Raw genomic sequence first — 61,340 nt, 5'->3', positions numbered from 1 at the left:
ACTGGGTTCTTAATTCTAACAACTAATCTATTTTCCAGGTTCTAGTGAGGAGGAACAACTCATGGTGTCTCGATAGTGGGTGTTCCAAGCACATGACAGGTGATAGATCGAAATTTCTCTCACTATAAACCTATGATGGAGGAACTGTGACTTTCGGTGACAACATGAAAGGCGAAATCATAGCCAAAGAAAAAGTAGGAAGTCAAGTTCCCATGCAATTGATAATGTATTTTTGGTTAAGAATTTAAAACATAATTTACTGAGTATTTTACAATTCTGTGATAGAGGTAACTCTGTAAACTTCACTTTTGAAAAGTGTAATATTTCTAGGAGTGACACAAGAAACACTATTCTGGAAGGAATTCGTAAGGGGAACACTTATGTTGTGGACATCAACACTGTTCCCAAATCTAATCTAACTTGTCTCAGTATCATAGAAGAAGACCTTCTTCTTTGGCACAACCGTCTATGTCATGCAAGCTTTTCTTTGATTAATACTTTAAGATCAAAAGACTTAGTAAGAGGTTTGCCGTCCCTTAAATATGAAAAGGATGAAATTTGTGATCCTTGTGCCAAAGGAAAACATGTGAGGTCGTCCTTTAAACCTAAGAATGTGGTGACCACCTCAAAACCACTTGAATTAATCCATATGTATCTTTATGGACATAAAAGAATCCAAAGCGGTAGAGTGGTAAACGATATGTATTTTTTATTGTTGATGATTACAGTAACTTTACTTAAAATATATTTTTAGTAAGCAAAGATGAGGCTTCCACTGAATTTGTTTTGTTTGCTAATAAAATACAAATATCTAGTAATAATCAACTTATTCACATTAGGTCAGATCATGGTAAAGAATTTAAAAATTCAAGCTTTATGGATTATTGCAATGAGCATGGCATAAGTCATAATTTTTCCGCACCTAGAACACCACAACAAAATGGTGTGGTAGAAAGAAAAAATAGAACAATAGAGGAAATGGCCGAGACTGTTAATATTGCGTGTTATATTTTAAATTGTGTATTAATTAGATCCATCACTTATAAGACACCCTATGAATTGTTTAAAGGTGTAAAACCAAATATTTCCTATTTTCGTATGTTTTAAGTCAGTGATCCAGTTTCCACAACTGTTCCTACAAGAGAATTTGTGCTCAAACCTTGGAAACATCAAAAATCACATCCACTTGACTTGATCATCAGTGATTTTAATAAAGGCATACATACTAGATCCCAAATGAGAAATTTCTGTGCACACTTCGCGTTTCTCTCAACATTGAAACCCAAAAATCATGAAGAAGCCTTAAAAGATTCTGAATGGATTGTTGCCATGCAAGATGAATTAAATTAATTTGAAAGGAATAAAGTATGGCATCTAGAATCGAAACAAAAACACAAAAAGTTGATTGAGCTAAAATGAGTATTTAGAAACAAATTGGATGAACATGAAATCATAGCAAAAAACAAAGTGAGGCTTATGGTTAAAGGGTACAATCAACAAAAAGAGATCAACTATATATAGACATTTTCTCCAGTGGCCAGGTTAGAGGCTATCAGAATTCTAATTTCTTTTGTTGCTTTTATGAATTTCAAGTGATATCAAATGGATGTTAAATGTGCTTTTTGAATGATTTTCTTGACGAAGAAGTCTTTGTGCAACAACCCCCTAGCTTTGAAAATCCTTCTCTTTTTGATCATGTCTATAAGCTTGATAAAGCTCTTTATGGGTTAAAGCAAGCTCCTAGGCAATGGTATGAAAGATTATCAAAGTTTTTGATTGAAAATGATTTTGTTAGAGGTAAAACTGATAAAACCTTAGTTTTCAAAAATAGAGGTTCTGATATTTCGGTTGTGCAAATTTATGTTGATGATATTATTTTTTGTGCCACTAATAAATTGCTATGTAAAGAATTTGCAAATCATTTGAGTGCTGAATTTGAAATGAGTATGATGGGAGAATTAAATTTATTCCTTGGTTTGCAAATTAAACAAATGGCTAATGGAATTTTTATTCATCAATAAAAATATATAAAATAACTTTTTAAGAAATATGGTTTAGATAATGCTAAAATAAATCACACTCCTATGGCTACAAATGTTAGATTAGATGAAAATATAAATGATATTAATGTTGATCAAACCAGAGGTATGATTGGATCTTTATTATATCTAACCGCAAGTAAACCCGATATTGCGTTGTTGGTTTTTGTGCTAGATTTCAATCAAATCCCAAACAATCACATCATACAACAGTAAAAGAATTCTGAGATATTTGAAAGAAACAAATGACTTGTCCCTATTTTATCCTAAATGTGATATTTATGATTTAAAAGGCTATAGTGATGCAGACTAAGCAGAAGATCTTGTAAACAGAAAAAACACCTTAGGTTTGGTACAATTCCTTGGCTCTTATTTAGTGTCTTGGTGTAACAACCCGACTTACCGTTGACTGAGTAAACAGGGTCATCACTGGGTTCATTTCCCAAGAAACTGAAATCACACTTTCAAAACTTGAGCAAAGGGGACACCAGCTTTTCAACGTAATTAACTCAGCTACATCTCTAAACTAACATCTAACTAAAACACAGGATGAACATACAATTCTCTACAAGTTTGATATAACCAACACAATCAAATCAAATTTACATTTATCCAAAATCCTAATGCAAAACTACAAATTCCTACGTGCTCAGCTCAATATACATCCTTGGAACCTCTAATCACCTCCGCTAATCCATTAATCTCGAATGGTTCCAATCTGTAGACATACTAAAAGTTGGAAACAACAGAAGGTCATATTAAACTGAATGAGAAGTAACAATCCAAAACAACAAAACACAGTAATTCAAATCATAGGTTTAAAAGCAACGTCAGTTTCCTAGATCTATGTGCGCACAGGGAGTCTAGTTTGAGAGGTGCCCCATAGCTCTAAGGCTATGTCGCTCTCGGGTGAAGCTAGTCAATATCTGAATCACAATTCGCTTCAAAAACAGGGAGTAGGGAACAATGTTCCTCAACTCCGTCAATGACTAGCTCGCAAGCTCGATCCATTGACATATCACAATATCAGCATAAGTATTCACAACAACATTTGTCTCAATAATTTCCAATTCAAAAGAGCTTTAGTAAAAAGTTTATTTTCAAGAATGTAGTCTGGCCAGACCCCTTTTAGGCACTGTTACTACTCACCAAAAAGAACGCTTCAAGAAGCTAAGTGTGGTACTCCGCGATCACTAGAAGGGCTTCTCGATAATGTCGCCTCCGGAAGCATAACAAATATAGAATCACAACAAAGCATACAATACTACAACTAGGTTCATATAATTCATTGCATCTCATCCTAAGAATGCATCTTAGTTCCATCTTTTATTCTATATTTCTCATTTCAGAGATTGTGCAAGTCCTAACTCCAACCCTCAATATCATCAAAATAAATAACCTTGCTTTAGTCTAGCTTATATTCTTGTAAAGATTATACATCTCCACAATTCCCTTCGTATTCCAATTAAACACAATATGTATATTTAAACCCAAAATCAAGAATATCCGAAAGAATCTACTGATCTCATCAAGAATATCAAACCATCTAATCAACAAATACAACAAGTATTGTATCCCACAATCAATGGTTTTCCAAGGTACCTCCTAATTCATACAAGACCTCTAAATCATCCATAATCCTAACAAATAATAACCACTTTTCACCAATTTCTTAATTTCTAAGTTCATACTTTTCATACTAATCATCAAGATCCACCAACTCAATTCAACATCCATTATTTCTCTATATAAGGTCATCAAACATTAAAGTAACCATTCAAACCACAAGCATCCAATATTCCAATAAAACTACTTGCTAAAAAAAAAAGAAAACTTAATTTGGCCAAAGATAACTAAAACCAGCATAATACAAATCTTGGCTTAATACTTGCCCTTTGATCGAAATTCTTGGAAGAATAAGCAAATGAATAACATACTAAAGAAAGTAAGGAATATATGTATAAAGAAATCTAGGTAATTATGTAGGGTTGACTAGCTAAGCTATTACCTCAATTAATCATCAAAGAAGTGTTGAGGCCGGGACTGTGTTGAGCTCTTACTTGACAGCAACACCCAAATTAGAGAAAGCGGGGAAAGAAGAATCACCACCAATTTGTTTCACGAGTTATCAGATCATTTAGACAGCCATCACTTGATTCTTGAAAAGAAGAAAAAGAAATCATAATGAATAGGAGGAGAACGAATCAAAAGAATAACTCATAAGAATTGAGAGGATTCAAACCTTGATTTTACGCCATCAATAGAAAGAGAATCCATTGATTCATTCTATGAAACGAAGGCAAGCGAGGAAGATTTTGTGGTGTCTCTTGCGAAAACCAAATGTAAAAGATGATTAAGGCTTGCTTTGCCCTAATGTGCGAAGAAGAAAGGGTTTATGCTCTAAATTTCGAAATTTCTGGAGGAAGAAGTGCGAGTTGTGTGTCGCAACCTATAGGAATCAAAGAGGGTGAAGAATGGTTAGATTACCTTTGAAAAATCAAGGGACAGAGAAGAGAATCAAGGAGGAATCAGAGAAGTGGTGCCATTGTTGAGGTTCGAAGGAGAGTTTCAAGAATGAGGGCTGTGATTAGATTGATGCTTGGGTTCAATGTCGTGAGAGAGAAGGAAATTTTAGGTATTTTAATCAAAATAAAAGAAAAGGAAAAAAGGGAAGAAATTAAATTGAGAATGTTTTATGTCATGTGTATTTAAGATCATTCTCCCACTAATAATTCTCTTAAACTTACTCGTCTTAAAATATTAATTTCCCAAATGTTACACTTGGTGTTCCAAGAAACAAAACACCGTTGCATTATCTACTACTGAAGCATAATATGTGGCAGCAGCAGCAGCTTGCTGTTCCCAAATGCTTTGGATCAAACAACAGCTAAGAAAATTTGGTATTAAGTTTGATTGTGTTCCTATTTATTGTGATAATACTAGTGCCATATGCATATTTACAGATCCCGTGCATTATTCTAGGGTTAAACATATTCATATAAGACATCATTTTCATAAGTATAATGTGAAAAATAAAAATATATCAGTTAAACATGTTAATACTAATGAGCAAATAGCTGATATCATGACTAAATTTCTTCCAAGGGAACAAAATGAAAAGATGAGTTTGGAACTTGGAATGATCAAGCTCCACTAAAGTTTATGACAACCATTCCCCTCAAAGCAAAATAAAAATTAGAAGGTTAACTCATCCGCAAAAATCCTGATTGAGAAATTAATCATTGAAAGGTTCAGGTATGCAGTTATTTAAGTATATGCTATGGATGCTTTCTTGGATGCATGTTTAAATTGATCAGACAAAAGCAGCATTTGTTTGTTTTTTTTGTGTTATAGTCTTCATATTAAAAATTAAAAATTATATAATAAATAATAAAAATAAAATTTTAAGAAAACGAGGACACTTATTATTCTTATTTTCATTTTTATTCTCAAAAATCCCAGCATCACTATATTTCGAAAAATGACTAGCACAAATATTCATGTGCTTAAGTTGATCAACGTAAAATATTTAATAGTGGCAGTCGAATTGTAACACCCCGATATTTTTTTTCCGATATATTAAATGATTTGCTAGTAATATTATTATTATTATTCTTTTTAGAAGAATATATTTCTTTTTATTATTTATTTTGTTAGTAGGTTAGATCATGAAACTTCAAATTTTAAGGCAATTAAAACCATTTTAAGTCCAAACCTTTTTCCTAACCTATCTTAAAAAAAAAAAAAGAATAAAAGTGGGAATTTGAATCATTTTGGCCGGCCATATGGAGTATCTTGGGGGGATTTGTAACTTCTTAGGATATTGAAAGATTAAGGAGTTATTGCCATCCATAAGTATTGCCTTAATTTTCCTTAATTTCTTTATTTCCTTAATCTCCTAATTTCCTTACATCTTTTCATTTCAAACCATTTGCAAGTAAGAAAACACTCCCTAAACCCTCTAATCCTCACGCCTAATCCTCCATTGGTTCATCAATTTTGGTGTTTTGTTCTTGAGTAATTGTGAGTAATTCTTAATCTAGTTTTTATTTTTAAGTTTTAATTTAAATTTCTATGATTTTTATGTGTGTTATTTTATGGTTTATGATTTGTTCATGATTTAAAATTCATGTGTGAAAGTATGATGTATTTTTCTATCTAAATTAATTTAAGGTTTTTTTAGGGTTTTAGATATGTTACATGTGTGTGAAGAATTTGTTTGATGGATGATTGAAATATATATATATATATATATATATATATATATATATATATATATATATATATATATATATATATATATATATATATATATATATATATATATATATATATATATATATATAGAAAAAAATGTATGTGGTGTTAGAAATTTATTTATTTTTGATTAATAGAAGGAATTTGTAATGTTGGTAAAAAAAAAAATATACATGTATATATGTGATGTGTATGTGTGAAAACATTTGTGTAAAAAGAATTATATTGAAAAAAAAAAAATATATATATATATATAATAATAATTCATTAAAATTTATTTTTATGTAAATTTTGTTGTTTAGATTTAATAGGACATAAAGAATTGATATTTATATTTTTGTGATAAAAAAATAATGGAATGACAAAATCCCGTAGGTTTTGAAAATGGTGAAAAATGTGTTTTTGGAACATTTTTGGCTTTGAAATTAAGTTAAAAATACTTATACTATGTTATAAATTATGAAAATTGGTACCCGGGGGTTTTGACGCCTTCCGGACGCAAGGGTGAAGTCGGATTTTCAATTTGACAGTTTTAAGTTGAGTTTCTGGACAGATTGTATAGGTTGTCCTGTTTTGTGTATTTACCATGTTATAGTATGTGATGGATGTTCATGTTGTGTGTAGAATTCTAGGTATGGATGTGATTGTATATGTGTGTTATGGATGATTCGAGGAAAATGTGTATGTGTGCTTATTTCCCGAATACGATTGAACCTTGTAGGAAGTCGATTCGTGACCAGGAATTGATTAAGACGCTTGTTAGTTGGTTATCTTGCTTAAGGTATGTACACACAGCGAAGTTCGCATTAGTCCGATGTATCATATAATAATGGTATACAAAAGTAAAGTATGGATATATAGTACGAATAATGTTATCTTTCGAATCAATAATTTTTATACATTGTTTTGATAAGCAGAGGTAGTATGACCTCACTAACTTTAAAGTGGACGTAGTATGACGTCAATTGGTGGAAATGAAGTACTCGCGGTTTATGAGAGCATTATGAGCCACCGCGGGGGTATGCATACTTAACCATAGGCACCGAAGTAAGGCGGGTGTCTATGGTAGAGACTTGCTTAGGGGTTAGCTCCCCCTAATGTATTGTCTCACTTATGGAGTTTGGAGTGTACCGGCAGTAGGATAGTACAGCAGTATGGCTGACTAACCTTTACATGAAAATAATTACTCTTAATAAGCATGATCGAAGCGTAAGGTTCTGTGAATTGTCAACTAATAAATTAAAACTTTCTCTTATGTTATTATTTATTTGGTATGCGACGTTTGCTGACGTGTACTTTTGGTCTTAACGACCCTGCGATGATGTTGTTTTCTATCTGGGCAATGACTAGCAGAAAGTTAAGTTGCAGGTCTGGGGAGTGAGGATTGACCCTCGGAGAAATAAATCTTTAGAATATAGATGTTTGATAAGAAATAAATCATTAGAATTTCTAGTTAAGTTTGAAGAACATTTGGTTTTTATGAGGCGATTTTTGTTCTCAAGTTGTAATAAGTAGATTTAACTTTTCGTTCTTATCCGCTGCTAAGAATTTCTTATTATCTAGTAGTTCTTAATAACGCTAATAGAACTCGATCCGCACGTTTTCCTTAACTTCAAAACCGTTTTAAAATGTTTCTAACATCCCGGTTTGACTCGGATTATAGTTGCCTCGTTTTTAAAAGGTCATCTTCTCTTTCCGTACGACCCGAGTTATTCTGAGATGTTACACGAATCATCACCAAGTGAACTGTTTCGAAAAACCGTTACTAATTCCTTATTCTATGAACCTACCCACTAACCTTTCAATATCCAATTTTGTTCAAACTTTTTAATTAAGTAAATAAAAAAATTAATCACATTTATTAACTACCCTCAAATACACCCTTATAAAATAACCTCTCACTTCCACTACCTCACGTCACCATCACTTAATCACACACTAAACCCTCACATTACTTTACTACTCCCCAAACTACTCATTAATTATACCCTCCAAACCGTCACTACCATTTACTCTCCATAAAACATACCTTCTTCTCCCTCTTTAACCCAACCATGAAAACCCCAAAAGCTTCAAACACATCAAAATCCACCAAAAAATCAACCAAAAAGAACCCTAAACCTAGTGAACCAAAACCTCTTAAAGTTATTCACCCATTTCCTTTAATCACTACACCACCATCATCTTCTTCTTCACTAAAATCGTCTGATCAATCAAGTTCCTCCACCAAGCAAGCCGGTTCTAAACGACCAAACACTACCCCTAAAGGACGAGGTTCATCATCTAGGTCTTCAAAGAAGAGCAAGAACGTTGATCTTAACAGTCCGGATGAAATTGCAAAAGAGATGTCTTTTAGTTTTGGGCTTGATAAATATTGGTATGACTCTAATCCTTTTCCACAACTTCACGCTTTTTGAAAAATCAAAATTGGGAAACACTCATGTTTGAATACTCTTGCAATCCAATTTACCCTAATTTCATGCGAGAATTTATCTCAAATTTTTCAATTGAAAATGGTGTGTGTTCAAGAGTGGTTAAGGATAGTAAGATTGAGTTCAACTGTTTGATGTTAAGAGAATGATTTGGGGTACCCATTGTTGGTTTCGACACTTATTATGTTGGTTCAAAAATTGTCTTTTCTGGGATAAATGAGAAGACCGTGTTGAAGTTTTTAGGGATCCATGAGAAAAAGGGTAGAATAAGTCATAACACATTGTCCCCTTTGCACAAATTTCTCTACAACATTGCCCGAAGATTCATTTTACCCCGCACGTCCAAGCGTAGTGAAGTGAATTTGAGGAATGCCACATTAATTTACTGTTTGGCTAATCACATTAAAATCAATTTTCCTTCACTTATGATTTGACATTTGTCTGATTGCATTGAAAAGCAGTACATGGTTGGATATGGTGGGTTGTTAACATGGATTTTTAAGAAGTTTGGAATCCCTTTGGAAGGGCTGCAATTCCCCATGAGCTCCAACAATAAGATAGGTGATAAGTGTCTCACTAACTTGCACCTTAAATTATTAGATAAGGGGATTTTGGCGGCATCTTCCACTGATGATGAGGAGGAAGAGGGGTCTGTAGGAGGAGACCAAGAAAAAGAAGAAGAAAAAGAAAAAGAGGATCAGAAAGAGGATGAGGAGGACCAGGAGTGTAACAGGCTCAAATTTCTTAATCTTAATCTTCCGATTAATTATTCCGAAATTTCTTTTCGAATTCCTAATCCTTTGGTTATCTAATTCAAATCACTTTTAATTCCTAAACCTTATTCCGATTTTTGTAATTTCTTCCAAATATTAAACTTAAAAATATATATATATATTCTTAAATTTCTTTATAAGCACTAAAATATTATTTTATTATTTTATACTACGAAAAGTAAAATTTTAATATTATATTTACGGTTTTATTAAAACGTTACGTTTCAATTTCGTTTCCTTAAACTAACTTTACTACTTATCATTTTAACTTTACAACTTTGATTTAATTATTTTATACCTAAAAATTAACTATATTTTTCTTATTAACTTTAAGTATAGTTTTAACTAAAATTTTCTGAGTAAACTATCATATTTTCATAATCAAACCTTAATCATACTTTCCCATTAATCTAAAACATTTCACTAGCATAAACTAGAACAAAAATTTGATGAATCAAAATCCTTTCTACATTAATCCATAATGTTCATCACTTACACAAGCTATCACCATTTCCTTACACAAGTTAACCTTCTTCTACACTCCAAACTCTTACACATCCACTTACACACTCCAACTCTTACACATTCACTTACACATTCTAAATCACTTACACAAGTTAACCTTCTTTTTCATACAATCTTATGAACTAAAAAGTTGCCCAAAACCCATTATAAATAACCCTCCTTAGCCATGAGATCACTTGCACCCCCAGCATCAAATCTTTCTACCATTCTTTCTTATATCTTCACTTCATTAACATCTTACTAACTTTATATCCTTTTTATTTGTTGAAGAATCAAATGAAGATGGAGCTTGATCTTGTCACTTCTTAAGCCAATAATCATCAACTTTTAAAAAGTCAAGTATTATCTTTTGGAGCTTGGATATCATTTTCTTTTGGGTAATTGAAGATCTACTTCTTTGAAGCTTGGAACCTTGAAGACTTTCTTTTGAAGCTTATTTCCTTAAGTTCTTATTTTCCTATTATTATTCTCTTACTTGGTTTAGCACCACCTTCGGAGGAAAATGGTACACATTTTCTTAACTCTCTCGTTATGTGATATTTATTTATGGTTACTCGATAATATAAAAGCATGATCAACATGATTTTATTTTAGTCATTTAAACTTTATATGGTAATATTAAAGTCATATCCAGTTTAGTGATATTTTCGTCAAAACAATAATACTTTTGGGACACTAGAAAAAAAAAGTCATATATATGGAAATTTTTGATTAATATGATAATATAAATATATATGAATTTTACTAGTTAAATAAACTTATGTGTTTAAAATGATTCCATATCATCTTGGTGTTTTGATAAATTTTTAATCGGTTTATTGGTAAAATAGTCAAACAAATTTGTTAAAATGCTTAGCATTATTTTTCTTGAAAACTCATTTCATATAGATTTTGGACCCTTAATAATTTGTCGGATTATGTTATTTTTATAGTGATGATAGATCCGTTTTACTATTTTACTGGTTATTTGATAAAATATGTTATTAAGTACTTAGAAATATTACCCTTGACTGTTATGATTATTTATGACACAATAATGACTTAGTTTAGCCTCAGGAATCTTAGTATAGCTACGAAAATTTGTTATTTAATTGATATTAATTTATTAGATACTAGTAATTTGTTTCTATTAAAAGGGTAGAATTGTCAAAAATTTGACTAGTGGAAGTTTGACTTATAAGAATGTAAACTATTTCGGTTTAGAGTCTTGTTTGATATTGCATGATATTGATTGTATGACTCTGATAGTAAGGTAACGTCGAACCATGGACCGGCATGTAAAATCCCGGCGTCCGTGTTAGCCGGCACGTAAAATGCGGTGTCAGACAGGGGGTCCGAGAAAAACCCATCCTGTGAAGTCTCGAGCATAACAGTATTGAGAGGAGTGACGACTCCCACCACAGTTAGGGTTTAGGACTACGGTCCTCACCTAACCAGACCCTTACATATATCAGTTGTCATTATTGTTGTGATCTTGTGATGTGCTATGATGGTAAAGCTATGAGGCTTAATTGAACTTGATTAAATAAGCATTAAGGTTACCAAGTATTTAGTAGCAGTAATGAACTTCTGCAAGTATTGAGAATGTAACTTAATGGCTTAGTAAAGGTCAATAATGAGTAATAACCTTCTATATTGTGCTTGATGATTATTCTGTAAGCATGATTTAACTATCGCATCATAAGCTTGTTGAGAAAATTGTACTCCGCTTTATCGCTGATCGATTTAATCGGCTGTCATCCATATCATGGATGACAGTATTTTGCAGGAAAATTTAGCTCAGGTTTCGATCCAGGCCGCAACTTTAATTATTCTATCGAGGACTTAGCTTCAATGATTTTACTTGATGACTATATTGTACTTATGTTTTTTTTTATCGTATTTAAGTAAACCTTATTTTATATTTTCTCAGTTGTAAGATATTTTTTTTACTTATGTTTTGAACAATTTTAATTTAAATGGTTTTTAGCAGTTCGGCGTTTTACACTTCCGCATTATTTATCTTAAGTATAATTATTAATGTTAATTATGTATCGAGAGTGCCGCTCCTGCTACAAGGAGACTGTTCTCACTGTCATTCATGAGGAGGTAGAAGATGGTTCAAAGAGGGAACAAGGGGAAGTTCAGGGACAGGGGGAACATGAGGAAGTTGTAACAGGCGTGGCTGTTTCGATATATAATTTACATTGATAATTATGTTTACAATAAATAATGCGAAAGTCTTAAATTTCAAACTGCTAAAATCCATTAAAATTTTAAATCATTTGAAAACATAAATTTAAAATATTACAATTGAGAGAATAACACATATTGTTTTCTCAAAACATAATAAAAGCATAAATACAAAGTCAACAATAAGTAAAATAAAGTGCAGCTAAATCCTTGATAAGAAAATAATATTTCGGCCTAGATCGATCTTCAAGCTAAATCCTCCTGCAAAATACTGCCATCCATAATACGGGTGACAACCGTTTGAATCGAAATCAGCGCCTAACGCCAAGTACAAACTCCTCAACAATGTAATACTATGACAATCATCATATATTCACAAGATATGTAAAGTACATTTCAAACCTTGATTTTAAGTTCCTCGGTTCTCGTTTCTCATTTTCGATCCTCGAATACTTTAAATAATTTTTCACATTCATCACCTGAATGTAAATAAATATCTTTGCTACAGTCACCTATACTTGGTAACTATAATGTCCATCCAATGGATCTACTTAGATCCAAAATCACATTTGCACAACACACATAATAATGACTTTCTGATATATGTAAGGGTCTGGCTAGAGGAGGAACATATTCCAAACTGTAATTGTGATGAGAGTCGTCGCTCTACCAATTTTTATGCTCGAGCTTCTACAGGATAGGACTCTCTCGGTCCCCCTGTTTAACCCCGCATCTCTACGTGCCGGGAAACACGGGCGCTGGATTACACGCCGTTCCGTGGTTCGGCATTTCCTTACTATCAGAGTCATTCATCCAAGTACACGTAAGTTCAAACAAGACTCCATGTTATCTGTTTCACATTGCTATAACTTGGCCCTAGTCTAGTCAAACTCCAGGTCAACATTCTCATAAGGAAAAGTCAATATATTTACTAATTTAATAATTAAGAGATTATCAATAAATAAAATTTCATAAATTATAACAAGGTTCTAGAGGATATGTAAGTTATCTGCAACACTATAAAAACTTATAAAACCAAAGGAAAATATTTCATAATATTTATTAAGGAATTTCCATCGATTATACATGTAAATTAATTAAAAATTTATAATAATTAATAAAATATTCTAATATATATTAGAGGTCCAGAAGCTATATGAAGTTAGTTTTAGACCATAAAGTTAAAGAAAAACAAGCCTATGGATTCTAACTAAATTGTTTGGTCAATTTACCGATAAACTGTCATAAAACTATTAATGTCTTCAAAGGTCCACACAAAATTTGTCCAAGGGTCCTCATATGATCCTACTGTGTATGGGAGTTTCTCATAAAAATTTCAAGTCCGAAATAGTCCATTTAGTATTTGTTTCATATTTTATCGTTTTTAGAATTATCGTTTTATTTAAAATTTATAATGGTCCATAGATGGTCATATAAACTTATTCAATATTCAAATTATAAACCTACTGCCCATATAAGAGTCTCATAAAAATTATAGCTCAAAATAACTTTATTTAGTTATTATTTTATATTTTAATATTTTACGTTTTATCTGTAAGTAGTAAAACACATAGGAAAATTAATAGAAAAATACCAAAAGTTTATATTCTGGTCCAAACTTGTAGGAAATATAATAAGATAATTTTATAAATTATTTTATCCATTAAAATTATATTTAACCCCCTATTATACAGTAGAACATATTTTATTACTTAAAATTCCATAAATAACCATTTTAATGAAATAACTTTAAGGAAATGAACCTAAATGATTTTCAAAATTTTATTTGTTGTGGAGTTCATATAAATTACATTCCTAAAGTTACTAAGCTGACACAAATTTATTCACAACAAGAACTTCACAAAAACATCACAAAACACCGTTTTTATGCATTTTTACATAATAGAAATTCAAAAAATTTACATGCATGAACATTAAAGTGAAAATACACATAATAAAACATATATCCCCCAATAATATCATTTAAATAAAAAAAATTTCAGATTTATATATTTTTGTTCTGTGACTTTAATTTAATACCGATTTTGGATAATAACCACAATACTTGAAAATATATAATATAAACATATAAATAACATTTCTAACATTAATATATATAAAAATATAATAAGTTTTCAATTTATAACATGCATATACTTAAACTTATAGTAAACACTTTATTTTTTTACTTTTTACACAAAAAAATGTGTTATTTTTACTTTAAGCGAACATGCAAGATAAAATTTAATCAATCTAACATATAGTCATATTTTTCACATAATAAAGTAAATATAATATAAATGTCACATAGTAAGAAGGTTAAGAAGTTTGTACCATGAGCCACCAAGGATGCAATAGAAATAATAAGAAATAAGAACTCCAAAATAAAAGAAAATAAGCTCCAAGAATAATCTTCAAGGTTTCAAGAATAATAATTCAAGCTCCCAAAATAATAATACTAGAACCTTACAAAAGTTGATGATTTTGGCTTAGGAAATGATAAAACTATTTTCTATCTTTATCTTTAACTCCAATTATAAATTCTACATTCAACTTAAAGTCCAAATCTCTCACCATCATAAGTCCACTTTCGGCATGTCTTACGAACATGCTAATAACTTCTAGCTTCGAACTCCAAATCCAATGATTCAAGTGTCTAATTACTCACAACTCCAAGACCTATATTTCTTAAGAACAAAATAAAGTTTTAAAATGAGTAGAAGATGGTCGAATATCCAAAAATCAGAAGGTGTTCGAAATTAGCTTACTCTTAGTTCTTCAAAATCTTTGAGGGAAAAACATAACATTTCGTACTCCAATTGATGCAATTTTTGGGTCTAAAATGTGTGGAATTTTGTGTATAAGATCACTATAAGGTTTATTTATACATGCATGAAGAGAAAGATGGGTAAACACTTCAAATTGTGTCCATGTATACAGTTGACCAAAAAAAAGACAACATATTGTGAATGTTTGCTTGAGGGTGAGGGACTTATAAAGCTTGTATATGTGCGTGTGAGGTATCAATGAAAATCTTAAGATGTCTAAAATATTATAGTATAAAAATATGAGGCACTTATTAAGAGAATTTGGGATAAAAAGGATAATTTGTTGAAAGTATATAAGCTGCCAGAAACTATTGAGATGAAGGGGTAGAAAGATGGGGATGAATCTCTCGTTTCTAGAGGGATATAATGGCGTATAAGGTACCTATAGAAACCTTAGAGTGTTAGGAGAAGTTTCCAAGTGGTAGCACTCAATTAAATAGGGTATAGCATAGGTAAATTAAGGTATCTTTCAGACCCTACAAAACTGCTATTTAGCCTGATCTTTGTACAAATCTACACTCTTTTTTTTCATTATACCTCAAGCTACCTCAATATAATGGTTTGGTATCTTCAATAACATGTATGGGGATAATGTGGTAAAAGAACAGATCAAAATATACTCATTTACTATTTTTAAATAATTTTAGAAGTAGGATAATAGTTTTGAGAAAAATTCTGAAATACTTGTTTTTAGGAAAAAGTATACTTTTGTTTGAAAACAATATAAAACCATAACTAGTGATGGCCACGGAGCGGGTTACACGAAATCGAACCGATCCCAAACCGCTTGAAACCGTCCCGGAACCGGAACCGAAACCGAAACCGTTCATGATAGGTTCCGTACCGGCCCGAACTACGGAACCGTGAAACCGCCGGAAAAAAGTTGCCGGAACCATGAAACCTCTTGAAAAAACTGCCTGAACCGGACCAAGAAACCGCCCCGGAACCGGGAACCAGATCGGACCGGTTCACCCGGCCCACCGGTTCCAAGGAACCGCCCCGAAACCAGGAACTGGATCGGACCGGTTCACCCAGCCCAACGGTTCCTTGGAACCGGGCGGTTCACTCGGCTCAACGGTTCTTTGGAATCTGTCAAAAACTAGCCGTTGGGGATTTTTTGTATAAATACTCCACACTTTCAATCATTTTCATTCACAATTCATCTCTTCTCCTACTCTCTCTACTTAATTACTTAATTACGCAAACGCAATTATTCTCTTAATTACATAATTAGTCTTTTAATTATTTTTTAATTACATAATTAGACTTTTAATTATTTATTTATTTTTTAATTCCATTATTATTTCAATATTATAATGTCTTCTTTTTTGAAAAAAGCCAAAAAAGTTACTAAAGTGGCAAAATCATTGGGAGGTTCTAGCTCCAAAAGAAAGGCCACTTCAGTTCCGTCGATATCAACAACAGCTTGGGTTAGTAATTATAATTTTGAACCAAATTATCCAGAAGGGTACGACCAAGAATTACACGATTATGCAGAAGAAGTGGAAAGAGAAATACAAATGGAAGAAGAAGAGGAACCAACGACCCCTATTGGGATAGATAGATCTCGACAGTCATCAACGAGATCACATGAAGAACAACTACAACAACAACAACAACAAAGATAAGCTCGTGGTAAACGAGTCAATTTCCAAAGTATCAATTAGTTTTATAATTTTATTCTTCAAATTCATTAAATTTAAATTATTATTTATTTATATATTGTGGTATTTGAGTATGTCTTTATATTTAAATTTAGATAAAGATGAACTAGTAGGACAACCTTTTCCGGCAATGCCACCTCCTAGTGATAGAGCTGTTTCACATGTGTGGTCGTATTTTACAAAAGAACCAACCGACAATCCGGATGTTTTCTTCTGCACTTGTCAAATTTGTGAAAGTCAAGGGGTAAAGCCCTTAGTTTCATATAGAGGTGATCAAACACCGGGCCGGGCCGGGCCGAAGTACGGGCCAAAAAGTTCATGCCCAAACCCGTACTATGCGGGCTTGCGGGCCTATGTTATATATTATTTATATATAATTAAAAACACAAATTACAAATAATTAAAATAAACAAATACAATTGTTGCATATTATACATAATTTAAAACACAAATTACAAATAATTGAAATAAACAAATACAATTATTACATATTATACATAATATAAAACAAATTTAAAATGCAAATCATGAACAAGTCATCAAAACAAAATTTTTATTTGACTTTCAAAACAACTTAATTAAAAATAAATACTAATCCTATAATGTTTCTATCTAGAGCAGGCTACATATAAGGCAATACTGCGAAAATATACAAGTCATCAAAGTAATAGTAAGTAGTATATGCTAAATCTTATCCAGCTATATTACTACAGGATACCATCTAATGCGTAGGAAGCACGTTTTCGGGCCGGGCCGGCCCGCGGGCAAAACACTAAATCCCAAACCCGTTTCGTAAAAAATCGAGCCACTTATTTTCTACCCAAACCCGCCCATCGGGCCATATTTTGGTACCCAAACCCTCACTTTTTCGAGCCGGGTCGGATCGGGCCGGCGGGCCGGGCCGCCCATGATCACCTCTAGTTTCATACAATTTCAGCAGAGGTAAATACTTTTAAAGTTTTTATACATACATGATATTTATATTTTGTAAATCAAGAATGTATTAAAAATTCGTTTATTGTGTTTTGTGAATGCGTGTTAGGTGGTGGTACGGGATCTTTTAACAAACATTTTTCATATGTTTACGAACCAAACGTCCACTTAGTAATAAGTGAATGTATTACTATTTTTTATCATCTTCTTAAACATTCGCATGATGATACTAATATATATTTTTAAAGCCGATTCTTGCAGAAATGATGGATAAGTGGAAGATGTATTTTACTGATTTTCCTTTTATTTATGAAATTGCGACAATTTTAGACTCATGTTTTAAGATGGAAATCCTTACTAAAGTAATTGGATTTTACTACCAATCATTAGATCGCCCGCCTAGTGATGTACATAATTATTTTAGAAATTGTAAAATACTTTTAGCAGAACTTTATGATTACTATTCTAGTGTATATAACCCAAGTCGCGATACGTAGGCAGCTTAGTATTCCTTCGGGTACTAGGTTCAAGTCCATTTTCTCCCCTCTTTTTTATTAATCATTTTTATCGTTTCTTATTAATTTATTTTTTTCCTTGTTTTTAGTAAATATTTTGATAATGATGACAAGCAATGAATTTCGCTAATAATCAAGTAATCATCAAAGGTACGTCCGCATTATTATAGTATTTTTATATTATATTTAAAGGAAAAATAAGAATGGAACCAGATGGTCCGACCCGCCCGACCCGAGAGTGGGAATCGCCGGAATCGCCTCATGAACCGCCAAGGAACCGTTTAGAACCGCCCGGAATCGAAACTGGAACTTGAACGTTCGAATCAGGTTCCACATGAAACCGGAACCGGCCCAACCTGGACCGTGGCCATCACTAACCATAACCAAAACTTGTTTTTGAATACCAAATAACTATAATATCATTATAAAAGCCTTTTTCATAATATATTCTAATTAGACAAATATTTTTTTTTAATTCATGTTCAAATATAATTACTTTTATTAAATCACATAGAACATAGTTTATGAAATTATTTGCAAATACTATAAAGTTTTATCATAAGAAACCAAATTTATATGTTTATCAAATCAACCAAGTTTAGAAGGAAATTAATATTATTTTAGTAAATCAAATAAACTTTAGTAAAACTAAGTACATTGGAAAACTTTCTTTAGTATGATAATAACATTAAACAAAACAAGGCTTGGTTTATTCAAACTTAAAAGTTTTTTTTACTAAAAAAAATTTTAACTCTCATTATATTTGGCACTTTTAGATAAATAACTAAATTGGTTACTAGCACTAATCCATACTCAAAACTGTTTAAGCTAAGATCAAAAGAGACCTAAAAATAAGGTTATTACAGAAGCTTTGAGTGAGGGGGAATCTTCTAAGGAAAAAGAGGGTGACGAGCTGGATGATGATGATGATTCTTCCAGTGATGAGGAGGTAAGGATGCCTATTAAGAAGAAGCCCGTAGTGACTCCTTCGAAAACTAGTAGGCTAGCTTCTAAGGGTAAACGTCCAGTGGTGGGTTTAGATGATGACTCTTCCTCTCACACAACCTTAGAGCCACAAATTAATGCACCTCTTTTTCCAAAACCGGCCACACCACCTATCCATCACATACCATCACCTGCACCTTCACCTATTCCTTCTACACCTCCACCTCCACCAACAACTGCTACATCTACTTCACCATACCCATACACTTCACCAGGTCTTGGTTTTGCAGCTTTCTCTAATCCTTCCTCAGTTCCTGCAGCTACTTTAGACCTTGTCCTCAACAAACTCCAAGATCTTTAGTCCCAGTTTTACTCCTTTCAATATGAAGTTCGTGTCACGTTGGCCTCTATTACTGACCAGATCACTCAAATGGAAGCACGTCTAGGTGCAAAGCCGGATACAATTGAGATCTAGACCGAATATGTGGACGAAGAAGACAATCCTGCTGCCTGATCCGCTTACTCATTATCTTTTTCTTGTGTTAATCTATCAAACAAACAATCATTTTTTGTTGGTTTTTATTGTACCATGCTGGGTACTGTACTGTATTTTGTTGGTTTTTGAACAATGCTGCTTCTATTGACATTTGGTCTGTAACGTTTAATCGTTGCATGATTATGACTGCATCTATTAGTATTGGCTTTTCTTAACTATTGTTCCTTGCTTACCTTCTTTTTCTGTATATATATTGATAGTGTTATGGTTTGAATGCTCCTTTCCTTTTCGAATGATGTTAGAAGGGGAAATAATTGCACAAATTTAAGAGGTAGGCTTGGTGTATGACTTTGTTCCTATTCTTCTTGATTGTTTTACCTAGGTAAAGTAGTGTCAGTTAATGCTTCCTATTGCGCTGATGATCTAGTTGTTGTTCTGATAAGATTATTGCTTTGGTTAAGTGTATGCTTTGGTTAAGTAAAGTAGTGTCAGTTATTGTTCCTGTTTTGTTTGCTCCTGTTTTGTTAGCACTTAGTAACTTAGTAACTTATGTTGTTTATTTATATTTATTTTTAGGTTTATTTAAAAATATTAAGTCTTATGTTTATTGCTTATGTTTTTATGATTATGACTATTTGAGTAATTTGTTTTATTATAAGGTGCTTAGTAAATTGTATTGTGATGATTTAATTTGCTAAAATTATATATAGAGTAGCTTACTCTAGCTTACTCCATGACATTAGATTTACTCTATTTTGTTTGAGTTTGTTGATAAGTTTGTCATCATCAAAAAGAGGGAATTTGTTGATCGTTGTAGGTTTCGATGATGACTTAACTTAATATAAACAACTGTATTTTAGAGATTGTGTGCAGGTTGATATCTGGTCTTGATAAAGATCGTTGATAGTACCTAAGACTTGGTCTGTCAAAATATCCAATGAAGTTAGATAAGGAAGATCACTGTAAAATGTCAAATATAGACAGGAGGTCTACTATTCTTAACTTGATAATCTGACGATACTTGTTGATGAATGGAGACAATGCCCTGTTCCCATGACTAAAGTCTGGAAGAATCAATGCCAGTGAAAAAATTCTGTAGAAAATATTTTATGGTTTTTCTTAGTTGATGTATAGGTGAGATTAATTTGTTGCATAGTCAAATTAATGAGTTAGTTGGCAAAGGAATTTTATAACTACTTTTAATAATTGCCAGATTTTCGAAAGAGGTGGAGAAAACTTCTCCTAATTTTTCTCCACATTAGTAGGTTTGAACTATTGGTCCTTTTAACTAAGAAAAACTAACTTGCTTTATTTAGAAAATAAAATCGTAGCTTTATTTCTTGTAAAACAAGTTCCACTTACTCTTCCTTAATTTTAGGATTAAAGATGAAGTGAGTAGTTATTTTCTTTACTAAACTACGTGACCTTCCTATATAAAAGGAAGTAATTTTTTAACCGTTTATGTGTGCGTGTAGAAAAAAAATACAACTCTTAATTTTATCCTTAGGTTTTTGGCTTTTGTAAAACGGTTTTTGAGAGAATTGTTGTAATTAGACTCAGGGAAGTCTAGGGGACAAGAGAGCTTCGTGTGAAGCAAGAGAAAGAGAAAGAGAAGTATAGGCCTAGTTTTGGGTGTTTGTTTTATATAATTGTAACGAATTGCCTAAAACATAGTAGAGAATTTCAAATAACCGGAGGTCGTGGTTTTTCCTTCTATTTAGGCCTAGAAGGTTTCCGCATAAAAAATGTGTTGCCTCTTTCTAAGTTTGCGCATTTAAGTTTAAGCTTCTAATTTCGCAAAAATAAGGCAAAAACGTTTAAACTTATATAATAACAATTCACCCCCTCTTGTTATCTCTAACCGTTGCTACAATTTTTATTCGCTGTTAGTAACAACGAACAAAGACCTTGACTTTTTTAACGAGATTTCTTTGTTCGCTATTACTGACAGTGAACAAGCCAAACTTCTACTCTAAAAAAAAACTGTTTAGTTTGAAAAATAAATTGAAAACTTGCTTATTTATTGACTTTTTTTATATTTTTTGCTTATCCATTCCAAATTTTCATAATTTACAAATGCCGTATGGGCCGAATGGCATTGGTAGCCACAGGCTATGAAGCAGCAATTTGTACTCTAAAACCTCAGCAAAATCTCAACTTTTTATCCATCCCCAGTCACCTACAGCTTCAGCTGCTCATTTTCTTCCGCAATCCGCACCTTTGCAGTCTTACAACATAAAAACCCAGCCACCTTGCCGGAAAAGTAAGCTCTCTTTCCTTCCTCCTTTTTCCCCCTAAATTATCCTTCAATTATTCGATTATTTGTTCCAATTTCAACTTATTTTGCTCAAACTCATAACTAGAGTACCCTTTTTATTTCTTTGGAAAATTATGTGGAAACAAACTTATATCATCTAATTAAGGAGCTATAATGGATGTAATGGTACCTGCTAAGCAAACCCATGAAGGGTTTTATTCATTTCATTGTAAACATAGCAGTAGCTCATTGATAACTGATTCAAGAGCTAGAGTTTTCACTAGGGTTTCTTGCAATTTGAGCTCTGATAAGGTTTTCGTTTGCTCAAACACAAGTTATATTGATTTATCTGAGAAATTTCCTGATGTAAAGAAGGTTAGTTTGCGTAGAAAACAAAGAAAAAACTTGGTTTGTACTGTTTCTAGGAATGAACATTTGGCTGTTAATGGTAGAGTTTCTCACCAAGAAAGGAACTCTCGCCATCAATTTGATAGTGATAGTTCATCTGTTATGTCTGTTGGTCCAACTTATGATGAGTTTGAAAGCAATAGCCATCTTCGTCGTTTGGTTAGAAATGGTGAACTTGATGAAGCCTTTAGATATCTCGAAAGTATGGTTTATCGGGGTGATATCCCTGATATTATTCCGTGTACTAGTTTGATTCGCGGGTTTTGTAGGATTGGTAAAACTAGGAAGGCTACTAGGGTTTTGGAAATTCTTGAGGAGTCTGGTGCGGTCCCTGATGTAATAACCTATAATGTCTTGATTAGTGGATATTGTAAATCGGGGGAGATGGATAATGCACTTAGGCTACTAGACCGTATGAGCGTTGCTCCAGATGTTGTTACCTATAACACGATCTTGCGTAGCTTGTGTGATAGTGGGAAACTGAAGCAGGCAATGAAGGTTCTAGGTCGACAAATGGAACGGGAATGCTACCCTGATGTAATTACTTACACAATTTTGATTGAAGCAACTTGTAAGGAAAGCGGGGTTGATCAAGCAATGAAACTCCTTGATGAAATGAGGAGTAAAGGTTGTAAGCCGGATGTGGTTACCTATAATGTTCTCATTAATGGGATTTGCAAAGAAGGGAGACTAGATGAAGCACTTGAGTTTTTGAATAGCATGCCTTCATTTGGTTGTCAACCGAATGTAATAACTCATAATATTATCTTAAGAAGTATGTGTAGCACCGGAAGATGGATGGATGCCGAGAGATTATTGTCGGACATGCTTCGGAAAGGCTGTTCTCCGAGTGTTGTTACCTTCAATATACTGATCAATTTCTTGTGTCGGAAGGGTTTGTTGGGTCGGGCGATTGATATGTTGGAGAAGATGCCTAGACATGGCTGCACCCCGAATTCCCTAAGCTACAACCCTTTACTCCACGCATTTTGCAAGGAAAAGAAGATGGATAGGGCGCTTGAATACCTTGGTATTATGGTTTCTCGAGGGTGTTATCCTGATATCGTTACCTACAACACTCTCCTTACCGCTTTATGCAAAGATGGGAATATTGATGTTGCTTTGGAGATATTGAATCAATTAAGTAGCAAGGGATGCTCACCCGTTTTGATCACTTACAACACGGTGATTGATGGGCTCTCCAAGTCGGGGAAAACAGAACATGCTATAAAACTTCTTGATGAAATGCGCAAAAAGGGTTTACAACCTGATATAATTACTTTTTCTTCTCTAGTTTCCGGGCTTAGTAGAGAGGGAAAAGTCGAAAAAGCAATTAATATCTTTTATGAGATAGAAGGACTTGGAATTCAACCGAATGCAGTTACCTATAATTCTATCATGTTGGGACTTTGCAAGGCACGAGATACTGCACGTGCTATCGACTTCTTGGCTTATATGGTGTCTAGAGGCTGCAAACCTACCGAAGCTACCTACACCATTCTCGTTGAAGGTATTGCATACGAAGGTCTAACGAAAGAGGCATTGCTGTTATTGAATGAATTGTGTGCTAGAGGATTTGTTAAGAGAAGTTCGGCTGAGCAGGTAGCTGTGAAGATGTAGATCAAAAGGATGCTTTTAAGTTATGCTCCTGTGTCCTGCCTTAAGAACTACTCTGTTCTTTTGTTGATTGTCTTTGTGATATCAAGATTCAATCATTTTAAAGCCTTTTTTTTTTTTTTTTTTACTGATAATGAGTTGATTTCAAAGTAACTCATGAATTGTTTTTTTGATGTCATAATAATTGCGATTTGCCCTCAATTATTTGATTCTCTCAATAGATGTTCAAGGAGAAGGATATGCACTTCCGAGGTGAATGTTGAGAACGATCTTCTTGACGTTCAATGATTTTTATTCAGTATGATTGAGTTTAGAACTTTTACAAGCTCATATAAGTCGCCATAAACTTCACCATATCTGCATCAATGCTTGGCCAAACTATTTTAGAACTTGTTATGAACACTTTAAAGCAATCTCGGATAAAACAACCAAATCGACTCTATCATGCTCCTTAGTCACGGTAAGATTGAAATTGATTTTGAAAAATTCAGAAGAGGGCGGGGCATCACAACTCATGCTCAATAGTTTTCAACTAGAATCATTTTAACCAATACAAACCTTTCTTGCAAAGGTATTTAGAAGTACAATATATTATCTTGAAGATAAGTTTGTTTGTTCCTAGTCTTCTGCACCTTGATCGCGATTTTTTCAACATAATGGTTTTATCTTCAAAATATTTACATGTCAATTATAAGAGCTTGCATTTAAATTCACCAAACCATTGGGAGAAAACTCTGGCAATCTCTCGAAGATGAATGATTGTCTCTTCGCTTCCATAATGCTGGAAATAAAGGCGGTCATCAATATCCTTCATTGAGAAGTTTTATTTTCGAGATTGAATATCTCAACTTGCACTCCTTCATGAAAGTCTTCACATTTAGGGGAGCTTTGAGCTTCCATATATTCAATCACAAAGAATCAAAACGTTACAACTTGAGGCAATCACATCATATTCAACACTACCTTATACGATCATTAACCTTGAAAATACCATCCTCCCTCATAGATAAAAATCCTACCATCCTCACAACTTTGCCTACTTAGAGAGATCTTGATGCTCCTCTTCATATCAATAGGGAGAAAAACTTCAGAAAATAAGATCCTTCCTCCATGTTATGCTACTAGCATCAATAAGTGTATCCAAACAAGCATCATGACCAACTTTCCTTCTTAGGGTAATAATTATTCTACTCCCTCCACCTCCAAGCTACACAACACTTCATATTGAAACTTCTCATCGTCCATCCTCCTCTCATTTCACGAAGAAAACGAGAACTAATCACACTCCTTCAAACATAATCAGGATTATGTCCTAATAAAGTTTTTCATATTGATGAAAAAGGAAAGAATCTGACTTTTAAGGTTGTCGTCAAAAAGGAGTTTGAGTTAATATAATCACCACAATTGCACTGCCAAGAGAGCTAAAATAAAATTTTCAAACCCTTGAACCCCATTCCCCCTTCCACAAGATACTATTAAAAAAAATCTAAAGTGCTCAACTAAAATTCCTAACAATACACTCAACACTACAAAAAGTCAAAAAGAATTAAATAGCTTAAAATAAGTCATTGTGAAACTTGAAATCTCATTAGCCAAAATTTTTATTAGAATTTCCTTTGGAGAAAACAATTTTTTTTTTTCTAGCTTTTTAATTTCTTTGAAATTTGATCTCAATTTTAGTAAAATCTTTTAAAAATAACTTAAGGGTAGGAAATTTAAAAACTAAAGGCGATGTGATCAGAAAAACAACAAAGCACGGTAAGATTTTTAGTTTTAATTTTCTATAATTTTTTACAAAATACAACAGGGGCAAACTTTTATTATTAGTGTAACGAAAAGCAGATCCCACAACAACAACCGCACCTGCGCACCAACCCACTGAAAGCAACAAAGTGCCTGATCGCTGACATAAAACACTGCACCTCCGCCCCCTTTTCGAATAAAGAGAGGAGCGAGAACATTAATCTCCGTGCAATGGCGATGTCAATGGCGCTTCGCAGGCTCTCCTCTTCTTACGCTCGTCCTCTCTTCAATGGCGGTTCCTATTACATGGTTCTTATTTCTTTTCAACTTTCATCTATATTACAAAATTCTTTATTATTAGTTTTGCCTGATCGTTCGTTTATTTACCTTCGTTCTATTTTTCAATTTTCAGTCTACTTTGTCAAATGATGCTGTTTCAGAAACCAATCGACATCGTGTCAATGTTAGTCATATTATTTTCTTTGTCTATTTTCACGTAGTTCAAGCAATTGGCATCGACATCGTAGTTATGTGATCAATCATAGCATTTAGGATTTGATGATTCGTGTTCATGGTGATTGTATTTCTTTGTATTTTGAAGTCTTTTTTTGTTTGCGTGTTTGTATAGTGGATAAAACAACTGAATGAGCCGCTTGAAGTTATTGATCCTGAGATTGCGGACATCATTGAGCTCGAAAAAGCTCGGCAATGGAAGGTATGTCAACTAATTACTACGGTTATTAGTGTTGTATTATGCTTGTAACGAAAAGTTTATGAATGATGGTGGGATTATTGCTTTGTTCATTGTAGCTAGTTAAGTACTACTTAAGCTCATTGGATTTAGGACATTATTCTGAAAGAACAGGATTGTGGTTCATTTCTATGTTAAATAGGTGACTAGCTAGTATCTTGGAACAAATTAGGCTTATTCACAGACAAAACAACTAGCTAGCCTCGTATATTTGACAAGTGCAAGTCAATACTATGGATTATATGCTATGTGGATTACCAATAAAATTGCAATTTTTATTTAATTTTATCCCACTTTGCACCATTTTCTATTTTTCAGGCTTTAGTCTCTTTATGCACTTATCCACCCATCACTTTCATACACTTGTACTTTGTCTCGTTCTCAACTACAAATTAATGTTGCAACCAAAAAAAGTTGCAATTTTATAGGGATTGAGGTAGTAGTAATTTTGCATATGCCATATATGTACATTTACTACCTTTTTGAGGTGGCTATGCCTACGAATGGTGGTGATGTTATGTCATTTTAAAGCACATTAAAATACAGCATATTCTATAAACAAAATAGGTATGTTAATTTTTCGGGAAAGTACATTTCCATGGATGTTAATCCCCTACATCTTTTGGCAAACTTACACAAGCTCATTAGAGAATTCAATTTGTTTGATTTTTGAGTTTTGACAATACAAGGGCCTGTTTGTTTTTTGTCTCACATTGGAAGCTTATGGGTTGTGTATACTTTATAGGGGCTTGAGCTCATACCATCCGAGAATTTCACTTCTGTTTCTGTAATGCAAGCTGTTGGGTCTGTTATGACCAACAAATACAGTGAAGGATATCCAGGGGCTAGATATTATGGAGGAAACGAGTATGATAAAGCTCCATCCTTATCTGTCTTTTTTGCAGATTCTTCTATGTGATTATGATATAGTAGTATTTTTGTTTAGTTTTGTCTCTCAGGAGTCATGGTGGTAACTATATTTCAGGTACATTGATATGGCTGAGTCATTGTGTCAGAAACGGGCACTGGAAGCATTTGGGTTAGATCCTGCAAACTGGGGAGGTGAGCAGTTGACCACATTATTTCAAGCACTTTTAAAAAAGTTGTACAATAAACATTATGCATTACTTCTGTTTTGGATGTTTGATAAGTTGGAAATTTTTAAGAGAAAATGATGGAAGGGATGCATGACAACACTTTCTTTGTGTACTATGCATTTTAAGGAAACTATGTTCTTTAGAGTAAATCTTGTTTGCTTTCTATCAGCCTTATTAAGAGCGAAATTGTTTTGCAAATTTCTTTCCAACCAAAGAATATGGGAATATATTGGATTCTACAACACCAACCACCAAAAGATGGTTTCTACTTTCTAAGCACCTAATTTGTATTACACCAACTAGTATACCTAGCTTTGCTTTTTACATATATTCATAACTCACACAATTTTGATAGAAATTGGAATTTCTTTAAAATTTAAATCAATTTGAGAATACTTCCCACTAAATTTTAGCTTCTTACTAAAAACTAGGAAAAATTACCTAGAATAATTCATTATTTTTCTGATTTCCCAACAATAATCCCAATTTAATTGCATGGTTCCCAAGGACTAGCAAAATCAAAATATCGAAATTCTCAGGTCATCTCAATGGGCTTAGAAGCCACACTTTTCTCTGGATCTTCATAGCGTACTTCTAGATATTTACTCAGAGGAAAGTCTTTTCGTAATGGATGACCCTTGAAACCATAATCTGTTAATATACGATGTAGATTCGATTATTGATGGAAGAAACATTAAACATATCCCAAACTTCTCGTTCCCATCGGCCGACTGATGAAAATAGACCGACTACCAAAGATATTTGTGCTACTTCGTTTGCACTGGTTTGTACGCTAATGCGCGAATTATACCGAGTACTCAGTAAATTATATGCATAAATAATCTGAATTTTAAGGGTGTTTGCTACGAGTGAACTTGGGTTACCAGTAATCTCAATACCATGTTATTTTGCAAAAAACTTAACTTAAATTGAAAAAAACCAATAAAATAAAAAAAAACCCTAAACACCCTCCTCTTCACGCCGCTACTACCAATAGCACACAACAACCCCCATCGTGGCCCCAAACCCAACAACCCCCTTTCCAAGATAGTCCCGCGCCACTCCCTTCTCAACTTAGTGTAGTTTAGTCAATATCCCCACCATGGCCACCTCCCTACCCTTTTCCAGGCACCCTCACCTCTGCTCTGCCCTAACAAACAACCACCCTTGGTGAATTTCCCCTCCAAGTTATCCCAACGAACGACCTGTTAAAGTGATGATGATAATGAATTGGTGTTGTTTTTGGTTGAAGATGAAGAGTAGAGAGAAAATCATGGTGATTGGTGGCAGTAGGGAACGACAGGGGTGGTGGTGGGTTCAAGGTAGGGTGTGTTGTTGGTCGCAAGGGGCCATATATGTCAGCAACCAGGGGGCTGGGGAAGGGTGTCAGCAGCGCGGGAAGGGGGTTGGGTGGTGGTGGGTTCAAGTATGGGTAATTTAGGTTTTTTATGTTCTCTTAATTTTATATTTTATTTTATTTTATTTTATTTTATTTTTTGTTTGAATTATTTATAATAGTAGGTTATTTTACCTGTTTGGATGTTAGAGACAAACACTTCCCAAAGTTCCCAAAGTTTGGACTTTGGATTAATTATGGTTAATCAAAAGTTGAGATTATTGCATGGAAATCATAAAGGTTGGATTATTCTGGCAGTTTTTTCATTTTTATATACTTCAAAATGATAATTTTATTTTTGTTTCGAATTATATTTTTCACCCTTGTTAATATTGAAAACAACTAAGCAGTTCTAACAAAATTATAAGTATACAAACAATAAATGTAATAGTACCTGAGATTCCTTAGGAAAATGCAACACTATTTCTAGTTAAGCTAGAAATAGCTCACCACACAACATTGCCAAAGCCTTACTCCCAATTGTATGGGGTCAATTACATAAACCGATACAAATCAGAATTAGAAGTCCATAGTAAAAATAATTATTTGGCCCTATTTAATTTTAATATACAACCATGGTTGCTTTATTACATTTTGAGCTTATCGTTCCACACAATCCCGTTACAATCTTATTCTAACATGTTAGCCATTCTAATATTTTTTTCATATGTATTTGATTCTGATAGATCTACTATATGCTTAAATTTGAAAACAAGTTTTGAAAACATGAATTACAGTGATAAAATGACTATTTCTCAAGTTAACAAAATCACATTGTGATGTACGCAAAACGAGTTGTATTGCAAGGTGCTATATCTGTTACCACAATTGCGATGACCAACGATTTTCTTCTATTTCTAGAATTAACAAAATCAATCATCAAAAAAAGTAAAAGCGTGTTAGGAATAACTTCCCTTAATACACTAGGACAACAAAGAAAAAATCCAACTAGCTTAGTCTAATTAAGTTATGTCCAACTTCATGCACACGTTCTACATCCAACTCCATGGACAGGTATGCTTCTTTATCGCATGGCTACTTAGGGTCTTCACGTATGCACTTCTTTATGCATGGTCTTACTGTACTAAAAGAAAGATGAAACCTTAATCTACCTCGTGCTACTTCTCTGCCCCTTTCTCACCTTAACCCTAAAAAGAGACTTATCTATTATAATTTTGTACTAAAATGATTGTCAAGTACTACGGTCTTTCACTTTCAAGGTCTTGTACAGAATGTAATGCTTTTTGAGCATAATTTGTCCATGATTTCATTACAATCTTCCAGTTTTCATTGTCTCACTCTCAACTCTCATGTATATGAATTACTTAGAATGAATCTATATTCTTTCCGTGCCAATTAAATTTTACTTTGAACAGATTATTTTTTTATCTGGCTTTATCTTGAACATGCAATTTTTCACATCATTTTTGCAGTCAATGTTCAGTCTTTATCTGGTTCACCAGCCAACTTCCAAGCTTATACTGCACTTTTGAAGCCCCACGAGAGAATCATGGCACTTGATCTACCTCATGGTGGGCATCTTTCACACGGTTATCAGGTGCTGTTTGTGTTTTGTTACCATACCATCTTTTTGGTTGATCTCTTTTGAGTTTTGTATAAATTTTTGAGGGATCAAGACCAATCATCGTATCATTTGGTACAATTTCAACATATTTCATATGGTGCAATTTCAACATATTTCATTTTTTTCATTGTTGTAATTACATATGGTTGACATATTTGCTACCCCTCGGTGATGGAGCTTCACAAAATGGCTCCAAACTTCTGATTGGTTTACTAATAAATTCTTTTCAAGATCCCAAAAAGGAATTTTTCAGTGAGTTACTGAATAGCTTTGCTCATGCCCATGTAGAAATATAGGCTCAATCTCTCTTTTATGTACTTGCAGACTGACACCAAGAAGATATCAGCTGTATCCATATTTTTTGAAACCATGCCTTATAGACTGGATGAGAATACTGGCTATATTGATTATGACCAGGTACTCCCCCTTTGACCTTTGTATGTCATAATGTTTTTACTGGAACATATTTTTCTGCTTTTGGCCAGTTTTTGACACTTGCTAGTGGATTGATGGGGGATTGATAAGATTGTTTTGGAGTGTAGATGTCACTTTGATATGGTTGCTTAATAGTTTTTACTCAATAGAAAATGTTTCATTGATGCTCAATTTTTTTTTTACTGAAACCTTGAAATCTTTTTGATAAAGTGCTTGTTATATGTTTCTTGATAGAATGTGGCATCATTTTATACTATAAATGAATAAGTTCCCATGGGGCATGTGTGAGGTTTTCTTGTGTAATGTTGCCATGTAGTATACCTCCTTTTTAAGTGAAGATCCTTTTATGACACTTTTGGAGTGTAAAAGAGAATGTTATTCATGTAAACACCATACACCTGCAAGGTCGATGGCAAACCATGCATGACATTCTCTCTTCCTTTCACATGGGTATTTTGATACGCTCACTTTCTCTTCCTTTTTGTACAGCTAGAAAAGAGTGCTGCCCTTTTTAGGCCAAAATTAATAGTTGCTGGTGCAAGTGCTTATGCACGTTTATATGATTATGCTCGTATAAGAAAGGTGCGTTTCCTTGGTTCATGCACGTGTATTCTATTGTTTTTTCCCTCCTCTATGGTTTGAGAGTTGATATATCTTGGAAGAAATAATATGATATTTCATTCCGATTGATCCAATAGGTTTGTAACAAGCAAAAAGCTATTTTGTTAGCTGATATGGCGCACATCAGTGGGTTGGTTGCTGCAGGTGTCATTCCATCTCCTTTTGAGTATGCAGATATAGTGACAACTACAACACACAAGTCCCTCCGAGGGCCACGAGGAGCAATGATATTTTTCAGGAAGGGTGTAAAGGAGATAAACAAGAAAGGAGAGGAGGTGCGTTTTTCTTCTCCGATGAATCATGAAAGTAATCTGTATAATTCATACATTTTCAAGTGTTGATGCATCCTTGTTCATTAATGGTTCAATAAATTCGAGTTACAACAAATATATGCAATTTTTTAGCTGTAGTAAAATTTGTTTCTGTAATACATAGCACCTTTCAGTTTAGGGCTTGAAGCTTAGTTTTGATTACGTATTCATTTAGAGCCAAACTTCCCGGATGAGAAGTATTTGCCAGCAAGCCTAATGCTTCTGTTAATATGAACACTGGTGCAAGGCTTCATCTACATTATGTATGAATTCTGAGTAGCTGAGTTTTTGTTGCAGGTAAAGTATGATTTTGAAGACAAAATCAATCAGGCCGTCTTTCCAGGACTTCAGGGTGGACCACACAATCATACTATTTCTGGTTTAGCTGTTGCATTGAAACAGGTTTTTCTTGAATTTCACATGTGAACTTATTCTAATAGAAATGCGATTTTTATGTAATGTATGTTAATCAGCTTAATTTATTCTCTTTATATGTTGAATATTTAGGCAATGACTCCAGAGTACAAAGCCTATCAAGAGCAGGTGCTCAGTAACTGCTCCACATTTGCCCAGGTGTTATTTCTTAACAATAATGTTTAAAGGCCCAGAGTAATTTCTTTTATGTTTAGTATTTGTATGATATTCCCTGATGAGGCTTATTGTCCCATAATATTGATTCTATAGAAACTGGCTGAGAAAGGGTATGCCCTGGTTTCTGGTGGGACTGATAATCATCTAGTCTTGGTGAATCTGAGAGACAAGGTAAATGTTACACTTTGTTTTCTCTTTAATAGTTGTGGATGCATGTTTACAGGGTTCTACATATTATGGGCATATGGTGCATGGTTGTGTACCCATGTTTTGTATTTACATGATGTCGAGTTGGTGTGGATTATTCGTAAAACCTCTAAACTTATATATGAATTATGTCCTTCAAGCACAAAACTATAGATTACTACCTAAGTTCCGACCACCTTATTTTGAATAATGGCATTTTTGCTGGCCCTTTTTCCAAAAAAATCAGGTTTATTTGCATCCCTCTGTAACTTCCATTTTGCCAGTATTATGCTTAAATTTGTCATGATGTTTTGAAGAGTATTATTATTTGGTTGCATGGGCAAAGCTAAGAATTTAGACTATGGGGGACAATAGCCAATACTTTAGAGAAACAATTATAATCGACTGACCGATACGCTAACAAAAATGTTGCAAAAACAAGTTAAAATGTAACCTTTATTCTTTTTAGATTAAATTTATAATTTAGGGCTTGAAAAATTGAAAGGATGTGAAAATGCCAATAAACATTGTGTGAGAGTCTTGGAAGACAAGAAGTTAGATTTTAAAAAATATTACAAGATTAAAACAATTTAGCTTGCAACTTGAAGCTTAGACATAAGTTTCATTTATACTATGACCAAAAACATTAGTTGATTTTGTGATATTTAATCATGTATATTATATCATATCATATAATAGTAAGGAGGTCGGGTTAAAACTACAATAAGCCATAGTTGCTGAGGGGGTTTGGGGTCCATGTTTGGTTATGAAATTCCTATCTAGCTAACTCAAGGTGGTAGAAATTTTGGACTTGATAGTTTTGGGGAAAAGAAGCATGATACCAAGTATTACTCGGTGTAAAATAGAGTACCAATTCAATCTGTTCTTTTCTTTTCTTTTCTGTTTTTCCTCAATATGGAAAGGGCATTGATGGATCGCGAGTTGAAAAAGTTTTGGAAGCAGTTCATATTGCAGCTAACAAAAATACAGTTCCTGGTGATGTATCAGCTATGATTCCGGGAGGCATCCGTATGGGTAGGCCATTGTAACCCCTACTACTACCTTTTGCAGAGATTATGTATCCACAATCTTTGTGTAACTCTCTCTTTTATTTTTTTAGGAACCCCTGCTCTAACATCTAGGGGGTTTATGGAAGAGGATTTTGCAAAGGTGGCTGAATTCTTTGATGCTGCTGTGAAGTTGGCATTAAAGATAAAAGCTGATACTACAGGTTTGTTGCCTTCTCTTGGTTTAAGAAATTTATTTGCCCATGTATCTGCATTAAGCTAGAACAAATAGTTGTTGTAAACTAATGGTACCATTGGTCGTTGATTAAATGGTGGTAATGAGGATAAGCTTTATACTTTAATTGTTATTTTTCATAATGATTTAAATCTTAAACATGAGTTTTTTCTTCAAAATTTTTCATTACCATCTAATAACACCTTCTCAAATGGTAGTATATCAATATAATTTGTTTAAAATAAGTGATTAGAGTAGCACAAGAATGATTGTGAACTTTATCAAATAATTCAAAGCTAAATTAGATTAAGTATTCATCATAATACCATTTAATACCAATAACTCTAACAGCCCGTTTGGTAGGTGGTAATAAACGGTGGTAATGGAAATGAAAAATTAGTGTAACTTTGGTTGAAAAATCTCTTGGCTTCCTTGATGGACATGCTTGTCCAACTTCAATCATCTCATTTTCTTCATAAAATTCATTTCAAGGTACTAACATTGGAAGATGTGGTATTAGGTGGTAATGAAAATTTGTAAACATAAAAACATTTTTGTGATCAAAGTTTCATTACCATGGAATGACATATAACTTTTCATGAAATTTTACACTATAAATCATTCCCATTACCACCATTTAGTACCACTAACCAAATGGGCCGTAAGAGTCCTTTCACAAAGGGAGACTAGGAGCGAAAAATGCATGTTTGAGTGCTAACTCATTTGGAACTTGTTTAAAAGGGACAAAGCTGAAGGATTTTGTGGCGACCATGCATTCAATTGACAAGTTTCAGTCCGATATCTCAAAGCTGTGTGAAGAAGTTGAGGATTATGCAAAACAATTCCCCACAATTGGTTTTGAGAAAGAGACGATGAAATACAAGGACTGAGACATTGATTATGAATGAAGTCTAAGAATATTGGTTGGCTCAACATTCAGCTTCTCTATGGTAGAGTATTAGCAGGATATCAAGGTTGAAGACTAGCAAATGCTAGATGGAAAGAAGACATGAGTACAAAGTTTGATTTGTATCAGCCTATCAGGCATAATTGATATCCATATGTATTCATGACAGTTACATAGTTGTTTGTTGCCCACATTGCTATTTGTTTACTCTCCAGGTTAAGTTGCCGCATTTCATGCTCAAATCTTAATCATTAAGAGATTTACCATTTACAATTGATTCCAATGAAGTTTTATATTCACCGTACTGTTTTTGTGAACCGACATACTATGCTTCACATGTTCAAGACAATAAGCACTATTACATGTGAAAATTAGAAATGGATAAGATTATTTATCAAAGAAAAGTGCATAATAAGACATATATGAACTTATTTCCACGTATAAGCACCTAATTTCCAAACCTGAGGGTAGGGGCTATTCACACTTATTGACTGCGAACAAGTGTTGTGATAAAAAAAAAACAAAGGGGTTGTTTGCAGTTAGTAAGTGCGAATACACTGTTGAATTATTTTTTGCCCAAAAGCCCCGTTTGCAGTTACTATTTGGGAACAACATTGTCCCTAAATACAGCAGCAGGTCCCTAAATACAAGTCAAAAAAAGTCAAACCACTTTTTTCTATTTACTAACTGCGAATAGAGGAGACCTGGTCAAACAAGGTTAACCCTCTATTCGCAGTTACTAACTGCAAACAGAGGGTTAACCTTGTTTGACCAGGTCTCCTCTATTCGCAGTTAGTAAGTGAGAACAAAATTTTGACTTTTTTTGACCAGTTTCTCTTTGTTCGCAGTTATTAGTTGTGAACTGTACCGAACCTGAACTTTGGGAGTAGAGGCGCTTATAAATGGAAATAAATTCATCCGTATCTTATTGTGTGCTTTTTTGATAAATAATCATATCTATTTCAATAGCCATTACATGTTAACTTTGGTGGTGCATCAAAGGGTTGCAACTAGTTTCATAATATTATTTTATGTTCTAAATTAGAAAAATAAATTAAAGAAAAAAGTTAACATAATCTTAGAGAAATTTATAATTTAACGGATTTTCTACCATATTAAAAACATTAAAACCTTATTGCTAGTAAATTCTGCCAACATTTGGCCAAAACTAAATGTTACCATTCACAATATTCATAAGTCTTGCATGTATTATGAGTTCGCCTTTCAAATAAAAGAGAAAGAGCGAGAGATGTACAAACACATGATTACATTGACTAAGGAGACTTTTTCTCATCAATCTAAGAAAACGTAAGTTTTTGACTAAGGAGACTTTTCCAAATATGAACATCATTCAGAAATCCTTTGTTTAGTTTCTAATTACTTGGCAACGCATCAGTGGGAATTTATGTAGATGAACGTACATAGAAAACAAGCAGAGTGCATTCTACTCATTCTGGAGTTAACCAAATGCTATTGACGCTTTCGACTCTTGCTCTTCCCGATTCTTGATGTTCCCGACTCACCAGGAGGCTTCCAAATTATGTCATCAAGATTTTCACAAAACTTTTTGTAAAACTACAACATCAAAAACCACCCATCAGTTTCGACTATCTAATTATATCTAAACAATACAATGTGATAAACTAAAAATTGATATTCTCAATTTTTTTGTCAATAGTTTTGATACAAATATACAAAATTAATATAAAATAGTACATTTTTGATATGGGGGCGGACGACTATGATATGGCAGTAGGAGTTTTTATACCCATATTCACCCACTACTCACGAAATTCATAACTATACCTGTTCCAACTAGGGTGGATACAGTATGAAATCCATATAATTTTACCTGTTTGTCATCCCTAGATTTTTCAATGCCGTTGGGTGTATACTATACTAGATATATACAATGCCAGTGGGTGTACAAACATAAAGTATCCGATCCTAAATTTCATATCACAATTTCTGTGAAAAAAAAAATAACGTAATAAAAAAAAACTAAAAGAGAGTAAAGCCACTAACATTGAAATATTCATCAACATCACCAGCAGCTTTTTGAATATCCACCAACATAAATGTAGGTGTCACTTCGAAAACCTGTAAAATAAAGCTGATTAGTAACCATTTATTATTAATATAGGAGTACAAGTATATATATATATATATATATATATATATATATATATATATATATATATATATATATATATATATATATATATATATATATATATTATATAATATATATATATATATATTATATAATATATATATATTATATATATATATATATATATATATACACACACACGCACTAGCATATAAATCTGAGTAACCCAAATAAAACAAAGAGCTTACTTCAAGAATTGCTGTAACATTTTCAGCCTTATTTGCTGAAAGAGCTTCTATCCTCATCTGGCATAAAAAAATATATTTGATTACCAGCAAACGCAGACAAACGCTTAAAACCGAAGTTGAGAAGGATTGTTAGAGCTTTTACCTTATAATTCCGAATATGTGTCTTATAACCCATTGATTGTGCAATTACTTCCATAGTCGATAAGACAACTTTTGCTGGCTTCTCTGAAACGAACCGTGTTTGATGTTTTACTGAATCCTGGTGAAAGCGCATAAATTCGATCTTATTAGACGGCAAAATTATCACAAGATCCTTCTGTATAAGAAATAATTATTAACTTCTACATCATTAGTAGGAAAATCTTGAGTAAAAGCATATACAAGTACAATTAGGTCATCGGGTTGATTTCGGTTCGGTTCTAAATTGGGTCTTATGTCTATTTTGGTTTTTACATAATTATAAATACATTTTTAAAATTGGGTCAAATCGGATTCGGTTACAAAATCAGGTAAATATCGGGTCATTGGGTCTGTTTTGAACACCTTTACGTACAATGAAATTGCGATAAAAATGAAAAAAGAGCCAGAACAGCGCTATACCTTGCCTTTATCAAACAAGGTCTGGAGGTTTAATCCTTGTGATAGAATGATTAGGTCAAACGCATTGAGAATCAATGGTCCGGCATTATCATTTCCCAGATCCTGAAATGAAAAATGCTTAATGTTACATCAAAATTATCTATGATGCTCTTACATAAATAAATTCTAAATATAAAGCTCAAGTTGTCCATCGTTTTATAAAAAATATTACGAGTCTAAACTTACTTATTCTCAATGAAAACGAGTTAAACCAGAAGGCTAGAATAACGTAGCAAGGAAGCAAAAATAGTCCCTTGGAGAGCAAAAACATCTAAGTCTGCATGAAGCAAGAGTTCTTTTTACTCTACTTACCCATAACACATGTGTTCCTTGTAGGGTAAAGGGCAAACTTTTAGAAAAATAATGCAATGGTCAAATCTGTACTTTCTACTTGAATTGTAGTGTAGTCGTATCATATCGGTCGTGTTGTACAAGTTTTCAATTTTAATGAACCGATATTACCTGCACCGTCAAGGTGTACAAAAACCGCATTTTAGACTGGTTCAGGAATATTGCGATATTTTAATGGTACAACAACCACATCACTGCGTCGTTAACGCAATAATGACCGTTATCCCATTTTTGCACTATGACTAAGATCCTTTGTATTAAAATCTATAGCCTAAATATGCACTTTGCAAATTGTTTCCACAAGTGAAAACTCCAGAAGCATCAAGATTCAAGAGAAGTTATAGGTGAAAATCAAGACATACTTTATGTTTTCACAATTTTATAGTTAGCCAGAGTTCACGATATGATTACTTCTCTATCCCATTGAGATTGCAACATTATGCAAATCTATGTGAGATCTTTTGAGAGCAAATGTAGCAATCTCAATGGGACGGAGAAAGCATATGATTTTTGACACAATACTTTCTCAAAGTCGCTAAAATGAAGTTTCTCAATCCAATTTTGCATGATGTCAATCAACTTGCACATCAATATGGATACAAAAACTCCATCCTTTACAGATGATGATGAGCTAACTGTTTTTTGAAAGATACTTCAAGTCAAAACTTTAAAACTAAAAACCAAATGAGCAATCAAAACCATATGATGTTCTCCATAACCCTGACAAATTTCATTTCCATATACCTTAACTCAACAATATATCTTCAACAACAACTGAATACATGACAAATCTGAGAAAAGAATACAAAGCAACAATGAAATTATCAGTAGTAATCAACTTCTCACTCACCTCAGTTGCATCGAATACGGCATTTATGTCATCAAGGTTGACTTCTTCATACTCAATGAACTTAACTGGATCATACCCTTTCTTGAACCATTCATCATTTTTGATGTCTTCCGTTCGGATGCGCTACAAAGGCCAGAAGGAAGAAAAAGCTCAGCAGCAATCAGGTAGAATTACTCCGCATGATAGGCTATATGAGAATGTACGACAAAAGAGCTGTTTCCTTTCCAATAAGAAGCATAATAAATTTAGAGGTGATGAACTATATAGGTTAAATCCTACAACAAAGACTTCCGAGATAAAACACAGTCGCACAGCTAAACAGAAAACCTCCTCATATAAGTAACTAAAAATTGACAGGAGCAGCTTACAGTTTGAGGATTTGGGTCTAATATACGCTTGATTAAAGACTTAGCTCCCACGGAGAACCAGGAGGGAATTGAGTAGTCACCACCCTCAATCTGCAGTTCAGCAAAGAAAAATAAATGTCGAGATGATTATGGAAAAAAAGCTAAACTTATTCTAATTCTTTGACACTTGCCAACAGTATCATATGGGAGAAGTCATCAAAAGTAAAAAGAAAGAAAGAAATTTTAATCCCAATGTTCATGCCTTGCTGTATAATGTTGTGAGATCAAGATCATCAAATGGGAGATAACCCGCCAGCAAGACATAGAGAATGACCCCACAGGACCAAATATCCGCCAGAGCGCCATCGTAACCCCTGTGACTGAGAACCTGGTAGGGCATTTCAAGAGATAGTATGAGATAAAACAATCATGTTATATTTACTTTGAACAATAGATTTTTCAGGTACCCTTTATACCTCTGGTGCCACATAGTTAGGAGTCCCACATGTAGTCTTGAGGATAGTAACACCCTGTGAATAAAAGCCAATCAACAAAATTTGAAACCAAAGAACATTTTGCAATGAAATATTAATGAGATGTTTACCTCTGGGGGTTGTGCACTTAGTCCAAAATCAGAAATTTTCAAGTTTCCTTGGGAATCTAGGAGAAGATTTTCCGGCTGGACACAGTATTGATGATGTTTAGATAGCTCATGAGGACATACCAGAAAAATGATGGATTTCAGAACGGAAAGAAAATCACCTTCAGATCTCTATGATAAACCCCTTTGCTATGACAAAAGTCTATACCATCAATCAACTGTTGGAAATATTTGCGAGCTTGAACCTCACTCATTCGTCGACGTTTAGCCTGCAAAGATAGAAGGGATGTCAAGGCAGCTCTTTCTGACTCCATTTTAGTGTCACATGAGAAAGGATACAACCATATCAAAGTCAAATCTCAAAAACAACACATGGAAAAACATACTATTTTATCAAACAATTCACCACCCGTGATATATTCCAATATGATATAGATCTTGGTGCGGCTTGCTAAGACCTGCACAATAGACACCAACGGCTTTTACATGGTAATCACTAAAACCTCACTAAAACAATACATAATTACCAATGTATATTCTTTATTTAATTAAATTTCCATAAAAAGGAAAGTATAGAGCCATTTTATAAAGGGAGGAACTCACAACACTTCCTATATTGTCATTTACATAATGGGTTCATCAAGAAAAAACAAATCTGATTCGGTCGCATATACCAAGTACCAATAAAGAGAAACAAACTTGGCCTTAGCATCTGTACCTCATATAAACGAACAACATGTGGATGCCTGACAGTCTTCAATATGGTTATCTCCCTTTTGATCTGCACGAAGAGAGATGTCTAGCAAACTATTGCACAATCAAGGATGTTGAAAGTAATTTATGTAGAGAAGTAACAAACAAGAGAAAACACCATGATACAACAATGGATTAAAGAAAATCTAAGAGAAAAAGAAAGGATAGCAGAAAATCTTTTATAGAGTTCCTAACTCAATTTGGAGGGAGTAAACCTCTCGAAAGCTTTTACTTACCATCTCGCTTATAGTATTGCTTAGGTTACTTAGATACAAGTTCACTATTACATCACAACTGAATTTTCCATTTTTAGTTCATCAATTTGAACACTAAAACTACTGCAATTTCCTGTAACATGCTACCACTATTAACAATAGGACTATCTGGAAAAAGTTGCCAAGGAGAGAAATTTCGTCAGTTTGGAACTATCCTAAAATCAAAATTTTTGTATAACCCGTAGTGACTAGGTTGTGTAACACAATTTGACAACTAATTCGCCATTTCAAATTTTCAATCTGCTCAAAATGACTCAAAAATAGCCCAGAACTATCCATAATTCCCTTTTTTCAATTGACGTTTTTAAGGAAAATTAGCGAATCATGTTACACCGACAAAGAAAGTGTATACTATTATGTTATGGAGTTATGCCACAATCAAGAATCGGGACTCAATTGGAGCAAGTACGGAATTCCCCATATAGCGTCTAGGGTTTGATTCTGGCTGCCCCCTCCCCTTCCCGGGTTTGATTCTGGCTACCCCAGTCCCCAAACTCAGAAAGAAAAATTGTTTCAGCCATCTTTAAATGAGAAACTAGGATGGGCAAATTCTAAATTTAGGGTAAATCTTATCAATTGATCTAAATTGATTGAAGTTATATGGGTAATGTGGTAAATGAACAGCTCTTTTAATCTAGTCAAGCAAAGTAACAAATCAGTCCTTGCAATTTCCCTAAGAGAGTAAAAATTAGGGCATTTGAATTGTGTTTCCAAGCTAGTTCAAATTAATTCAATTCTATATATATCAAATTATGATTTGGGAAACATTTTAAATCAAAGAAAAGGGAATTATTCTTCTCCAATCAAACCTAATAAGTAGATCTTTAAATTTGAAGCTATTTTAGTCAAAGATGAAGCAGTAAGAAAATCACCTGCTCAACCATTTTTTTACTGCAAATTGTACTTCTATCAAGAACCTTCAAGGCAACACTCTCACCAGTTTCTATATTTTGAGCAAACTTCACCTTCGCATAAGTTCCTTGACCAATTGTTCTTCCAATTTCATACTTTCCCACTTTTCTGACCACCATTTCTTTCTCTCTACAAAATCACAGTAGCTGCTCAAATGGGTGTGCTCAATTTTCTTGTTCTTTTATAAAAATTGGATGAAAGTAGGTACAAATTCAGGAACTTCAAGAAAAACAGGATGAAAAAGGGTATAGAATTCAGGATAAAGAATAATATGGAGAATGCTTTTAACCCTTTTGCATTATTTTATTAAAGACTAATCCACAATTGTGAGAATTGATTGAAGTTCAAAATCAAAAAAGAAATCAGTGAAGAAATGGGGTAATTGTGGGAATAAAGAATATGAATCTTGTTCAAAAAGGTGAAGAATTATAATGGGGTTTGGGTTTTATAGGTTGAGGCTAAGCAATATGTTGGATGTCCAGCTCATTTTGAAAGTTATAATATTTTTGGGTTTTTAAATATTTAGACTTATCTATCATAACTTTGGGTTAGCTTTCTTGGAAGCTTTAAATTGTCATTTTTTTTGTCTTTGTACAGCAACTAAAGGGGCAGTTGCTAAAAAATCAGCATATAAAAATAGTAGAAAAAGAGAGAGAAAAAGTGGATTGTTCATTTAAAAATCAACTTGTATAGTTTTGATCAACACATCCGATAGAGGGGTAAACATGGTCTGATTTGGCTCATTTTTGAGTATGTTGTAGGGGATACATAAGGCTTCAATCTGAACGGTGGTGATCAGGTTTGGTGGTCTGGTGTGCCGGAAAACGTACCAGAACAGTGGTTGTCCTGTTTTTGGTGAAATTCTCTTCATTTTTCTTCTTTTATTGTATTTCTCTTGTTGTTGATGGTTGATGGGGGGTAGTGCACTTTGTTGGATTGCTATTGATGCTTGTACTCTCATTTTATCATAATAAGAGTGACTTGGTGGGCTCCCTTGACTAGTCCCGTGGTTTTTATCCTTCACACCGAAGGGGTTTTCCACATAAAAATCATTGTGTGTTATTATTGGCTATTGTTCATTATTGTTTGTCTTTTGATGCTCATTGTTGATTATTATTGGTGATTGAAGTGAGTTAGGTTTTAGTCTTGGTTTTATTGATTGTTTTGCCTAATTTGATCTTTGGTGTGGGTGTTGTTGGAGTTGTTCTCAACCCTTTGTGTCCAACAACAATAAGCATCATGTTTTAGAGTAGTTTTTTAAGTGATCTCATTTCGTGTAGTTTGGTCAGATTTTGATAGATCTGAAAGCATCAAATCAAATAAAATTATAATACTGATTGAACGAGTTTATTGGACTACTTTATACAACTAAGATGACATTTATGTGTTCAATTTGTTGAAAGCATAACCCAATGAACAAGACTTATGTTATACTTTGATTAATGAGTGTTCCGCATGTTTCCTGCATAACATCTCTGTTATTTATTAATAGCTACACTTTATTTTTTTATATAAGAGCTTTTTGTAGTATATAAAAGGATGGATGATGGCCACAAACAAAGTTCAATAGAACTTTGAGGACAATCAACTCTCTCTTTTTTAGATGATATATTTGAGTTATCGATTAAACCTCTCATTTCTTCTTTTAATTTTATTTTTTCATTGAATATTACCTCAATACATAATTAAAAAAGAATAAAAAAAACGACATAATTAAAATGATAGGAACAAATTAACGAAAATAGACGCTAATATATGTATGACACACATCCTCATACTTAAGATCACTATTATTCTCATTTCTAATCAATGTTGGAAGATGATGATCATAAATAAGGATAAAGGGATGATAGATGATGATCATTGATCACTATTACTATGGAAACAAATTCAAAGGATAACATATTAGCATATAGCCTATAAATCTAATATCCAATTAGCACTATCTTCAACAAAAATACATTCATCAAAAAAGTGCGTTTTATTTAACAAAGATGTTAATTGTTGGCATTATTATTCTCGAGTTAATTGTGTATCAATGTTGGTATTTCCTTCTTTCATGTATTATTCTTGAAATCAGATCCAAAAAATGCCCTTACACTTTACAATGATCACAATAAGACGTGAAATTTATTTTTTTTATTTCCCAATGCATTTATTTTCTTGTTCTTATTATCAAATTACTCCTTGTTTACTTGTATGTCACATCTAACTTCATAAGGAATTGTATTATCCTTTGTATTTGCTAAATCTACTTTTTAACTTTTTAAAATTCATATTGTTAAACATAGTTGAGATAATCTTTGAACACGCGAAAATAATTAGGAATAACAAAGTTTAAGGTTAGATTTACAATTTGTTTGTAATGTTTACACTATTTTCTAGTGAATCATAAACAATTAAAGAAATATACCACAAAAGAAACACAACCAAGCATTTTTCTGGTAACAACTAGAAAACAAAACATTTGCACAAACTTCCTGTCTTTTGTAAAAGACTCAAGGACGGATCAACAAAGAAAAAAAAAATTCAAAGCAAGAATTTAATTCGTGCCAAAGAAGGAAAGTGAACTTAGTTATTCATAAAAAAAAAAATGAAGTTGATTACATACATTAGTAGGCTTCCTTTTTATAGCTACACAATACAACCTTGAGTAACTAATACTTCTTTTGTCTCTATAAAATTACACCAAAATAATTTTAGTTCAAATTTAATAGAAAAAAAAAATGAGGGTTGGAAAAAAAACAAAAAAAAAGTAAATAATTGACATAAAGTGGTTAAGATTAAGAGAGATATTTGTGAATGAAATTAAAAGAAAAATAGTAAGACTATTAATAAAAAGTAAAAAAGTGCAAAATGAGTAGAACAAATTAAAATTAAAAGTTGTGCAAATTGAGAATTGCAAAGCGAGTATTGCCTAACTATCTAAATTTTAGTTAGGTTTCTTCGTTTCAAATTACTTGCAACATTTGCTTTTTTGTGCAATTCAATGCATTAATTCAATTTTTAATATTTTAAATTATGTATATAAAAAATTATAAAAATTAGATATTAATAATCTTTGTATTGAGACGAATCACACAAGATTTCACTTGACTATATTCTAACTTATCATTAGGTCTCTTGGGAGACCGTCTCTCAGTACCCAGCCCATTAAACCTTAATGTCCACTTAATATATTATTTATGCCTATTTACAATATACTTAATGCTTACCGAAAAAGTTTTTAAAATGTCTACTTATAATAATTTTAATGTCTATCGAGAAACTTAGTTTACTAGCCTACTTATCATATCCTTTATGCCTACTTAAAATATCTTTAATGCCTATTTACAATATACTTAATGCCCACCGAGTAAGTACTTAAGTACTTATATTATTCTAAATGTCTACTTATAATATCTTTAATGCCTATTTACAATATACTTAATGCCCACCGAGTAAGTACTTAAGTACTTACATTATTTTAAATGCCTACTTATAATGTTCTTAAGGCCTGTCAAAGGCATACTCAATATTTTCTTTTCGGATCAGCCCAATTAAAAATGATGCCTCAAATAGACCGTCTTTCAAAAGAATTAATTAATCACAAATCAAGAATGATAATAAATATTGTAATAATTTTGATGTTACAACTAAAATGCAAAAATGTAAGAAGACATTATAACTAAATCTAACCCACTAATCTGAACTAATTTGTACCGGAAGTGCTTGAAAGGCTACTGTTTGACCTGATAGCCACGCCATGTTTTGTTCAGCTAGAAAAAAAGTTGTCCATTGCACCGTTAGCCAACCTGAAAACCATATGTTGGCATGAGTTGCATATATTATGATCAATGATTATGAGTTACATCTCTTTACATCTTGTTGGCATGAAATTGTTTGTTGTTCAACATGGATCTTTATATTTTAGGAATAATTTAAGATTAATTTTCTTAGAGCAATTTTTTCTTCGAGTTTTTAACTAATCACTTTAAGATTACAATTGATTAATTTAAAATTGTAAGTAATCATTAAGTAATTACTTTAAAATTATAAAGTGTTTAATTTAATATTGTAAGTGATTACTTTAAGTTTATTATTAGTCTTATAAATAAGCATGTTAAAGTTATAACTTATAAGTAATAATTTTAAGAAGTTTAAGTGTACATTGAGTTAGTCCGACACAAATAATCTCCATAACATCGACTGGTTTGAGAATTTGTGAAGACCAAATTATAGGCTCTTATGAATTCATTTGTGTTTTTTTTGGAAATGTAAGATTTATTTTAATCACTAAGTGATTACTTTAAAGCATAAATTGATCAATTTAAAACTATAAATGATCACTTTAAATTTATAATTAGTCATATAAATAATCACTTTAAAATTATAAATAATCATTTTACAAAAATACAACTATATATTGAGTCAATCTAACATAAATAATCTCCGTAAGATAGATTCATTAGTCATATGAAAATTCGTGAAGACCAAATTATAGGCTAAGTTGCACTAAAACAGACACGAATATGGACACGGACACGACACGGGTACGGGAAAACGCCAACTTAAAAATGGTGGACACGGGAACACGAAAATGGTAATATAATAAATAGATCAAATTAAAGATAATTTTACAATCTTTCATTTGATATATGTAAATAAACACTTTAAAAACATAAAACTCACATAAAATGCAAATAAGTACCAAATAAACATGAGTATTTAAAAATAGTCATACAAACCAAATCAAAGAAAACCAAAAATTTCGATTTTTAGGGATTAGGGTTCGACTGTGTTCGAACAATCGAACTTCGAATCGAGGCTTCGTCGCTTCGAGGCTCGAGCAACCCACAGCAGGCAGCAGCAGCAGCACCGACAACGTCTGTGATGGAGCAGGCGAGAAGCAACCGGCGTCCGGTGGTGGCGTGGTGCGGGAGGGCGGTAGCGACTGGAGGAAGAGTTTTTAGGTTTAGAGTGAGAGAGAGTGCGAGTCTGCGGGAGGGAATAATTGAGTAACCAAGTCCCTGTTTTTGATTTTTTTTTTTAAAAAACACGTGGGGCACGTGTCCCTTCCGTGTCCTTGCCGTGTCTACGTGTCCGAAAAAATATTAAAATATTGAACACTTCATTTGGCGTGTCGGACACGGATTTTCGCGTGTCCGTGTCCGATACGTGTCCGACACGCAACACGCAGGTCCAGGGGTGTGTCCGTGCTTCCTAGATTATAGGCGCTTATGAAGCATTTACGGTGCGGTGTTTTTTTCCGAGAGGTATGGGTTTATAAAGATAATTTATCCAACACAATCCTTGAAATGTTACTGGCCAGAGTGGCTTACTATTAATTAGACAATGAAACGCGAAATGTAGATTGGATTTCTGGTCGGAAACGTCTGTGCCAAAGTCGTGGGGATTTGCGACTCAGATCGCCGGTGATAGCGTTTCGGGCACCTGTGAAGCTTCTTGTTGTTTGTTGAGAAACTAATAAAAAAGAAAAGAAATATGGCTTACTATTTCTGTTTTAAACTACGAGTAATAAGTTAAGTCTACATTTGTTTGCTCATATTTTTTCTTTTTGAAGTACTTTTTTTTTTTTTATTTTTTTATTTGTCCATTTTTTCCTTTTCTTTCATCACGTGTATTCTATTTCTCTTTTTAACTTTTTATTTTACTTTTAAATTTTGTTTCGTTTTACTTTCTTTATTTTGTATAAATAGGTTTTGCATTTTCTTACTTATTTTGTGCATCGTAAGAATCACATTTTGTATTCTACGTTTCCTAAATTTATAAATAATTGTTTCTCGTTTTCTTTTCCATTTCTCGTAGTATTTCATTTCATGCCACATTAATATCGGAAACATTGAATTAAATACATTTTTTAAAAAAAACAATTCCCTAAAAAGTCATCATGTCCGAGCCTAAAGTCAAGTTTGTTCACGATTATTACAGTGAACAAAAGAAAAAAAATTACCACGACTTTGTTGGATGTTACTAATAGCGGGAGACAACGTCATATTGTATGAAAGGAAAAAAAAATAAAATAAAAACAAAGGTTGTTCGCTGTTATGTTATGAACAACTAACAAACTGATATATTTGTTTATTTTTGACCTTTCAAACGGTATAATATTGTATTCCTTTTGTTCGCTAGCAGTAAACAAAGTCATTATAATTTTTTTTCTCTAATTCGCTATCAGTAACAACGAACAAACCTAACTTTTGGCTCGGACGGGAATGTGCTTATTTTGGAATTGTTTTTTTAAAAAAACTTTATTTTATTCAATCTTTCGATTATATTACACATTTCAAAGTAGTCAACAAAGACCCAAAAGAAAAAGAGGGCCCAAGAAAATTAAAGATTAAACTAAATTCTATGAAGTAAATCAGTTCCCAAGGGGTGATGTGACTTTCAAATGTATGATAGAAATCGAGTGTCCCTATCAGACACAATAGTTTGAGGCACTCCATGATAAGGAACTACAAAAGTTTATGCATGCACAAGCTCACTAGTCCACATCTCACTTACAATTCATGGCAATAAATCGAGCTTACTTAGTCAAAGAGTCCACAAACCCATGAGGTCTCATTTTTTGCCTTAGTGCAAGGCATTCTTAAAACAAAGTCCATAGAAATATCATCCCACTTCCAAACAAGAATATGTAACTATTATAAAATCCTAACAATCACATATGCTCACTCTTGACCATTTGGTAAGACATTTTGACACAAGCTCAGTAATATTCGTCTTTATTCCAGACCACTAAAACATCATCTCCAGATCTTGATACAACTTATCTCCATCTGGTTGAATAAAATATCTTAGAGCTATGAGCCTCGTCACTAATCTCTCCTTAATGAATCACAACCATCTAGAACACATGATAATTGTAGTATATTACACTTATTGCTTCTTATACGTGGTTTATCGAGAACTTTGTTTAGGATTTTAAGGTTGAAAGTGGTCGAGATTTTCTACATTGAGTTAAATTGCCGTTGTACTTTTTTATGCCTCAATGATGATGTTCTACTTGATTCATGGATGGATCATTACATGCTTGGACGCCATTTTGTAGCTCGTGAAGGCTTTGATTGAAGAAGAGAAAAGTTCTAGGGTCCTTTGATTGAATTTCAAGCCATGTAGATGTTCTGAGGGTCATTTGATTGAGTTTTAAGTCATTTAGATATTTTGTGCATGATCTTGGGGAAGATTATAAGGGCTTCGGTCAAATTCATGAAGTACATAAGCCCCTGGAATGTTCTGTGACCAATCTCGGCCGAGATCACAGCTTCAGCCGAAGCTATGCTGAAGAAGAGTTTTGGGCTGTTCTAAGGCCAACTTCGAGCGAACTTAAGCAAGCTTCTGGCGAGATTTCAACAACTTCTGGTGAGATCATGATGACTTTGGTCGAAGCTATATTGAAGGAAATTTCTAGACTAATCTGTATCAATTTGGAGCGAGATCAATCTAGCGTCGGACGAATTTATGTGGCTTTAACCGAGACTGCTTGGCTTTGACCAAATTTGACTGCAGGCCTTCTTTCCGTTTTGTTTCTGTTCGAATTTATGAGACCTAGGATATCACTACAAATAACTATCGAAATAGCTATGGAAAAATAGCGAGGGGGTTAGTTGGTCGCCCGTGGCGACGGACAGGCGAGAGCAAACGACGTCGTCAAATGGAAAAGCAAATTAGCGACGGGACTTGTGGTCGCCAATCCGTCGCTACAAGCTTTTATTTTTTTAATTTTTTTTAAAATATTTAGCGACGAGGATAATGGTCGCTATATGGTCGCCAATGAAAACAATATTTTTTTTATTTTTTAATATATGGCGACGGGGTTTTTGGTCGCCCTTTAGTCGCCAAATTTTTTGTTTTAATAATTCATTGGCGACATTAAAGATAATACTAATAATAATAATAATAATAATAATAATAATAATAAAGAAATAATAATAACAATAATAATAATAATAATTAAAAAAAAAATACTGCAACCGATTTTTTCCTTACTGCAGCACGCAAACTTTTTTTTCATTTCCGAGGGCTAGCGACCAACCAGCGACCAGTAGGGCGGTCGCCAACTTCAGAAAGTCAAACCTCCTGTCATGTCGTTGCAGTTGGCGACCAACCAGCGACTAAAATGGTGGTCGCCAATTCCTGATGATAAAAATCGTACTATTTTGCCTCATTTCTCATTTCCTACAACTCTATTTTCATTTACCTTATACTTCTTCAATCCTTATACGCCTCATTATCTTTCCAACTCTAAATTTTCTTTTCATCCATTAATCTCATTCTCTATTTATTTTCTTTTCTTTCTTAATCTCATCCTCATCATCTTGTGGTTACAACTCATTTTCAACTCTAAAATTCTAAAAGGTTAATGTTTATTATATATTTTTTTGTATTTTTTCAATGTTCTTGATGATTATGATGATAAATTATGTTTGAATGTTTTTTTTTATGTTTCATTTTGAATTATGATGTACATTGTCATCTTCAACATGTTTTTTCATGTTATTTCCTGATGTTTATGTTAAATTATTTATGTTTTATTTTTATATTTTCGAATTATGGTATATTTTGAGCATGCTTAATGTTATAATTTATTATTGATGTAATGTTATTATTTTGTTTAATGTTATTTTTTGCCCAGTTTTTGTTTCATGATGTTTTTTTTTTATAAATTCCGAATTATGGTATAACTTGAGCATGTTTAATGTTATTTTTTTGCCTAGATTTTGTTTTATGTTATTTTCGACATATTTTTATGTTTTTTTTATATTTTCGAATAATGACATTTTTGAAACATGTTTAGTGCTAATATTTTTCTTATATTCATATTTAGTTTTAAATCGTTTTTTTAATATTTCAAGAACAATCGAAAGGTCAAAGAGCCACAGCCTACGAAATATTTACAAGAAGCACGGCAAATGGAGTTCAATAATCAATTATGGAAAGCGGTGCAAATGCTAATGTTCAGACTGCCTATGAGACTCACCAAAAGCTGACTGAACAAATTCAAAGAGAACGAGAACTCTTTTTTGAAATTCATTCAATCTCATCTCAATTTGTATCAACCCCCTCCTCCAAATGAATGATTAAATATATGTACTTTTTGTGACTTTGTACATAAACTTTAATTTTATATATATTTTCAGCTCTTTATTTTTATTTACTTGTTTTATGTGTATATATATTTATCTTAATATTACAACAAATAATATATATATATATATATATATATATATATATATATATATATATATATATATATATATATTAAAAAAGAGGCGACAGTTGGCGACAGATTGCTGGTCGCTGAGCAGGCGACCAAACAACTAGGAAAAGGTGGTCGCCAAGATGGCGACCAAATAGCTAGGAGAATGTTGGTCGCCAGAATGGCGACGGGAATCAGGTCTCCAAGTGGTCGCCAACTGTTTCTGAAAAAATGGCGAGGAAAAGACGTCCATTTTAAGATTAGCGACGAAAGAAATAGCGACCACCACGGATCCCGTCGCCTGGCCTACTTTTTGACCGTTTAGCTATCAAATGGCGACGAAATGCGTTGACGCCAATTCGATGATTATTTGTAGTGTATATATACTCTTTCTTTGAGGTTTTTTTTGAGGCTTATCTTAGAACTTTTACATTACTTTTTAGAAATTTTAGTTTATGCATTTTTTAATCTTCCTTTAATCATTCCTTATTTCAGTTAGTTGTTAATCCTTATGGTTAATTTAATTCTCAATGACTTTTCTTCCATCCCAATTTCATTGTATTGTTTTCATCATTCTCTTTTGGAATTCCATTTATCAAGGTATTATTGCTTTTTAATCTCTTAATTATGCTTATTGCTATTGGTTTTGCTTGTTTAATTGTTTTAATTGCTTATATGTATTCAAGTAGTGAGTAGTTTTCTTTCTAGGACTTGGTATGCACCATAATATGCAATTATAGAATAGATTTTTGGGGAATTTGTTGGTTATAACAATCCAGGGAAGATTGAATATGTTATATCCACTTAAGTTAAAAGCGCGTGTTTGGCAAATGACTGATAGCTGATTATAGTGACTGATTTGTCCAGCTGATTTTATTAACTGGTTTGACCAACTAATTTTATTAACTGGTTTGACCAGCTGATTTTGAATCCGTTACTATAAACAGTTTATTCATATCAATAAGCTGTTTCAACCAGCTAATTCACCAAACACTAGCATTAGTTGGTTTGACCTCCCAACCCTCTATTTGTATCAAAATAAGCTAAAAATTGCTCAATAAGCTAATATGCCAAATGCCTCCAAAGTCTTTTAGCTTTTGATGTTCCGAAATATGAAAGTTGATGTAGAAAAGTATATTAGTCTTAAGTACAAAAAAGTTAAATTCTTTTTATCCCCATTCAAAATCACGAAAGTTGAGAATTATTAAAATTATGAAAGTTGATATTAAGATAGAATGTTTTCAATTCGTAATTAGTCGATTAGCATCCCAAAAAAGACTAATTAGATATTCCACCTAAAACCTAGATGACATAACCAACATTGAACTTAATTGTCTAATCCTATGCATGTTAGTGCGGATTTCCATTGCCATAGGATTTCCTCGTACAATTGATTGAGAGAATCCAATTTGGGGGGGGGGGGGGGGGGTCACCTTAAGAAAGCCCGCACGATCAACTATCGAATTTCTTGGAGAAGTGTGACACCATTAACATCAACGATATCTCTAATAAAGATGCCATCAAACTAAGACTCTTTCCGTTCAGCTTGAGAGACAAAGCCAAAACTTGGCATAAGTCTAAGCCACCCAATAAATATTCTTGTGTAATTATTTTTGTTTAAGTGTTGGATTTTTTTTTTCATTAAAAGGCAATTGTTAGATTATTTTTCAGGCAGAAAACGGGTAAATACAATATAGTAAGATCTTCTAGTGGTATCCTAGATTTCAAGAGTTAAGGAAAGATGTTTGAATCATATAGGTTAGGAGAACCTTAGGCGGAGGAATATGCTATATTTGTAGTTGAATGTTGATAATAATTTTGCGTGTTTTGTCCAAGTTATTTTTAGATACTTTTCTTCCCCTTATAATTTGCTGCATACATAATTTTTTCTAAACGGATTTCAAACCTTTAAGACTACCTTCGAAAGAAAAGTAAAAAACATTCAAACTCAATTCACTCTTCCTCTTAAGAGTTTTTGGTCTACTATTGAACCTTCCACCTTGTTTCAATTATGTTTTAACCTTTATGTTCACGGCATGTAGACCATTAGGGTCGTTGGTTGGTAGAACAAAGATTTTGGAGTTATATGTTCCTATTTTTGAGAACTAACTCTAAAAACTAAAAATTATTTAGCAAATCAAAAACCAACCTTTAAATACAAAAAGCAATTAAAAAAAATGTAATTACCATCTAAATAATTTGTCCCTTAAAATTTTGTAAATAGAAAACTGTTGGAGTTTTGGTGTGACTTTGAGTGCACAAATAATGTATGATGAGTTTGGTGTTGTGTGTATGTGTGTGTATGATGATGTAGGAATCATTACGGACCTTCTGATGAGCGCTCGACGCACATGTAGCATGCTCGACCGAGCCAGTTGGCTCGACCAAGTCAGTAGGTATTCTGATCTGTTGCTCAACTAAAAAAGCAAGTCGCTCGATCAAGGCCATTTCGCTCGATCGGTCGAGCGGGAGTCCAGAATGCAATCTGTTTTCTTGCGCGACAAGTTTTATGGGAATGTTTTAATGTGGGCCTTTGCCCAATCACTGGTACACGGCTACTACTATTAATAGGAGCCTCATACACTCACTTTAATGTATATGATTAACCCTAGCCAAACAAAAAACCCATCTTCTTTATCTTCTCCAAGTTTAATACTCCATTGTAAGAGTTTTTGAGAACTCCATTGTTTTTTACATAATCAAGCAAGCTAACCACCATCGAGGACGTAACCCACATTGGGGTGTGTTTTTGATTTTGCTTTCTTTCTTATTGTTTCTCATTACTTATTATTAAAGATTGTTGTTTACTTATATTGAACACTCTTGCCATTGGTCTTAGGTGTATTCTAAGAATAAAATTTAAAACATTAAACCTTAGTGTGTTTGTTTTATCAAAAACATATATGGCAACAATAACCACACGACCATAGGAAATTTCATCATCCCATCTTAGATGACTTATTTGGTCAAATAAAGGCCGAGTTCAACCGTATTGAATGGGAAAAATTTATCTTATGTTGGTCATGTATGTAGCTTCTTATAATTCTTTTTTAAAGTAGAAAATAATAAAAGACGACTTCAGTGGTCTAACAAATACTCCATTTATGACATTTTAGACTGTTAATTTCTTCCTTTCAAAAAAAAAAAGACTGTTAATTTCTTTTTCTATTTCAATAATTACAAAAATGATGTCATTATTCGATCTTTTTGCCTTAGCTTGCTTATTAAAGGTTTTCGGCATCTTATTTCTTTAGCAAAGTTTATCCGCAAGACTTATTTTTGATGACTCACAAGTCGCAAACAAAATATGAACAGATGTTTCAATTCCGATGTTTCTGCGAGTTTTACCAATAATTAATACTTTCTTCCTTATTTGATGGAGTTCTACGAGAATTGTTTATACATAAAGAAAGAAAAATAAATTTTTTTAGATAATATATAAATTTATTTTAGTGAATAATAAATCTGATGAAGGAAAAGTACTAACCATAAACATTTAAAAAATATTTAAAGGAAGTTAATGAGAAAAATATTAGGGGTTATTTGTCAATTAGCTGTTGGCTTTTTTAGTTGACTAGTTTGATCAGTTGGAAATATTGACTGCTTTTGTTGGCTTTTAAGTTATCTGAAAAAGATAGCTATTTGTGGAGATGTTTGGTAAATTTGAGTATTGGTTGTTGACCGTCTATTAGAGAAAAAATGGGCCAACAAGCCAAAAGTCAACCAAAAAGATTAACTGCAGCGAGTGTTTTCAGTTGGCTCAAAAGCAAGCTTTTCAGTTGTTTTAAAAACCATTTACCAAACATCTTTTGTTGCTGTTTGACCAACCAACAGGTCAAAAGCCAAAAGTCAAATAAAAAGTTAAGTTAAAAGCTAAGAACCAAACACATAGACCACAACTAATAAAAAATGTTTTTATAAAGTTTAGTCAAAATATATGAAGATCATAAGAAATATAAAAATGTTAAAATAGAGTTAATTACAGATATTTGGAGACCATGAAAATTACTTTTGTTCAAAATTTTTAATATAAATAGAAAGTTATTTATGGAAAAACAAATAAAATACCCAAAAATATCAAAAAAAAAATTCTTAAAGGAACACAAAGAAAAAAAGAAGAAGCATGTTGCAACATTTTCGATTGTTGAGTATATATTGAGGTCTAGCCTTTATTGAATAATTGTCGAGGAGTTGCCTTGGTGGGGAGACATGGATATAAAAACAATACTCAAATTATCCTCCCAACACTTGTTTGGGTGGGTATATGTGGTGAAATGTTTCAATGAGGTAGGTCATAGGTGGATTAAGAAAAAATATTGAATAAATTAAAAACATCGAATACAAAATGTATAATTAGATCACTTGGGGATTATTTTTTGTTTTGTTTTGTTTTATAGTATAAGCTAGATTTTTAAAACCCAAACATTATTTTGGGTCGTTATCTTATATAAAAATTAAACGAATAATCATGTAATGTAACAACAATAATTATTTCAATAAAAATTTTTTATATAAAAAGAAACTATTGAAATGAAATTTAGAATTTTAAAATGGTAAATGACTTTACGAAAAATTGATAATTTCCTATAAATTATTTTTGATTGTTAACAAGTAATTGTCAATATTCTTAAATTATTATTAATATTGTTTAATAAGTTTATCTCTCTTCTTTTTGTTTTTCCCGTTTAGATTAATAATTCACTTTAAGAAAGACAAAAATTCCAATAAATTATTTTAGAAAGATATATCATCATCATCATCATCCTATCCAGTGTATTCCGCTCATAGAAAAACTATAGACAGGGTTTAGGGAGGGAAGGACAGCGGCAACTCATACCCATAAAGGAGAGCGCGACCAAAGAAGTCCCCCGATTCGAGAAAGATAAGGAGACATATCTACACGGAAAAGATAAATTAAATGCATATAAATAAAATAAATAAGTAGAACCAACTACAAAATAGAAGAAAACAAAAAACTAATAATAAAAGAAATGAGAGAAGCAAGATGGCAAGAACACCAAAAGGTAATCTAAGAGGACATCAGTAGTTTAAAACATGGATATGGCGCCTCCAACTACCCCTATCCCTAGTAAGGCCCACAAAGAGGTTTAACTCATGTAAGTCAACTTTTATTTGCTCATCCCAAGTTCTCCTGGGTCTTTCTCGACTCCTCTTACCCTCTACTATAATGCTTTCTACCCTCCTCATAGGGGCGACGAAAGTCTTTCTCTGTACATGTCCAAACCACCTCAATCTATTTTCGCGCATTTTTCCAAAAATAGGGGCTACCCCTAATTTGTCCCTCAACTCTTGGTTCTTAATTCGATCAATCAATGTGTGCCCACACATCCACCTTAGCATACGCATTTCTGTTACTTCCATCTTATGTTCAAACATCTTCTTTACATGCCAACATTCGGTCTCATATAGCAGAGCAGGTCTGATTGCTGCCCGGTAGAATTGTCCTTTTAACTTTCTTTGGAATTTCATATCATATAGCACCGCGGTGGCTGCTCGCCACTTGAGCCAACCCGCTTGTATACGATGATTTACATCTCCGTCAATCTCCCCATCCCTTTGAATGATCAATTCCAAATACTTCAACTTGGTCATACTTTTAACAACTGCTTCATCAATGGACACCTCTGGTTCATCTACTGGTGCTGTTCCACTAAAGTCACAGCGCAAATACTTGGTCTTCGTACGACTAATGCGCAACCCTTTACCTTCTAAATCTTCCCTCCACTCATCCAATTTATTACTAACCTCCTCTCTATTTTCCGCTACCAGCACTATGTCGTTAGCGAATAGCATGCACCATGAGACTGTCTCCCAAATACATTTAGAAATCTCTTCCATAATGACAGTAAAAATGAAGGGCTTAGAGCCAATCCCTGATGTAGTCCAACTTTAACCGGAAAACGCGCTGTTATCGCCACTGGTGTTTCAATGTTAGTCGAAACTCTGTCATACATATCCCGTATAGCCTCAATGTACACCGAAGAAATACCTCTAGCCTTAAGGCTATCCCAGATGACACGTCGTGGTATGCTATCATATGCTTTCTCCAAGTCCATGAACACCATATGCAGATCTTTCTTTCGCTCCCTATATTTCTCCATCAGTCTCCACAAAACATGAATTGCCTCAATGGTTGACCTTCTTGGCATAATATCGAATTAGTTCTTTCTAATCACTGTTACCTGTCTAATTCTCCTCTTTATCACTCTTTCCCACAATTTCATTGTGTGGCTTAGAAGTTTGATACCTCTATAGTTCCCGCATACTTGCGTATCGCTTTTGTTCTTAAACAGAGGTATTCTTCTGGCATCTTATGTGTCCTCAAAATAATATTAAAGAGGTTAATAAGCCAACGAATGCCCTCTTCTCCTAAACCCCTCCACACCTCAATCGGAATGTTATATGGCCCGACTGCCTTTGTTCTCCCAATCTTTTTGAGAGCTTCTCCTACATCTTCTGTGGTAACATAATTCCTTGACCCATATTCCAGTGGTCTTTGAACGTCAGAAATTTGATTATCCGCCTCCTTTGGCCCCCTAGACTCATTGAGTAGCTGAGAGAAACTAAACGTCTCCGTGTTTGAGAACTAAAAGTTCTCGAAGCTTATTTTGGAAATGATATTTTAAAAAAGCGCTTCTTTTCAATGGGCGAGTCAGAACGATTTCTTATCGAGTTGGTTGGGTCAGTTAGGGTGAAAATATTAACAGATTAAGTGAAAGATTGAATAAAATGAACTTTAATTAAAAAGATTTCCTTTGAAATATTTTAATTTTCAAAATAAGCATCTTGCATCTGAGCTTAAGGTTAGAGTTGTTCACTGTTAGAACAAGAAGAATATGTTAAAAGTTTTAAAAAATTTACATGATATTTTTACTGTTACTAACAGTAAACAAAAAGAAGACAATATCATAGCTTTTATAAAGAAAAACATCAAAAAAAAGAAAAAAAAAATCAATTGCATGGCTTCACTATTTATAACAGCAAACTATTCTTTGTTTTTTTTTTCGTCCTTTTAAAAGTTATAACATTTTCTTTCTTTTATTCGGTGTTGGTAACAAATTAGAGGTTCAATGGGCCAGATACAGGCTGGACTTAAATAAATATGGGTCGGGTTGGATAAGGGCTCTTTAACCTTAATTTGGGCTTTACATGGGCTGTGCTTTCTGGTCTGGCCCAACCTGGCTCATTTTAATAACTAAAAATTTATAATCCTTATTGATCAATTTGTAATAATTAAATTATCAATTATAATAATTAAATTATAGAATTGTTAATAATCTCCATTAGTATTGTCATTTATTATAATTAAATTATTCATTAATTATGCTATTTACAAAACCCATTTTCGGCCCTTATTAAGCCCTTTTATAGCCCGCTCCATTTTAGTTGTAGTGCAACCCATTTTCAGCTCAAACCATTTTCAACCCGACCCTTACAAAATCTTTCTAAAAACGGGCCGGATAAGGGCTCATAATGGGGTCTCGACCCATTCAACACCCCTAGGACTAACAACCATCAAAATCATGATGATTTTTTTGTCTTTTGACATATTCTTCTCTTGTTCGTTGTTAGTAACAGCGAACAATCTTTGATCTTAAACTCGAATGTAAAGACACTTTTTTTATTCAAAATTGGGCGCCTTCAACTTCTTTTAATTTCATTCAAACATTTAAATTCTTTTCTCCTAAATCAACTAATAATAATAATTTATCTCACATATGGGTAACTTTGGAAGAAGGAAAGGTTTTGTAGTTAAATATGAATAAAGGAGGTATTAATTTTCATTAACACTATATTTGAGTAGAGAGAAATTAAGGAAAAAGGTAGGGAGGAGATTTAGAAGGATGAAAAACTTGTTTGGATAACAAAAAAAAAGTAGAGGAATTTGGAGGAAAACATGTGCATACTTTGTTAAAAATACAATTTCTTCTAAAATGGAAAAAATTATAGGGAAACTACTAATTTCTTTTCTTTTCTTTTCTCTTTTATCCTCTTTTAAACAAACAAAGAACATTTTTTCTTTTTACCCTTCCCCTTCCTTTCCTTGCTTCTCCTTCACTTTTTTTTTTTTTTTTTTTTTTTTCTCTTCTACTTTGCCATCCAAATATAATATAAAAGAAAAAAATTATACTTAAATGCGAAAACTGGTGTAAATAGAATTTGAAAGAAAAATTATATTTACTCTAGACAATTTGGAAAAAAATAATTATGCAGTCATAATAACAAGGTTTGCAACTTTTTTTATTCAAAAGAAAAGGTTGCAAATTTTGAAAAATCTGATACAATACATGAAATTTGTAAAACTTTAGGTCAATTGATATTGATATAATTAGTTACTTTTGACCAATTTCAAAGAACTTGTAAATTTTAATCCAAAAAACTTTTGTTTTCACACAAATTCTAAAAATAATTTGTATTAACATTTATCAAAATCATCTAAAAACGAAAAAAACTGATTAAGATTTGCTGTAATACAAATTTTTAAAAAAACCAAACAAAAAAGGATTGATGTAATAAACTCTAATAATTAGAACAATAATTTATAATGGTATTATTTTTTATTTGTTTGTAATTTGTAAGTCAATTTATACTTTGTATTTAATTTGTAAGTTAAACAAAGTAAAGTGGGATTATTTTTTATCTTATATTTTCTTCTAAATTTTAGTAATATCAACTACTTTCTTTGGTTTTTTTCTTTGTACACTTTAGATTTTTTATTTTAAGAGAGAGAAATTTAAATTATAGTTTTGAGATATATATCGAAAAATAAAATATATTCAGGTGAAAGTTTATTAGATTCTCTTAATGCATAGTTTTTTATAATATAACTTTTATTATGTGTATATTTGGATATTATAGCTCAAAATTTAATTTGAAATGTTTATAAAAAATAAAGTTGACAAACAAAAAATTATAGAGAAAGAATATATTTTAAATTTGTACAATTTATAATATGAAAATATAGACTATTCAATTAGATAGTGTTTGAAATAAATCAAACACATATATAGAAATGGAAAGAACATATATATATTTTAAAATCAAAAGAAACTTTTTAATGCTAAAATGTTGGATAAATATTAAATACTCCCTCCGAACCAATTTAGATGTCCCATTTGCTTGGGCACGGTTATTAAGGATGGTGTGGGGTCCATTAAAAAGGGTAAGTAGTGAAGGGTAGTTGGGTAAGTAAGGTATATGGGGGTATATTCGTAATTACTTGTGTGAACTAAGGATATTTAGGTAAAAAAAGATTGACAAAAATAAAAATAAGACAACTAAAAAAACTTTGCCAAAAGAAATGAGACAACTAAATTGATTCGGAGGGAGTATAAAACAAAAGTTAGCCCCTACATAGGAAATTTCATATGTTTATGATTCCATCATCTATGACTTATTGGGTCAAGTAAAGGTTGAGTTTAATAGTTAGATTGGACCCATTTTATGGCATTTTGTGACATCACATTCTTAATGTCTAAATTCCTCCATCTAGCACCAAATGTGTTGACACAAAAATTAAAAATGGATATAATTGATTAATATAGTATTAGAATTAAAAAAAGAATATACAGTACAAAATAATGGGATTATATTAAAAATAAAAATAAGATAAAATGATCAAGACATATTAAAATAAAAAAAATTAAACGATCTAAATAATAAAGAAAAGTATTAGAAAAAAAATGAAAGACAATTCTTACCTGCTTTCTAGCCATTTTGGACCGGAGATCATTATTCTCACTTAAGTCACAAATGATATCAACACTCAACGTAGCGTGTATGATGGGCCACGGCGTCTTTGATTATTCTAAATAAGAAATAATTTTAGTAGGCTTTTCAGTCTTATTTTCCATCCAATCTATTAATTTTCAATTTTTAATTTCTATACACCACTAATATACATTTTGTAATATCTACCCTATTAGTCAAATTATATTTACAAATTCTCATTTAAGACGATTTTAATGTGAAACAGTCTTAAATTGAGTTATATATTTTAACTAAATAAATTAAAAATCCACTTTCATACTTAAATATTCATTTTCACACTTAAATATTTATTTTAGTTATTTAATACTTAATACGTCATTTTGGATGTTACTTTGGATATTAATCCACTCATTTATTAAAATTTGAGTTCTTTGTATAAATCTGATTCTAGAGGTGTCCATATGAGTGTGGACGAACTTTGGATATAATATCTCGGGTCGGATCAGGGTCGTTCCTGGCCCTAAGAAAGGTAGACATTTGCCTATGGCCTAAAGTTAAAAAGGGGCCAAATACTTCAATTCACCAAAGTTA

The 61,340-nt window shown here is 32.7% G+C and overlaps 4 protein-coding genes across 4 annotated transcripts; 2 read left to right on the top strand and 2 right to left on the bottom strand.

Annotated features, from left to right (window-relative positions):
• The first annotated feature begins 21,645 nt into the window (after nt 1-21,645).
• On the top strand, nt 21,646-24,109 carry LOC130811562 (pentatricopeptide repeat-containing protein At1g09900). Its single transcript, XM_057677893.1, has one exon. The coding sequence runs from the start codon at nt 22,011-22,013 to the stop codon at nt 23,862-23,864; it is 1,854 nt and encodes a 617-aa protein (XP_057533876.1). The 5' UTR covers nt 21,646-22,010; the 3' UTR covers nt 23,865-24,109.
• A 1,571-nt stretch (nt 24,110-25,680) lies between these two features.
• LOC130811561 (serine hydroxymethyltransferase 2, mitochondrial) lies at nt 25,681-35,030 on the top strand. The gene is made up of 15 exons (XM_057677892.1): nt 25,681-25,913; nt 26,017-26,067; nt 26,233-26,319; nt 27,101-27,222; nt 27,341-27,417; nt 30,282-30,406; nt 30,758-30,850; nt 31,358-31,450; nt 31,567-31,764; nt 32,098-32,202; nt 32,308-32,373; nt 32,485-32,562; nt 33,501-33,612; nt 33,698-33,808; nt 34,561-35,030. Exons 1-15 carry the CDS (start codon nt 25,836-25,838, stop codon nt 34,707-34,709), a joined length of 1,545 nt encoding a protein of 514 aa, XP_057533875.1. The 5' UTR covers nt 25,681-25,835; the 3' UTR covers nt 34,710-35,030.
• Nucleotides 35,031-35,861: 831 nt separating this feature from the next.
• Nucleotides 35,862-42,331, bottom strand: LOC130811560 (CBL-interacting serine/threonine-protein kinase 8-like). The gene is made up of 14 exons (XM_057677891.1): nt 41,776-42,331; nt 40,594-40,656; nt 40,262-40,333; nt 40,037-40,144; nt 39,879-39,953; nt 39,751-39,804; nt 39,537-39,662; nt 39,296-39,385; nt 38,928-39,050; nt 37,688-37,789; nt 37,230-37,346; nt 37,088-37,144; nt 36,752-36,826; nt 35,862-36,301 (listed from the first exon to the last, which is right to left on the bottom strand). The coding sequence occupies exons 1-14, from the start codon at nt 41,932-41,934 to the stop codon at nt 36,197-36,199; spliced, it is 1,326 nt and encodes a 441-aa protein (XP_057533874.1). The 5' UTR covers nt 41,935-42,331; the 3' UTR covers nt 35,862-36,196.
• A 7,569-nt stretch (nt 42,332-49,900) lies between these two features.
• Nucleotides 49,901-60,754, bottom strand: LOC130810861 (uncharacterized). The gene is made up of 6 exons (XM_057676985.1): nt 60,740-60,754; nt 57,424-57,591; nt 56,784-56,800; nt 56,096-56,688; nt 55,855-55,913; nt 49,901-49,954 (listed from the first exon to the last, which is right to left on the bottom strand). Exons 1-6 carry the CDS (start codon nt 60,752-60,754, stop codon nt 49,901-49,903), a joined length of 906 nt encoding a protein of 301 aa, XP_057532968.1.
• Nucleotides 60,755-61,340: the final 586 nt, after the last annotated feature.

This window comes from Amaranthus tricolor, chromosome 4, assembly GCF_026212465.1.
Source record: "Amaranthus tricolor cultivar Red isolate AtriRed21 chromosome 4, ASM2621246v1, whole genome shotgun sequence".
Classification (NCBI taxonomy): Eukaryota; Viridiplantae; Streptophyta; class Magnoliopsida; order Caryophyllales; family Amaranthaceae; genus Amaranthus; species Amaranthus tricolor.
This window is presented reverse-complemented; position numbering and strand designations above follow the sequence as displayed.

Excerpts from the sequence above, each read along its gene's own strand:
- LOC130811562 (XM_057677893.1), top strand. The coding sequence starts at position 22,011 with ATGGATGTAATGGTACCTGCTAAGCAAACCCATGAAGGGTTTTATTCA.
- LOC130811561 (XM_057677892.1), top strand. The coding sequence starts at position 25,836 with ATGGCGATGTCAATGGCGCTTCGCAGGCTCTCCTCTTCTTACGCTCGT. Across the intron at positions 27,418-30,281 it reads AGATCCTGCAAACTGGGGAG|TCAATGTTCAGTCTTTATCT; the intron begins GTGAGCAGTTGA and ends TCATTTTTGCAG. Across the intron at positions 31,451-31,566 it reads ATTATGCTCGTATAAGAAAG|GTTTGTAACAAGCAAAAAGC; the intron begins GTGCGTTTCCTT and ends TTGATCCAATAG.
- LOC130811560 (XM_057677891.1), bottom strand. The coding sequence starts at position 41,934 with ATGGTGGTCAGAAAAGTGGGAAAGTATGAAATTGGAAGAACAATTGGT. Across the intron at positions 39,051-39,295 it reads TAGACCCAAATCCTCAAACT|CGCATCCGAACGGAAGACAT; the intron begins GTAAGCTGCTCC and ends TGGCCTTTGTAG. Across the intron at positions 36,302-36,751 it reads ATGTTGATGAATATTTCAAT|TTTTACAAAAAGTTTTGTGA; the intron begins GTTAGTGGCTTT and ends TTGATGTTGTAG.
- LOC130810861 (XM_057676985.1), bottom strand. Across the intron at positions 55,914-56,095 it reads GGGCCTTACTAGGGATAGGG|ATATGTCTCCTTATCTTTCT; the intron begins GTAGTTGGAGGC and ends TTTTCCGTGTAG. Across the intron at positions 49,955-55,854 it reads GGTCGCGCTCTCCTTTATGG|GAATTGGCGACCACCATTTT; the intron begins GTATGAGTTGCC and ends TTTTATCATCAG.